The sequence below is a fragment of the Ruditapes philippinarum genome, unplaced genomic scaffold (genome assembly GCF_026571515.1).
Source record: "Ruditapes philippinarum isolate M1 unplaced genomic scaffold, ASM2657151v2 ctg67_1_1_1_1, whole genome shotgun sequence".
Taxonomy (NCBI): Eukaryota; Metazoa; Mollusca; class Bivalvia; order Venerida; family Veneridae; genus Ruditapes; species Ruditapes philippinarum.
Genome location: NW_026859561.1, coordinates 101,954 through 174,042, shown reverse-complemented (window position 1 = coordinate 174,042; position 72,089 = coordinate 101,954). Strand labels below are relative to the sequence as shown.

At 30.3% G+C, this 72,089-nt stretch overlaps 1 protein-coding gene across 1 annotated transcript; it reads right to left on the bottom strand.

Annotated features, from left to right (window-relative positions):
- Positions 1 to 24,928: 24,928 nt before the first annotated feature.
- On the bottom strand, positions 24,929 to 47,067 carry LOC132756970 (uncharacterized). The gene is made up of 2 exons (XM_060748113.1): positions 46,739 to 47,067; positions 24,929 to 26,779 (listed from the first exon to the last, which is right to left on the bottom strand). Exons 1-2 carry the CDS (start codon positions 46,800 to 46,802, stop codon positions 25,731 to 25,733), a joined length of 1,113 nt encoding a protein of 370 aa, XP_060604096.1. The 5' UTR covers positions 46,803 to 47,067; the 3' UTR covers positions 24,929 to 25,730.
- Positions 47,068 to 72,089: the final 25,022 nt, after the last annotated feature.

Here is a 72,089-nt window from a genome sequence, read left to right as displayed (position 1 = left end):
TCTTCTTGTGATATTCGGCTCCTTTTTATAATTTTATAGAATTAAATTGGCGACGGTTAATGAAAAACATATAGTTAAAACAAATACAATTTAAATTAAAGAAACGGCCTTTTTTCATTTCACAAGTACTTTAATACTGTTTAAATGTTTTCACAATGTGTGAACAAGCAACCCCTATTTCATTATTTTAAAGTTTATTATCCCCAAACTCTATTTTCACACATTGTAAATATCTAGTATATCATCTATTGACTTAAATATGTACAAACATATCTGTATCACAGAGCCAACGTCATTCACGTTATCGCCCAAAAGAAATATTGTTCCATTATCTGCTGAGAGGATGACGTAACAGTTGCTGTTGAACATTGTTCAGTTACGGTTGTCATCCATATAGTATTACGTGTTTTGAGCTCCGCCTAGATATTCTCTGTATGGCGACGATGATAATCAGTGCAGGATATGATTGTCATATTTTAGTGGCATAGTAATATTTTACATGTGTAAATTATAGTTTCGGTTGGTAAAATATACATGCATAAACGGCGGAAAAGTTAAAAAAGAAATGTTTTTACAACTGTTGCGTTTGTAATGCTTTATATTCAGTGTAGAATTTGATAATGATATACATTATATTTGAAAACTAAAGATTGACCCCATTAACAAATGAGTAAATGTTGTCACTTAGTACCATCAAATAATAAATATTCTATGGTAAGTACTCGATCAAATGTTCATAGAAATTCTCAGTATATTTGCCGATGTAATACCAACATCAAAACAGTTATTTATGGTTCCCCTGATCGTATGTTCTCTTTGATATCTCCCATATTAGGTTGCTCATATTGTTTTCTGCCAACTTTGATATAATTGTCACTATACATTATCTTGATATGAAAGCTAGTAATGTCTAAGGTATTGGTAACTCATCTTGAAAGGACTTTTCTATATCATACAAGAACAAACAAAAGGTCGAGTAAAGTTTTTAGAGCACATCAAATATCAGAACATAGTTGAAAGTATGATAAGTAATGACTTAAAACTTTCATGTTAAATCCTTCCATAAGAGAAGATTAACTGAAAGAGTGTCATTTTAAATATTGTAAAAGTTAAATCTTTAGATATATCTGTAACAAATAATATGATCTGTAACAAATAATATGAAAAAGAATCCATGAAATATTTACAAATAGTTGATTTAACAGAACAAGTTAAAAATGGCCTTTTATTTATTTTCGAAAAGAACATTCTGAAAGTATTTTTACATGAAATATAATATGTTACAGGCAGGTGAAGCTTTGCACGCTGATATTTTCAAAGATTCATAGAGCATTATCAGCAGCAAAGACCACGATAACAGCAACGAATGTTTCATAAATAAGACTTGCAATTAATTCAATAGGAAATAATATGTAAACATACTAATTGTTAAATAGATTTTACATTTATATAATGATTGGTACTGATACAAACTTTGATTAATTAGTTACAATAATGGAACTGTAATTTCGTTTCATGTAGGAATTATCTAACATTAATATTCATATTGCATTAATTTAATATAACCGTATGTTTATAAATATCAGCACTTTCTATAGGACATGAAGGAAGGCTACACTTTTGAAGAATTTCAGTTGGTTTACCAAGCTAATAAAATTATATTTAAAGTCAATTTTCTAGCTTCCAATCTTACCAGATAACGGATTAAGAATTTAATTATCAAATACAGAATAGTTGAGATATATAACATCAAATCGATTTGTCATCTTTCGATAGACGTTGAAAACGCTCTTCCTTGATCTTATGAAATGTTCGTATAAAAATTTTAAACCGTAAATTATATATTTTTCCCTAAATAGTGTCGATTCTTGAAAGAGTTGTAAAACAAAATATTTCCTTCATTTAACCCACATGAATATTGTACGAAAACAAAAAAAAACAATAATCTATATTTAAACATTATGCTGCTATTTAATTGCTGGATTAACTGTTTACCAAATGATTTCGTACATGCGTCCTTTGCTTTTTAGGAAATATACTTTCTAAAATATTCATACAGGCATTTTTGCTTATTTCGGTAACAATGTCATCGCATTCACCCGACAGAGGTCGGTGTTAAGCTGAAAACCAACTTGTTTGTCACATTAATAAATGAAATATTAAATATTAAATTTTGACAAATTGCTCGAGAATGGTGAAATAGATTATTTAAGATTATTTGAAATTTCAACGTTCAGAATAAACATATATACAGAACATATATACATTGTATAACATTAATTTAATATAACCGTATGGTAATAAATGTCAGCACTTTAAATAGGAAGGCTACAATTTTGAAGAATTTCAGTTGGTTTACTAAGCTAATTAAATTCAATTTAAAGTCAATTTTCTAGCTTCCAATCTTACCAGATAACGAATTAAGAATTTAATTATCAAATACAAATGAGATATATAACATCAAATCGATTTCTCAACTTTCGATAGACGCTGCAAACGCTTTTCCTTGAATAGTTATCTAATGAAATGTTTGTTTCAAAAATTCTGACCGTAAGTTATATTTTTCCCTAATTATTGTCGATTCTTGAAGGAGTTGTATAATAAAATATTTTTGTCATTTAAACCACATGAATATCATACGAAAACACAACAAAAAAAAATCAGAAATGATATATTATGCTGTTGTTTTAATTAGTAGTTAAACCGTTTAGCAAACTATTTCGTACATGCATCATTGCGTTTTAGGAAATGTATTTTCTTATCTTATTTATACCGGCATTATAGAAATTCTTTAAAAAAAATCAAGCAATAACATTTTCAGCAAATATATAGCTTTATACACTTTTAAGTCGAGAACTATTGTCTTTATTTCGATTTCGAAAATGTGGTAAATGTATGTGACATTCGCCTACAGCTTATTTCAGTATTTTCAAGTCATCGCATTCATGCGGCAGAGGTCGGTGTTAACATGAAAATCATCTAGATTCTCATGTTAATAAATGAAGTATTAAATATCAAATTTTGACAAATTGCTCGTGAATGGTGAAAGAGATTATTAAGATTATTTGCAATTTCAACGTTCAGAATAAAGAAAAATATTAATTAATTGTCTAAGGTAACTTTCTGTTCCAACATTAGGCAAACACAGCGCGCAATGCTCCCTTGTACCAAGTCTCAACAAAAGTATGTTACTGTTTCCTAGAAACAAAACATAAAGCTAATTTCGTTAACGTTTGCTTAAGTATACGATGACAGAAGAAGTTAACGTGAACTTAGGAGCACTGCTGTTCAATTACTTTTTTTAAATATTTCAATGTAATTTAGGGTTGTCTGTTAAATTATTGGAAAATAGCTTTCTAACTGAGCCAACTTTTATCAATAGAGTTCTCAAGTCAGATCTGAAACGCCTAGTTATCCTTAGCCATGGCAAAAACTGCTATTGATTTTTTTAAATGTAAATGAAAAATTCTATTACTAGTATGTCATTGTAGTTTCTATTTTGGTAGTAAGAGCATGTCTCCATTGTTACACCTTGAATGTGTTAGTTGAGACATGACATCTGTTCTGTCGTATTGATTAAAGTATTCGACCAAAAATAAACACGCAAAGGTTGCGAAAATCACACTTTTCAGTTTGTCCTTCAAATTTGTATGTTGTGTGTTAATGTCATTAAAAGCGTACTTGAAGAATAAGACTGTTTCATGATAGATACAGAACTAAGTGTTTATTAAGTTAACCTCTGCTACAAATGTATGTTTAAGAATCTAATTTCGACTGAGCAACACTCTTATTTCATTACCTTTTCAATTTTTCAATAGAGTAATTGTTGTCTTCTTACTATATAAAGTAATGTCTATTAACATTTGAGGTAAAACAAACATTTAACTTCACTTATAAGAGTATGTTCTGAAATCCAAAACGTCAATATCAATCTCAAACTGCTGCTGTAATTGACTGTGCAATTATGAATTATAATAATACTTATATTACATATACCGCCTCCGGGGTCGAGGGGTTAGAGTCGATGACTTCTAATCCTGTTACCTCTCTGGCGTGAGTTCGATCCCCGCGAGATGCTTTGGTAGTTACGCACGGAAGAAGGAAGTCTAGTACTGGTGTAACTCTCCAGGAACGATGGTTAGAAAACTACCAGCCTATATGACTGAAATACTGTTGGGAAAAAGGCGAAAAATGAAACAAACAAACAAACAAACCTACGAGGACTGTTCAATAAATACGCGGAAAAGTGCTGCCATATTTTTAATATTCATGGGAAATTGACGTTCTCTTTTCATTTTGTTAATAACTCTATAATAAACATGTACACAAAGTATTTCTAAGGTAATCGCAGTGAAACCGGCCCAACGTCGTTACGACGTCACGCTCAACGCATGTATGAGAGTCACCCAAAACATGCACCTAGTCCTTCTCGAAAAACTCTCCGTGAAAGGAAACACACTTTTTACAACGGTTGATCCATGACATAAAACTATTAAAGTAGGAGCCATTATTTATCTCTGAAATTGCACCTTGCACCGCGTAGGACAACTCGTCCACATCATCAAAGTGTTTTCCCCGCATGACGTTCTTCAGTGTCGGGAACAGAAAGAAATCGCATGGTGCGAGGTCAAGGCTGTAGGCTGGGTGCTCGAGGACTTCGAAGTTGAGTTTCCTGATTGTGTACTGTGTTTCGGCCGCACGATGAGACGGTGCGTTGTCGTGATGAAATATCGTGTCGGCGATTTTCGTGGCCCGCTTCTTTCTCATCGCCCTCATAAAATCGCGTCTCAGACTCTGAAAGCATAAAGATATACAATCAAAAGTAAATTGTCGTTTTAATTTTATTTTTATAATTACGTACACAAATATAAATAATTATTAGGTAATGTATTGAAATAATAATGAATATCTTATTATAGATTAAATAAATTTATTCACCTTAGAATAATACTTCGCCGTCACAGTCTGACCCAGGGGTACTGCGTGGCTCAGTATCACACCGACGACGTCAAAGAAGACGATGAACATCTGTTTCCTTGCAGATGGGCCGACTTTAAACTTCTTAGGTGAAGGCGATCCTGGAGTTTTCCACATAGAAGACTGTGATTTCGTTTCAGGTTCGTATAGGCTGGTCCATGTCTCATCAACAGTCACAATCCGTCGCAAGAAACGTTCACCTTTCCTATGAAAGCGTCTGAGAAATTGATTGCAACAGCTCACCCTTTCCACTTTTTGTTCGTCCGTCAACATTTTAGGAATCCACCTGGCACACAGGCGTCTCATATTAAGTTCATCGTGAATAATGCGATGCACTGTGCCAATGCTACAATCCGATCTTTCGTGTTTTTCGCAAATTATTATCCGACGTTCATTGTCAAGCAGCTCCTTTATCACAGCGACGTGATTTGACGTAACGTTGGGATGTCCACTGCGTTTGTCGTCATGTATGGTGTGTTGGCCGCCTAGAAATCGGGCATACCACTTGTACATTGCTGTTTTCTTCATCGCCTGATCACCATATGCTTTTTGTAATCTTAACATTGTTTCTTTCTTTGAAAATCTGTTCAAAACACAAAATTTTATTGAAGATTGTTGTTCCAATGCCATTTTAACGCATACGCACTAAACAATATGGCCGCATGTGCGTAACGCCCACATATTGCGCGTAAATTATGCAAAGTTTGGTGAAAATCGCACAGTAAATAGAGGATATTGAATGAGTGTAAGTTCAATACTGAATTTATTGCACGAGTTGAATTAAATTATATTATGCGAGCCTCTGGCGAGCATAATATTATTTTTATTCAACTTGTGCAATAAATTCAGCATTGGACTTACACGAATTTAATATTCTATTTATCACATACCAAAAATAAAGACCGTTTATAGTGAAATAAGAGTCATTTTTTTATTGACGCTCCTATAGTATAACGCGTACATTTAGCGCGTCTTTACACTATGTTTGTATAACGCTAATGACGTCACGTCAAAATATATGCACGGCCGTGCAATACCATTTCTACGGAGTCGCAAAATCGGCACGGGTGTGTGATAAACGTTAAAATGCGACGTCATTATTAAACAGTGACTATTTGTAAAAATGAACAAAAGTGGGCCGGTAATCGCTATATGTGGTTACCATCACGACCGTTTGTTAACATATGATTCATGCCAGAACGGCAATATTTGCTGTATATTTTCAAAATATGTTTGTCTCTATTACTGTATAAGTTTCATTCAGCTAATTTGGAAAATAAGGAAATAGCGACACTTTTCCGCGTATTTATTGAACAGCCCTCGTATATTACATGAATTTATTATAACTGTGAGCTTACTAATATCAGCAACTATTGTAGAAATGTATAGTTTTGAATTAATTCTGTTTTTAGCAAGTAAATCAAATTCAATTTCAAGTCAATTTTCTAGCTTCCTATTTTAACAGTAAAACAAATTTTACAATTTAAAATTCCAATAAAGTATAGTTTAGATATACGTATATCCGCAAATTGATTTTGTAAAGTACTTGAACTTTAGGGTAAACGTAGTAAAACACTTTAAATCGAAAACTTATGTTTTAATTTGTATTTGCAAGAGTTTTGAGATATCTGCTAGACGTAGATGATATTCTCCTATAGCTTATTTCGCTATGTTTGGCGCATAAACACACCCACTCCATTTTTCCGGCACAATTAATGTAGGCTGATAAACGGACACGTCATACAACAACTATTATATTGAAACAAAACCTAGTAGTTAACAAAACTCTCGCGATTAGTTAAATAGATAAAGATTAATTACAATTATAACGATCAGAATGTAAAAGAATAATGATAAATTGTCTTAGATAGCTTACCGTTCAAACCGCAGAAAACAGCTAGAAATGTTGACATCTATCATGTTTCAAAACAAATGTATTATTGTGTCCATAAACATAACCAAATCAACATTTGCTGTAATTTATACAATGGCAGAAAGAAATTGAACCTAAGTATACTGCTCTTATTTTTTTTTAATTTTTCAATGATGTCTTTACAGTTATTGAAGAAATGATTTCTTACATAACCACCAAATTCTTTGTGTGTGTTAGTTAAAGCTTCTTTCAAATTGGTAAAATAATCAACCTTGCAAACGTTTACATAAGACTTGCACGAGGAAAAACCTATCACACATAAGAAGATCCATTTTGCACATCCGAGCCTCGCTGTGATATGTTCTTGTATAATCATCCTCTGCTTATATCAATAGAATTCAAATGTTGGATGAACAGGTTTACAGTCTATTGAAATAATTCTTGCTGAAAAATTGCTAAATATATGAATATATATAAAATGTTAAATATTCATCATTAACGTCGGCACAATCGAATAAAAAAACCATCGATTGAGGCAGTACATATAGATATTTGACTTAAGAAATATTCTTAGTATTTAGTAATTGTTCGTTTGTAGCTAAATAAATATTAGCATGCTCTAAACTTTGTCATAACACATGAATATCAGGAATGACGCAATGCGATAAGATATAAAAACTAAGATAAAAATAGAAGGGACACCTACAATGTACATTTCCTGTAACAATAAAACTCGTATGGTTTTGTTGAGGTATTCACGATGTAATTGCTACCGACATTCAGTAGTACTTGTATATTGTCAATTGTTTAAAGTCATCAATTGAAACCCCTTAAAGTAATAAAATTCTTTTTTCTGCAGATGTTAGACGTCTTTGCAATTAATCATTGTGGCTAGCAGATGTAAAGAATTTCGCTCCATGTTTGGATGTAACAATGTGATACAAGTTGTATTGAGGTTAAAACATGTTAACATTTGATAATCTTTAAGATTAAAAGGTACTGAAATTTGATGTTAAATGGATTTAGGATATACAGTCAATTCAAGTTGGTTGCGAACATGACCAATTTATGAGATCTATAAACACTTATTGATATTTTTTCAAACGAGGACCTTCCTTATGCAAACGTTGAATTTAATACTACTTACAAATTTAAGCTTTCCCATAGCTATTACAAATTGTATCAACATGATAATAAATATACTTGCTTTAAGTTTCAGCGCATATAAAGCAATGATATATTAAGCTAAAATAGGATTTTGCTGAAACGCTTTTGTGCCAATTTATACTGTTTTTTTAAATATAAAACTCCCCCGTAAATGATATAGGGCTTATTATGAGTTAATATCTCCTACGAAGGGAAACCAAGCTTTAATATTTATTCTTCATTTTAGTCTTAAATTAAAATAAAAGCAATAAGAAAAACATTAGTATATAAAAACCTCTTGTAAAAATGTAATATCATCTTACAGATGAATCCGGTGTCAGTTTATTGCATCAATAAAGAAATACATAATTATGGTAATTTCTCGTTCAGTATGCAAAAAAAAACCTGACTGATTGTTTTTGTTTTGTTATGCCAATACAAACATCATTATATTATTTCTGGTCCTAGCATTTATAGTCCTTGTAAATATATATTTTTTATACGCCAAACCTTTAAGTGCTTACGGTATAAGTTTCAAAACAGTATTTTGATATGATTATAATTCGTTCTTGATTCCATGAAAACTCGTTTAGATAAATATTTTTAACTGATGTTTATTGTGCATTTTAATTTCAGATCAAAATGGGAATTGACAAAATTGTTTTTGTCAAAAATGTTGGGAATATGCTACGGAAGCGTCCTGTTGCCAAATCAAAATGCTCTGTAGAAGCTTAATTGTGACTATGTTAATCCTTTTTAGGAGATATAAAGCATAATAAGGAGTTTAAAGTTTCTATGTAGGACTTAATAACTCCTAATTAGAACTCTATAATTCATACGTAGGACACAAATTGCCTATGTAGGACTCTGTAATTCCTACGTAGTAGAAAGGAACGCCCAAGTTTGGAGTTCACAACTTCTATGTAGGACTTAATTAAGAGTTAAAAACTCCTACCTTGGGGTAAAAATGTCTTATTAGGAGTTTATAACATTTAAAATATGAAGATTATTTAAACGTTTTTGGGCGCCTACAGCATAAGTAGTCGCAATATATTATTCCGATATAAATAAAATAATTTGATATATTTTCCATGAAAACTCATGTAGATTAGTCTTGTCTGTGTACTGCAAAACCAAATGATCAATCAAGAAAACAATATATTATTTATGCAATTTTGCTGGAATAATTTTAAGGGTTGTTCAAATCTTCACCCCGTCCAGTCACTTGATATACATGGTGTGTTAAATAATATGATAAGTCGTTTTTAAATTGATCATTGTCATCATATGGAAACAAAAAAGCCTTGCTCTGATACCTAGAATAAAGAAAACGAAAGAGAAATACTGTATAGAAAATATAAATTACTATAAATTACAAATATATTTCCCAGGCCTGCAATTTTCTTCATAAGAATGAAAAAAATGATTAAAGAAAGAAGAGTAATTAAATACATAATCAAACCAGAGTTTATTTTCTCCAGTATAAGCTATTTTATGCTATTATATTAAAAGCTGATGAAATATAGTGTATAACATAAACGTATACATAAATTATCATATTTATTGCTCTAACCATCCTATATATGAACAATCAAGCATGACAATTTAATTTTTATAAGACATATGCGTTACTTTTGATTAAACCTCCCGGTTACATCAATAGGTAGAGCGTTGAATTTTGAATCGGGCGACTCGGGTTCGATTACCGGACGATGCAAGTCACTTTTCTTGTGATTGATCATGAAATCCTTTCTACGGTCTTTCGCACTGTACCTCTGGTAAGTGGCATATACAAAAAGTAAAGGCAACCTTTTCTGGTAAACTGCTTGACAACCTGCCCGGAAGGAACTGTGCTCTAGTAAAGTCAATAGTAAATTAAATGTGGAAATTAATACTGCTGTGTTTTTTATTATTATTTTGATTTGCCTATTTTATAACTGTATTCAATTTACATGTAGAATGAAACTGAAAACCATATTTACGTTTAGATGTATATTAATAATGAAAACATTTTATTGAGCAAAGTAAATTTTTCTAGATGACTGTTACAAGTTTTACATAACATCACATGCTATAATTTTCCAAAGCAAATCGTTTTTCTATCATAAAGGACGCTGTTTAATCGTTTCTATTTGTATAGTGATAATAGAATTTAACAGTCCTGTTAATTGTTTTAGAAATGTGATCTTAAATTTATTATAAGTACACCATGCAAATAAGTCTAGCTATGGTAATTAGCATATTTTCACAGTGTCTAATATCGATTGAAAGAAGACTACCGACTAAACAATAAATATATCAATTTGTGATCCGGTTAAACTTATTTTTTTCTCCATTATTATACGTGAACTATGTATCAATTTTATTTGCTTAGGTTTTCAATAACATTTACTATTTACACTGAATAATATTTTGAGTAATTACAATTGTACCCGAGTGATATTTGGAATAATTAGAATTGTATCTGGATATCGCTACTATTGGCACTGAAACAATCTTTCTCTTTATGATTCATATCTGTTTTTTATATTGTTTTTATGTAACATTGAATTTGAAAGCGAAAAAAGGAGGGGCAAAACATTGCTAGAAGACCACATTACTAAATAAAAATTTGACATTGTAACGGGGATATTATTTCTCTTTGATATTTAGTGTATGTTCAAATGGCCTATCCTTTTTTATAAGTTGTTCCTATTAAAGTGACATTATGCCCATACAAGGGTATATAGTGAGTAAACAGGTAAAAGTAAGAACAAGTTTACATTTTGTCAGAATTCCTTTCAATTTTATAATTTACTTCGCATGAACGATAAATTATACAGTCACGTGGTCCCCAAAAATTATCTAAATATCTATCATAATTAACCCGAAACGGTCTATTTATAACACTGGGGCAGTCTTTTTAAAATTTAAGGCAGGATATATATTCTATTTAAAAGTTTTCCAATATCAACTGTTGGTTAATCACCATTATAACAGTCAATATTTCGAAATATGTTGTCAATTAAGATCAACTTGACTATGAAAATATGAGCATAATGTCACTTTAAGCAGACACTTTATCAAATTTACTGACAGGATTCATTTGTAACAGCACATCAACATACTGAATTTTTTATATTTACAATAGTAATTAGGAATACGGATGACAGAAAATATTTTACTTACACATTACCTAACAAAAGGTCCATAATTTTGAAGTAAGGTTGAATTTATTTGAAGTATTATATTACCACATCCTTCCAAAGAATCACATAATAACTTATAGAATATTTAAATAATATGTAAACGCATTTTTTAAAAATGTTATATAGTACGACATTATTATTATATTGGTTAATAAGTTAAATGGCTATCAAATTCAGGAGTTCTGCATCAGAATTACAGCCACCGTTTAACTTTGCGTGATCGTAAGAGAATACAAATGGGTTTGGAATTCTGGAGTCCATGCATCTCTAAGCTCCAGCTGGTGAGGTGGTTTCGACCCTTGGTGTTGCTTTAAGTTTGCAACACCCGAAGTAAGTTAAAATCATCGTTCTTGTCAAGATGTCATAACACATTAACATTAAACCAAACAAAAACTGAAATACCTCATCTTTTTTTGTAATATCTGATCTTGGCTTCACGAAAATAAATTCTTACTTACACAATGACTCCGATCTGTATTCAATATTTCAGCCACCCACACATGGCATTTTGTTATAATTATTTGATTATTTTTGCACTGATATAACCGTAAAATGTTCAAAACAGCAACGTGACCTTCGTGATGCTGCTCATAAATTTAATAACCGGTAACAAATTTGTAAATATTTCGAGAAATATTCATTTTTCGAAAAATGACTTTCAACAGTTATGGTAGATAGAATAAACATCCTTCAACCTATAAACAGAAACTTTCCTTCAAAAGGGTAGAACAATACTCGTAACGAATGTTTTAGTTCTTGGGGTTATCTCTTGCAATCATTAAAGGACCAGCTTGTACTTAAGCGTGTCATAGCACGTGCATATCAACATTAAAATGTAAGCAATTATAACAGATACATGATCTGGTTGCAATATATAATTTGGCTGAAGAACTTTTGTAGTAATTGCTTCGATATTACGAGTAGTATATTACCGAGTCGTGTTAATTGTTTAAGTCATCAGCTTATTTAGAATCTGAAGCACCTTAACATAAATAGATTGATTTCTTGCAGCTTCAAGACGTTCTTGTAATGTATCTTTTAACATGGTTAAATTATTGCAAACCGGGCGGAATACGTCTGTCTATATTACCAATAATGGTAAAAGAACACAGGTTTAAATGCTGATTTATAACAAGAGGAGATATTCTATGAAGATGCTATAAGTGTCATTAATGATTTACAATTAAGTTGAAATTTTATGACTAATTTTATGAAAAAAAATCGTTTCATTTCTTCATCTATTTATTTTTGTGCTGTGTTGCAAAAATTTTCAGACAAGTATATTGTTGGTTGCAGGCAATTATTTGTCGACAGCACTTTTGTTCTATTTTGAGTTATTTAGTTTTATATTTCAAATTGTGTTTACAGTACTCAATGAACCTATAATGGTGACCTTTTGCCACGCAAAGTTGCATCTCTTTTAATTCGCGATAATTCCTTACCTGTGACGCTTGCACGGCGTAAAAGTAAAAGGTGCCCGGGTACCATGGTTTGTTTGTTTCATTTTACGCCTTTTCCCAACAGTATTTCAGTCATATATGCGGGTAGTTTCCTAACCATCGGTCCTGAGGAGTTACTAAAGTACTAGACTACCTTCCCCCGCGCTAAACTACCAAAGCATCTCCCGGGGATCGAACCAACGTCAGAGAGGTAACTGGATTAGAAGTCATCGACTCTAACCCCTCGACCACGGAGGCGGTTGAATGCTACGCTACGAGGGAGAAATCTTCCAGTGACATTCGATTCTTTTTTATAATTTCATAGAATCAAATTGTCAACGGTTGACGAAAAACATATACATGTAGTTAAAACAAATACAATTTAAATTTAAAAGAGGCCTTATTTCATTATACAAGTACTTTAATACTGCTTAAATGATATTACAATGTGTGAACAAACAAAACCCTATTTCATTATTTTAAAGTTTATTATCCAAAAACTCTATTTTAACACATTGTATATATCTCGTATATCATCTATTGACTTAAATATGTAACGCATATCTACGTCATTCGCGATTTCGTCGTAATGAAATATTGTTATATTATTTGCTGAGAGGATGGCATAACTGTTGAACATTGTTGAGTGACGGTTGTCATCCATATAGTATTACGTGTTTTGAGCTCTGCCTAGATATTTTCTGTTGCTGACAAGTATGGCGACGATGATGGGCAGTGCAGGATGTGATTTTCATATTTTAGTGGCATAGTTATATTTAACATTTATAAATTATAGGTTCGGTTGATGAAATGTACATATATGAATGGCGAAAAGTTATAAAAGACCGTTGCATTTTGAGAAGAAGGTGTAATAGTATGTATTCAGTGTAAACTTTGATATTTATGTACATTATATTTGAAAACTAAAGAACGACCTCATCAACAGATGTATATGCTGTCATGTAGTACCATCAAACAATAAGTATTCTATGGTAAGTACTCGATCAAATGTTCATAGAAATTCTCAGTATATTTGCATTTTTTACGATGTCAATACCAACATAAAACAGTTATTTATGGTTCCCCTGATCGCATGTTCTCTTTGATATATCCCATATTAGGTTGTTCAAATTGTTTCCGGTCAACTTTGAAATAATTGTCACTATACATTATCTTGATATGAAAGCTAGTAATGTCTAAGGTATTGGTAACGCATCTTGAAAGAACTATTTCATACTATAGAAGAGCAAACAAAAGGTCAAGTAAAGTATTCAGAGCAGATAAAATATCAGAACATAGTTGCAAGTAGATAATAAGTGATTTAAAACTTTCATGTTAAATAAGAGAAGACAAACTGAAAGAATGGTAATATAAATATGGGAAAGGAATAATCTTAAGATATATTTATTACAAACGATAAGAAAAAGAGTCAATGAAAAATTTACAAATGGTTGATTTAACAGAACAGGTAAAATATGGCCATTTATTTATTTTAGAAAAGAACATTTGGAAAGTATTTAAACATGATATATAAGGTGAAGCTGTGCACGGTGATATTTTCTCAGATTCATAGAGCATTATCACCAGCAAAGACTGCGACCACGACAACACAAACGACTGCGATGACGACAACACAAACGACTGCGACCACGACAACACAAACGACTTCGACCACGACAACACAAACGACTGCGACCACGACAACACAAACGACTGCGACCACGGCAACAACAACTGCGACCACGAAATCGGTAACAGTATAAATTACTATTATTGCACATAAAAACACGCAAGAAATTCTATATCTTCATAATTTATTCAACAACATAGTAACCAACAAAATAACAACACAAAACATTTAATATGCTTTTAATTCATTTTATTAAGATTGATGATCACTGTACAAATTTTTTAAGTATTCTTTCCTTCTTGAAAAAGAATATTCTGATATTTATTTCTTTTGTTTTAGAGATATTTTGCATAACAGTAGATCTTACACATGTCTTAACATTTTTATCATTGACGCGCATATAGTATAACGATGACATTAGATCTTACACATGCCTAATTTTTTATCTTAGACGCGCATGCAGTATAACGATAATATTATATCTAACACATGTCTTAACATTTTTATCATTGACGCGAATATAATATAACGATGACATTTGATCTTACACATGTCTAAACATTTTTATCTTTGACGCGCATACAGTATAACGATGGCATTAGATCTAACATATGTCTTAACCTTTTTGTATCATTGACGTGCATATAGTATAACACTCCATCGCCGTGATTTATGTAGTTATCTCATATATGTCATAGGTAAAATTTAGTATTTTAGTATTTGCATACATATGAAAATATATTTACAAGATTATACAAAAATAATGCGGTATCAAATTATTAAATTATTCTTACTTCTTTTAATTCGTTTACTCCAAAGTAAAGAACATCATTTTAAAATTAAAAATTAAAAAATATAATAAATGAATGTATCTTTGGTCACCAACAATTTGTATTCCAAAATAATGGCGTCAAGAGGTTGTTCTTTTTTAAATTGCCTGTGAGATTGTTTTTTCTCTTTTTCGCCCGACAGTTTATTTTATTTCTTATTTGCAATTGTAGTTATAAAGTATATTGGTGTATAATAACAACATATCCCGAACGAATTATATATGGATGTTGTTGGTATGCTTGGGACAGATGGTCAGATATTGCATTCAACAGATAATAAAATGCTCCAGAACAAAACGTTATTGTTTATCATAAAAATGTTCATTCTACATCTAGAATATTACAGTAAGTGTTATTGATTAATTTCATAAATAAATAGAAATATTTTTACGTAATATATCGTGTTTTGCTTTTATAATAAAGACCATAAAATAAGTCACCTCTTGAAATTTATGCAATGAATTTGTGCTGCTATAACTTATAACTTGTTATATAATTGCCATGATTACTTCGGATGAATAAAAAGAAACATGTGAAACATAATGACTACATGATAATTTTAGAAAATCTAAATAACTGCAATATAAATGGACTAGTATAAAAATGTAATTCAAACTACTTTATGATAAGTGCCCCGTGAAAAGAATAAAAATGATAGTCATAATTTAAATGTTGATGTCAAGAACAAGCGCTACCAAACCAAATCTGCAACTGAATTTCAGTTTTGTCATTTCGGGCGTTCTTTATGGTTTCTGTTTTTCACTATTTGTTAAAAGACTATAGCGTTACTTTTACGTTGTACACACCATTTGTTTTAAAAGCTGTAATAATGTGCAATTATATGCTCATATAGTTGTTGAATACGTATATTGATACTATAAAATTACATAACATTATTGCTTATTTTGGTATATTTAGATCATTGACAGTAGTGTTATATGTGGAATATTTAGTTAACTGACATTTTGTAGGAGTGTATAATTACACACGTGTGGTAAATAATTGAATACTAGCCTATTACGTTATATTAGTTTCGTCCGTAAACGATATAGTAATGACATAATTAAAACTTGTAGAGGACAGCTTTCGTCTTTTATGGTTCACAAATACTTTCGATCCCCAATCCACAATATGTTTATGTTTATCACATAGTCACAAAATATCTGCAGTTAGAGTTGCCTACATGTACATAGGAAGTGTGAAATTTAATAAGGCATTGTTTATAAAAGATTTAGTTTGAAAAATCTCATTGGGCAATATTGCTTATATCAAACATAATTTATTTTCTTTCGTTATAAAGCATTACGTATGTTGCTAATTTGTAGACTGTTTCATAGATAGTGTTTATTGTGTCGACTTCAAGAAGAGTAATGCACTTTATATAATCAACCTTTGAAATGGAACTACGTAGAAGAATTTTATAATTGTGTATTATTTTAGTACAAGTAACTTTGTTTAACATTTGCAATGTTTAACTTTACTGTAAGCATATTGAATATAGCAAATGTCATAATGTTGTACAATTTATATACGCTGATGTAAAAACAATTAAAATTAGTCTATTCTATTATGGCTCATAATAATCATCATAATTCATGTAAGTTTTGAAGTCTTGCCTTTAAGTAAGCGTTATAAATCTCTTAAATTTCGTGCAAGGATATACAAGTCATAATGACGTACCAATCCATATACATGTATTAGAGTAATCACCGCTATAATATAAACAAAGTCGTATTTTGGCTGTCATAAAGATTCTACGCTTATCTTTAACAAACACTTTTATTCCAGAAAAATATTTAAATGTAGGAATTTCTTACTGATTATGCCTAAATTGTCATTATGTACCTGTAGTGATTAGAATTTAAATACGTAACATATCTTCTTTGTGTGTACTCAAAACATGTTTATTTTACTTTAAGGTAGACCATGGGTAATGCATTACCTCCACTTTGAAGAGTATTCAAATAGGCTAGAATCACATGTCAACTACATTGAAATTGAGGGGCGTCGGTTCGAACACCAGAAGGGGAATTTTTTCTTTTTAACATTATTAATGTATCTCTCTGATCCCTTATGGAAGAAAAGAAAAAAGTGTTTGGTTTAAATAATATAATTACTGTAAGTATTTATTTGCTACATAATGCCAAAATTTATAGCAAATATGATACCAGATATTTTCAAAGTTCAATAAAAAAAAACAAAAAACGGTAAAAGTATTTTATATTTTGTATGATCAACCAATATACGTTTAAGAAAATTTAGGAAAACTTTGAAAACAGCCTTTCATTGTGCTAAATTTTAGGGATATTTTGAATAAGGCTTTTATAAAGGGAAATGGTCAAATTAGTGTTTAAAGTGGGTGGGGTAGGGTAACATTTTTATACATATTAAGAACATTTTGTTTAGAAACAAACATTTTGCTTGTGTAATTTGTTACCTGAATGTTATTATTTGTTTCTTAACAATGAACAATAGGAAAACATTTTTCATAATGATGATATTATAGATTATTTAGAGTTTCCTCATTTCTGAAAATAAGCCCTTCTAATGGCAAAGTCTTAGTTCAGAAATATATGCATAACTCATAAACCACACGGTAAATTTTATTTAAATTTTGCATACAGGTGACCTTAAAGACATATAACTGTCCTATGTTGTCAATTTTAAAGTTCCTTATAGTGCCTATTACCCATGGTCTACCTTAAAAAAACTACAGCAATTACGCAAAAGACGTCACGTCAAATATATTCACGGTCACGCAATACCTTTTAAAGCGGTACTGGTATATGATTAGAAAGAAAGGCAGCAACTACTGTAACAAATACTCTTTCAATGAATTATTTAATGAGGAGCCAGCTAAATATATTTTTAAAGAGTTTCAGATTATTAAAACTGAATGAAAATTGACTTTGTATCTCCCACATTAGTTCATATTTGATTGTGAAATTAAATAGAATGTTAAGGACTTTTGTAAAACCTCAGATCCTATTTATATTCTCTTATGTATAATTAAATAATCGAAAAAGCGACCGTCTATTCTAATTGAGATGTATTGTTTGCATCTCAGTATGCCATTATTATTTGCTTTCTTATGATTAAGACTTTTGTAATGTAACTTTAATTCCATATAAGAAATAAAAGAGTGTTTCGCCAATTTTGTCTCGCGTTGTTTTAAAAATATTTCAGTTTACGCGCTATAGCTCATACTTTGTTCCAATTTTTATGAAAATGAGTAAATTTATTTTCACCTTAGTTAAAAATCTTTGGACAAATGCTTTGGCATTTTAAACAAAACGAGTCAAAAATGGCGTCATGAGCGAAAAGAATAACCCTCTCAAAAATGATTTCTGATTCCTGATTTTTCTGGTCTTCCCACACAGGATAATCCTTAAAATGGTTTGGAATGCTGTTTAAAGCGTTCTTTGAAAAGTATAAGGCTAAAAAGTAAATAAAATAAAAAAGGAAATTCAACGGAATCATCAATAAGTAAAACAAAATAACCCATGAATAACTATATTATTAAAAAGATTTCAAAATGTTGTACACTTTGATTTAATAAATAGACACACCTTTGATTTAATAAATAGACACACCTTATTCAAGCATGCTTCATTGAACGCCGCCTTTCCTTGTTGATCTTGTTTATCATATTTTTTGGTATATAGAGAAACAGAATTGTTTTATAAATAAGCACTGTGGTAAAGTTAGCAACAAATGTTTCAGTCACAAATTATACTATTGTTGTTTTTTTTCGTTGCTTTTTTAAAGAGGGAAAACTAATTTACATTGTCGATCTACAATCGAATTACTTTCTTTATCTGAACTTTTGTAATGTAGTTTCAATCATTTATCTGAATTCATCTAAGGTATAATATGTTACAGTCTGAAGTCTGAGGGTTAACATTTGATGTGATCAATGATTAATTTATCAGAATGTACTACAGTAGTATCCTAGTATCATTTGGTTCTGTATTTAAAGCTTTGTACTTAATGTCTACATGACATGACTGTTCATAAAATGCATTTTGCTTACTAAAAATCAATAAAACAAATAATACTAAAGAAAGTTCAATTCCAGATGGTAATGATAAAAACCTGATTTACTGTCAAACAGAAAAAATAAGAATCCTTAAAATAAATCTAAAACAGTAACAATGAAAATGTTGCAGGCTCGGTTTGATTAATGGATAGTATTGTTAAATGCAAACAACTGTCCACGCCCCATAACACCGGCTGAAGAAGAATTTATCACTTTAACATGAAAATAATGAAATTTCGAATTTAGAAACACCAGCAGATCTAGGTATTCATACGGCGGTTATCGTGGATCCTTCAATGTGACACTTCCGTGCCATTCCATGAAAAGCAGCGTATGGTTCTCGACTAATAGGAAGCGTGTGCCCTAAACGAGAAAACAATGGGCGGAACTAAACAAAATAGAATTTTGAAAGTGGATCATATGTTATGAAGATAAAGACTGGCATTACAGATTAGTGAATTTAAACAAAGAGATAAAATATTCTTAAAAGTTTCGGATATTTAACTATTACCTTGGAAAGACAGGTAATAATTTTCCAGCAGATTTCACCGCCATTCCTATCATGGCCACAGGATGAAAGTCAGTATTATAAAAAATGGCTGGAATCTTACAGTTTTACGACTTATCAAATGTAAAATCTTGATCAAAAAATTAACTCTTCTAATAAGTCATCTGTTTCAATTCGTTTGGTATATATTTTGCTAAAATTAAAAGGATATAAAGTACACATTTTTACGTGCAATCACATCCACAGAACACTGGATTTTTATTAGAGACAGTGCCCTACTGGCTCGGCCTAAAATTTTGTGTTTGTGCTTCTGCAAATGTGAATACAAGCAAAAAGGTGCTTATATCGTAACGTGACATGATGCACATCCAAGAACAAAAGGCAGGTATAACGGTCAAATTTAAGAAAAAGATTTTGCCATAAGTTTATTCAATTTTATAGTCTAGTTCATGTTCATAAATTAATAAAATAGAGTATGAAATATGATAAACAAGATCAACAAGGAAAGACAAAATCCCTAAAGAAAGCCCAACACGGCAAAATTGTAAATGTTGCAGGCTCGGTTTGATTGAGCTTGTTCATGGACGGTACTGGAAAGTGCAAGTTTACCGTCCACGCCCCCTAGTACCGGCTTAAGCAGAATTCAACATTTAAACACGAAAATGGTGAAATTTTGAATTTAGTAACATCCGCAGATAATCCGCAATAACCCACATGACTCACAGTTTCAGAATGTTTTTTAAAAATATTCTACGAAATGTAACTTAAACGTTCAGTTGATAAAAAGGGTGGTGCAGACTTTTTATAGTTAAGGTCGTTGTTATACTTTTTCCTAAACATTTTTTACAATCAATTATCGGTCAAAAACCATTATAGTAGTTAATCTTTATAAATACTATATATATATAACCAAGTCAGCTCAGCTCGTCAACGAAAAAAAATCACTTTATTTTTTGTAAATCTTATAATTAATGTACTGGTACACAGGTGTCTGTCTGCATTATTGAAACATACTGTTAAAGAACAAGCAAGAGGAAAACATAAAAAAGCACCCCCGCCCCCCCCCCCCCCAAAAAAAAACACACACACAAAAAACAACAACAACAACAACAGAAAAGCATTTACAGATATTACAACTATTCAACTATACATAAACAAGGTCTATTAATTGTACTCATTATTGGCTGCTTTTATATATATATATAAACTGTTATATTTGATTGATGTGTAAGGACTAGTAAGGCCTATTGTGTGACATGTATCTTTTACCAAAATGACATAAGCAATTATTGGTTTACAGAGGTCAGCTTGGGGTGGTTTCATAACACTTGGAGATGTATAGTAATGGCCAGATTTGCTTTTATTAATGGCAAAATATTACTGATAAACCTAATTATGCAATATTTATCAATTTCGGTTGTGGAATTATTCATAAGGATTACATTTTTCTGCATTTATTGTCTGACAAATTCCTATTGTTTTTCTTATAGCAGTGGAATGTTTGCTGGTTTTTGTACTTGCTGGACTTTACTATCAAACAATCTAATATAGGAACTACATATGTTTACTCCAAAGCTTTTAGAATAATGTTATTATCAGTAAAAACTTACATAACTTAGGTCAGGTTAGTTCATCGATAATCTGCTTGAGAAAATATTTTCCTCTACAGAGACAATTACATTTGTCATACAGACTGAGATGGTTTTTGCAAAACTTCACAATGATACCCATTAATGAACGTTTAGCATTAATATTGTGATTGGCTAAACAAAGATGTAGTGATGGACTGTCAGGTCTGTGTTGTTTAGATATACTGCTCAAAGTTAAATGTCTCTGTTCCTCAAAACATTGGCTTAGCCATGGTCAAATAATTGTTAAAAAAGCTTTTCGATAGTGTTCAAAAAAAAAACATGCGCTATCTTACGGTCGCTATCTTAAGTCGTTTGGTCTCGCAGGCAAAAAAAAGAAAAGAAAAAAAGCCATAGCTAGATTTTCAACTTGTCCCAAAACCTTAGATAGATCTGATCTGAGGAAATATAACATAATCTTGTGTGCAGGCACGTTTTCCGTGCGTCATCCTAAATATGGCACTGTGTTGACAGACGTTTTTGCCGTGAATCTATGTATGACATGCCGTCCTGTGAGAAAGAACGTTGTCTTATGTATATAGTCCTGTTGACGTGCCCCTGTTTTGAATACTACTGCGTAAACGTGCATTCATTGAGATAGGTCTGCCATGATTTATACTTAACCTTTTGATGTTTAAAACATGTACATATAGATTCAAACCTGTGTTAATAAAGTAAGCCCTACAAATAAAGGTCACGTTTTGATAACTTTTCAAAACAAATGAGGTAATGTTACCTACAAAAAAAAGACAACTTGTTTTTTAGACCATTAATTGTCTCTCCCTTGGGAAGCATTTAATCACAGGTTTGCCTGTATATGAAACGCACTTTGTCTATAGTATACTTTCAATCAATTAAAAAATGCCAACACAATACTTTAGAGTAAAAAGGGAGGCAACATCCTTAAACACTACAAAAACAGCACTACTTCGATGTAGGAGCTCGCAACATGATTTCTCTAATATGAAGGGTGTTCGTGTGTCGTCGTTAAATGCGTCCCGCGTAAGACAGACGTACATGTACGTAAACATTTCCAAGAAATAATTCAATACATTTGTTAAAGACTACCATTTTTTGATCAGTCGTACCATTTAAAAAATCTCTCGGTTCGATATTACAAAGTACTTATCAGATGCAACATTTTCAGAGTTTTGACCCAATGTAATTGATATTGTTTTAAAACAATCATCACTGATACAAAATTCGGACGATTTTTCAACAATATGACGTTACGATATGATGCCGTCATGAAGGAAAGGACATGTCGTTACGCAAATAATTTTAAAACGGTACCCCTGAAAAACATGAAATTAATAGAAAATTTGTTTCTTTTGTAAGTAAGAACAAATTATATTTAAGTCGTGAACACTAGCTGTTATATTTTCAAGAGGGGGTATTTCCACGCTTCTCGTTAAAATATTAGATCTGTTATTGACTCTATGAAATATATTCGATCTTACATGCAGAACAATCAGATTCCCTCTATATAACTGCATAATACGGAATGATATCAAAATGATCAAAAAGAAATCTAATTATTTCTCAATAAATGAGTGTCTGATACTTATATGATTGAGTTAAGAATATATCTAAGCATTAGTAAATTTTTGAAGAAAAAATTATATAAATTAAGAAAAAAAATAATAAAAACAACAACAAAAAAAACCGGAAATGTCGTATGCCAACAAATATTTTTTCCAAAAAAATGAAGTTGCGTTTTTTGAATTCATTAAAAAGAATGGAATAATAGTAAAAAAAGTCAATAAGTCCGCAAGTTACTTTGTGAAAGAGGGAAAACGGAAGGAAAAAACGAAACAAAGGATAATTGGCAAATGCCCATTAAATTTGTATGCAAAAGATTATATTTCACATTCTCATTCACCTATGTAGCTACTTTAGCCGGTGCTAAGGTGCGTGGACGATAGGTTGCTCTTTTCAGAACCGTCTATGAACGGGCTCAATCAAAGCGAGCCTGTTTATCTTTAGCTTTGCCGTTTTGGATCTTTAGGGATTCGGCATTTCTCTATTTGTTGATATTTTGCTTATCAATAATAGGGCGCCCTGTAAAAATGACTCCGTCAAAATGGCTAACTGCAGCATGACCTCATGATGTTCCAGGTATTTTCATAACCAAATCGAAACTGTCAAATGACGCCACAATCGTGCGTTAAAAGCACAACACAAGCGATCTCCTTAAATGAAATATCGAACGAAGTATCGCTGACTTGGGGTTAAAATGTATGCAGATATTAATGCGCTTTAAAAGACGCATTAAACTTACTTTTCTGTTGTATAACTTGCTTTTCCTAAGTTGTTTTTAAGTATTAGATCTAGTTTTTTAAAGTTTTTTTTTTCATTTGCTCTCAGCGATGCTGCACGCGATGATTTTTTTTAAATCAAATTATACCCTCCAGTTAACTGATCAGCATTTAAATATATGTCTCAAAATAATCTCAAATTCTTATGCATGACATTCTCCATTCTTATGAATAACACTTTCAATCAAAAGAAGCATAGTCAAGCATCAAGGATAGATCTAACACTATTTGATTCTTGTTTATCAATTGATTTGTTGTAATCATAGATAGGAAATGTGCTTCTAAAATACATCCTTGATAGAAAAGTCATTTATTTTCTTAGCACTTGAAGCGTGTATAATCTCCGTAGGAAAAAGTCAAGCCCTTTAAATTCTCTTTTCGTTTTTGAATATCGTGTGGATTCAGTAATAGAAAAAGCATCGCAAAAAAAGTATTTGAAATGTTCGAGGGAGTTGTATTAAATTAGAAGTCAGATAACCGATTGCCGGTTTTATATCATATCCAAAATAGAAACTTTCTCTCTGCCGCCCGGAAAATATATAGCCAATCTTTGAGCATGAAATCATTGATACTAGACAAACTTGGCAATCTGTATGTTCGCCATTTTATGTCTCGGGCCACTTGTTCGGTTCAGTAAGTGCATATAATTACGAATAATAAATGACGTATTAACTTTACAGTTGTATAATTGTTTTTGAATTTAATTCTTCTCAAAATCCCTCTTCATTTGGCAGATGTTATTGGTATTGTGTGTAAGAATTTAAATTAATGTAATATCTGCAAATGAATGAAATGATCTTTATTCTCAAATTCATTTTTCTGTTAACAACAAGAACCGTCAAGCAATGCAGTTGCCACAACAATGCATATAACAAATACCAGCACTCCATTTAACGCACTGTGCTGCATTGGTGTACGATCTCTTTGTAAACACAATTTCAAGGGAAAATATCTCATCTGTGATGCATTTGTGTATTTAACTGACGGATTATACTTGTTATACTCAGTTGTTTAGAATAACGCCAACCTTTGTCGATATTTATGAAAGAAAACTAATTTCTTCCGCCTGATCTTTATTTAATTTTCAACACTTTAGCTTCTCATTTTAAACTCTTTTGAATTATATTTAGCAACAAACTGTTTTCTTAGCCTACAATAGGAAATAAACACTAAGTTTTATATATACTTACATGTATATTAAATAGATACTTTGTATTTATTATTTTTATAAAGGAATGTCAAAACTAAAGAGAGAGCAGGATTTACGAAATAGTTTATTAACAAAACTATTTATTTTTCTTTACAATATTGCAAATATTGATAGGGATTTAAGTAAAACCATGTAATAGGAACACCGTCTGTTGTTACTTTATTGAAATATAAATATTGGAATGTATAATTTCTGCGCAGCTAATATACAAAGCTTTCTAAAATAACAACAAAAATAAAAATATGATAGTAAATAATGTTTATATTTTGTTTGGAAACAGGGCATAAAAAGAAGTTATATATTTGCTCCCTTCTTACACTGAAAACAATGCTAGTATCAATATTAATTATATGAAACTAAAGTAAAATGCCTAATTGCGAGAATAATAAATCTTTTATTATAGTGTAAACAGCTCTTTATATGCTTCGAAAATTATGATAGTGCGAACGGCGCATACACATAAACATTGCTATACATTCAAACCCTTTAAAATAGCAACCGGCACAATTTATTCTGTTTTAACAATATTAATACCCTTTAACAGTCTACAAATTGGATGTTGTCATCAGAATATTTCATGCAATATAACACTGGAAAAATGAAAACATTCAACTGCGCACAAAACTTATAACTTTTAAACATAACTAAAACTATTATTTATATTTCATTTCTTGCATTAAAATCTTTCATACATTGCAAAAAAGAGGATTAAATGCTAACTAGCAGAAGCATCTAATGTACTGAATACGTAAGCAATTTTTGCCAAATTGTTTTGTTAAAATAAAACATTCTTTAAGACTTTTAGAGAAGTTATTAATATATTTACCCATGAATCAATTTATGAATGAATAGAAGACTTTCAGACATATATAACCAAGTTCTGGATCACTGGACCTTTCCTAGCCGTACATTACGGCATTTCAAACATTACGTTTTCAAATTTATTATCTCCCGTAAAAGGCTGACCAGGCTTGTGAACCTCGTTTCTCTGCAGAATTTGTAGTTTCTTCAGTATCATCCATAATGTCGGAGACAGTATTGTCAACAGTCGCGTCATCAGAACTGCGTTTACCATAAACAGCTTGCCACATTGGTGCTCTTTTTCCGTAGAAAGCGTTCCAGCCCTGTGATCTTTTACCATAGGTTGCAGCCCAAGGTGCCCTTTTCCCGTATGTCACTGACCATGGGGCTCGTTTGCCGTACGTTACTGACCAGGGAGCACGTTTTCCATAAGTGACACCCCACGGAGATCGCTTTCCATAAGTGACACCCCACGGACCTCGCTTTCCATAAGTGACACCCCAAGGAGCTCGCTTTCCATAAGTAACACCCCATGGAGCTCGCTTTCCATAAGTGACACCCCAGGGAGCTCGCTTTCCATATGTAACACCCCAAGGAGCTCGCTTTCCATAACTAGCTGACCATCCTGGATAACGTTTCGAATATAACATATTGTCAGATTGAAGGTCTTCGGTGTCAAAATCTGTATTACCATCAAATATATCTTCAGACAAATGATTGAATCTTTTCTGATTGCTGTGTCCAGTTTCAGAACTTGACTCGATCCTATCGATATCGAATCCTGTGCCAGAATTTAAAACCTCGCTGCTTCTTTTACCATATGTAGACATCCATGGTTGCAGGCGTTTGAGATTCGCTCGTTTCACAGCATCTATGGTATCTATTTCATTATTTTGTGCTTTATTTTCAAGATAATCTATCATCCATTGTTTTGAAATTCCTTCTTCCTCTGATTCTGAATCATTTACCATATCATTTGCTATGCTGTCAAAACTATCCCTAACATCGTTGTCAAATTGGTCAGTTTTATGAATATCATAGTTTTGTTCCCCTGATCGTTTGCCGTAATACACTGACCAAGCTGGTAGTCTTTTAAAGGCAGTGTTCCTCTTTACTATTGATGTATGATGTCCTAGAGACCTTTCTGATAGTTCATCACTATTTGCATCCATCGGCGATATATTTGCTTCTTCTGAAAAGATTTGAATAATAATTTGATAAGTAAAAGCTGTTACGCAATATAGACAGTTTGATGTTACTTAAAGAGAATAAAGCTATTTTTATGAAATATTATTGTAAACATTATCAACAATAAAATATATATTGGTTCCATAACCTTATTATAGACAGATCTGTAACATAAAATGTCTTAGTTATTTAACACAAATGGATATTGTACGTAAACAGAATAAAATGTTCTGGAACAAAATATTATTCTGCTATTCAAGAGGATTTTATCCGTTTAGCAACGATATCGTGTATGCGCCATTCGCTTTTAAGGCACTTTATGACATATTTATTTAATTTTTGGAAGTATCAGTTTTGTAGCAGATATATAGCTTCATAATTATGCTTTTTATGTTTTTTATATACGTTCATATTAATTTTTTTATCCGTATAGATGCCTATTTTGTTTTCTTTTCCAATGCAAAAAAGGAAGAAAAAATATTTAGATAATAATTTACATGCAACATATTTCTACTGTAGTAAAGGGTATTTTTGCAAAATTGACTTAAATGTTTGGTAATATAAGTGAATTGCAAGCGCCTTTTGCAATAGATAAATATTAAGTTTCTTTGTTCACTTCACAATGGTTTTACTTTATTAACATTTTTACAAAATTTTCATGAAAATTAACATGAATCTGGGGGCATGCCGCTTTTTTTTCTTTTTTACTGGTCATTGTTTTGATATTTTTATTCGCGGTAAGTGTAAATTGTGTAATATTTATACAGACATTTTGATGAAAAAATTTCTACATTTTCAATAAGAGTTCAAGGTATTCTTATTTTATTTTTTAGAACGCGCTTGCTTCATTTTTATACATCTATCTGTTTTTGTCCCTTTTAAAAACTGTTCGTTCTTGTCAATTAATTATTAAACGGTACGTGTGTGAGAACATCGGCTGAACTATTTTTTCCCTATAAAAAGTATAACTGCCATCTGATCAGTAAAACATCCAACGTTCCTAATTAGGCCTTATTCAAAATATTTAATCATTGTGCATCAGGCCACGTCATGTCAATTCTACCTGTCAATAAAACTCTAGGCTAATCATTTAAAAGTTGTCTCCAATTAGTCCTATTTTCTGACAAGTTTCCGTTGCTCTGACGGTCGACGTCTAATTACAAGACTATAAGTGAATACTAAATTTGTCATGACATACGCTGACTTTTGCTACTACAGTAATTCATTCTTATTAACTTGTCGAGATAGAGTAATAATCCATAAATCCCCCTTTTTGTCCTTTTGTACATGCCATTACATTACATCTAAAAAAAGACAAGTATGAATATTTTTTAAGTTTTGGTTTATAAATTGAAGTTGTTTATGGAATGGATGGTGACTACAATGGGCATGATCTTAATCAATCAAACTATGATAATGTACAGATTCGCTGCAGATAATTGTTTCTGAAACAAATTACATATGCGAAAAACATCCATTCTGTAACGACAATATAGCAAGCAAATGTTAATAGGCAAGATTTATATGCTCATGTAATTGTATTGAATTAATCTACACTACTGGGATTTAAATTAAAAGAAAATATCCGGACTAGACTAAGCCATGTCCGCTTATTAATTGAAAGCATATACATGTAGTTAGTTAGATTATAATAACACGACCAATCTTCACATTGACATGCGTGATTTCAGAAAATTAGTATAACCTTTCAATGTACATGCATGCTTAATCATTTAGTTTTAATGTATTAATTCAGAACAGTCTCATATATCATATCGAGTCTTCAACGTGTTCAATTCTTCAATTCTGTCCTGCTTTTTTTTGCATAATAACGGTATTTTTTGGTTTTAGTTTTTTTTTGTTTGTTTGTTTTTTTGCATAATAGCGTTAAGGTGAGACTATGCCCATCAAAGTGAAAGTCAAAATAACTTTCCATTTTTCCATAATCGTTTTATGTTTTTCTTTTTATATTCAAAAATAATAAATAAACCACATAACTCAATGACATTCCTTTCAATAGCCTTCATAATTTATCGGTATCGTCCATTTTGGTAAAAAGAGTTGGGAAATCATTTTTCATACGTGTATTTAAGATAGCTTATTTTTTTCCTGAACACTTGTAATAATATCAATCATGATCATTGTTGAATTACTATTATAAAGGTCAAGCTTTTGATTTTAAAGCTGATTCAGCTCAATTGAAAAGTGAAATAATGAGCATAATGCCACTTTAAAAGTATAACTGTACATTATAATGGTTAAAAGAAAATGACAAACATTAAGTTGATCTCTTACGCATCATAAACATCCTGAAAAGGCCTTCAAGTTGTAAATTTTTTTTTTGCAACCCTTAGCCGATGTGATTTTAAGTTTGATTTTGAAAGTCTAAATTAACTTTTCTACTAGCGTTACCAAGTTATGAAATAAATTGCATAATATTTGAAAATTGTTTTTATTTTTTTTCCGGAAAGGTCTATCGGAAGGATTTTTTTATTTATTGTAATTTTATATAACAACCATTTTTACTTGTTTTAACTTCTTTTCTGGAATACCATACGTTGAATTCCTCTTAAAGTTTAATCATCATGTGTAATTTTTGTAACCAAAAAAAAAAAAAAATCCGCAATAAAACACATGTGTTTTTTGTCATAAACGTTCGTGTTTATATTCTTTTCAGTACCATCTACGTCATCTTACAAGAAATAAATCTATACCTTAATCTATTTAAAAACTAATCTAAACAAACTCTGCTGGGTTCGTACGATATAGTTTCTGTAGATGTAATTACATGTTGAGCTTTATATAAATGACGTTGAGAAATGTATTGGAGTGGTCAGCACGCGATCGTAAGGTTGATTACACGACTGGTCTTTCAAGCACCGCCAATGCCTTTTGTTACAATTCAAGAACATCAAGAAAAGCCCTCTTGTTAAGAGACTAATGTTAAAGCATTGCTTTCTCATTCATATATTCACCAACCATCTCATTTTATGATATTATATGCTTGATTATACTCCCCAAACCCATATTTAGCTTTAAGAAATGAAATGTATTTTATGTTATGGCAATCTGTATTCTTCTCCAAAAATAAGGGTTATTTTATTGTGAGAACTTTCTAGTAAATACATAGTAGTTACAGTAAGACTTCTGAATAATAACTAGTTATGCATAAGCAACGCATGAACAGAAAATCGTCGTTTGTTCATAGTTATAAGCTATACATATTTTAATTTACTAACACCACTTGATTAAAAATAACTTTCTTAATTTCATATTTGTTGTATACAAATAATTTTGTCATTATTAATACAAAACACCTGCTTGATTTAGACATGAATCAACGGGAACACACAATACCTTTTCAGTATGTAGTTGTTAGATGAAAAGTGAGCATGTGCACACAGATAGTTTCCAAAAAATGAAGGGTAGTTAACTAGCCTTTGCAATATAGCTAAATGATATATTTATAGAAAAACAGAGACAAATGCATTTTATATAAATTTTAGTTTGGTCTAAAACAATGTTTAAAACAGAGAAGTGATGAACACCTATTTTTACGACGTTTGTTTATTGGCTTATTAAAGTTTTAATATTGCAGTGGTAAGTATAAAATATATTAGTTATTATTTCAACTGTAGTTGACATAACAGTGAACTACATGTAAATTTACTATTCTTTTAATACGTAATATAAAAAGATGCAGCATTTATAAAATATTTACTGATATTCACTGTTACATCATATAAATGCAGTGACTTTCTAACTTGACCTCGACCCCCTTTTAATGGATGTAATAAATAATGAGTATTTATAAGAAGTAACCGGAATGGCGTCATTTTCAAACACGCCACAATAAACGCGCGCGTTTACCAAGCACCGGTGGTGTTGACAAATACTGTATGTTAAACATATTTATTTATTTTTTGTTTGAAATTGGTAAAACAAAACCGGAAGAAATGCTTTTACTTGAAATAAAACCGATATTGTCTTAATGTTTCTTCCATGTTTTACATCTTTGAAAAAAGGGTGCTAAATGTTGCAGACGGCAAATTAGGCAATCTCCACTGGAAAGGTAGCATTAGCTTTCTCCCTTACAGTCTTTTAGCGGTCATTGTGGAATTGCAAAAGAATTGTGTTAATTTCTTAGTTAACACCTCTTTGTTTTTTCTACGCAACGGTTTTCATGATATATGTTTGGAACAAATTAACACTTTAAACCAGTATAAATTAGCCACAAAACTCGACTCAGACCGATGTTATTTCTTAAATGAAACACTGAGAGATGGATGTCGACTTAAACTACTAGGATAGTAAGCTAATAAGCCTTTAATAACGTTGTCAATAGATTTGTCAAACCGACAATTATTACACATATTATTGACAGCTGTACTTTACATTGTCTAACAATGAACTCAAATAACTCATAGTCAGTGGGTTTTTTATTAAGTAAAGATATTCTGATATTTTTAAAATTTGCAACAATCTTGTCTAGTTTTATTGACATTCGTGATGAAACCATCCTAATGAAATACTTGTACCCTCACATATCAAGATTGTTTGCAACGATATGTCTTTTAGCAGGCAAATGCTTTGATTTACGACTCTATTAATTGAACATTCAACAAAATTATCAATACACAAATGTCATATCTGTTTCCTATTTGACAATTTTATTGAGGAGGTGAGATGATCTATTGAGTGTGATATAGTACAGCGGAAAAAGGTCTTAAAGATGTACATCATAGTCAATAACGTAATATGTTTAGATAAAAAAATGTTTCTTACGTTGATATTAATATATTCAAAAATAGCTCAACTTGATACAAACTTGGTCACACAACACGGATTTAAAGCTCAATTAATCATTATTCCCTACTCTGATGGCGTCAACAGATTATACTAATGCGACTTGTGCAGACCAAAATCTGCCCGCATTTCCACGATTCGCGTTTTCTTATCATGGTCTATACTGTCGGCTATTCAATCAGTATTTAGTTTGAAGTTTGACCAAAAAATGTTGTTAAGTTTTATACAGAAGTTAACATGTTTGTTGTGATAAGGATGAAATACGATTACGGAGCAATTAAGAACAAAGTAACATCCTCAAATATGTTTTCTTAAGCGGTGCCACTAAAACTTCAATGCGTCTCTCCAAATGTTTACAGAACTATTGAATGAAAATAAAAATAGAAATAACAAATAAAAAACCCCGCGGGGTTCTGCAATATAACTTGATTGATTTATTTATCTTAAACTAATTAGACCGCTGGTCGTCACTTTTACCTATATTTCTCAACAATGCCCACCTCGATGGCTACTGCCTGTCTAATTGTAGATTTTTATCATCTGGATATATGTATTTTACACATTTTCCCGATGTTTATTGAAATCTAATGGAACAAAAACTGACAAGCCAAAGTGATATTGGATTAAAGTAAAACATTAATATACTAATAGCATGTATATCTAAGAAAACATATTAGCATAATTATATATTAAGCTGCTTCATGTAAGTTTCTCGAACATCGCGCTTTAACTTAAAATTATTTTGAAGTTAAAAGTTTTCTTTCATTTGTACTGTTATATTGATATGTAGATATATGTGTTAATAGACACGCCTACCAGATTAAAGGAAAATACAGTGACTTATCATTTGTCTTGTTTAAACTTTTATGTGAATAATGCTTCTTGGTTTAAAGTACTGCAATACTATGACTTAATTTGTACATAAATAGCTTCAAGACAAGTGCGCACATTGCACTTTTCTCGTATCTCCTCTCTTCTTATTACAGAAATTTACATTAAATTACAAAAGTATTTTTATGCACGTTCAATTTGACCAAATTTTCAAACATGATCTTTGACATTTTTGTCAAGAAATATTTTCTATTCGTTATCATTATTAGGTATTCAATTTGGCATTGATAAAGTGATATAACTGCGCTTTTCAATGTAACTCGTTTTGTAAACTAATAATTAGAGAGCCGAAATCTGGTAACATTTAATTCAAAAGAGGGAATTCCTAGCGAGCTTCAATTTATCAGTTTTATTTCCATTTGTATCATCAATTGCATTTCATTAGAATGGGATGATTATAATCGAACGTTCTATTCCAGAGATTTATAAAAATGTATTTCATCTAGCCCAATAAATAGAAGCTAATAATCTTCATATTTATTTGTATCAAAGTAAATGGCCTCATGGGATTATTACCAATTTTGTTAGAACTTTGTATGAAATATTCCAATCTGAAATAATTGGTAGTTTTATGAATTCCCGATTATTTAATACCTTTTATGTACTAATATTTCTTAAGATAAACAGAATATCAAATCGTAAATGTCAGAAAAATGTTCATTGTAGAAAACGTTTGGATTAGATTAATGACATTAGAGGAAGTCGTAAATGTAATCTATATTAGTATTGCACGCGACCCCAGGATCGATTTAGTTATGTTTTCTTATAATTGCTAGTTCTGATTTGCTAGCCTTTTACAATATAGAAAATGTCATCTGCGTCAGTGTAAATGTAAAAAGATTTTATTTAATATGTTTAATTTAGTAGCTGTTTAACTATGCCTTATAATTCATCAGGCTTTCATTAAGCTTATAATTCTTAAAATTAAAACACTTTTACAACCTATAGACATAACAATGTTAATGAATTTTAAGTTTAATTCCATGTGTTGTGTACACATGTGAGTCTGCTTAAACTCAAAAGTCGTCACAAGGAAGCATGGACGGTGACGGTAACAAATGCCGCTCACAAACAGACTAAATCAAACAAGCTTTTTCTTTCAATTTCGCCTTCTAGATATACCTTGACTTTGTAACCTCGCATGATTTAAAATATCAATAATACCTCTTTTTCTTAAATAAAAGGCTAAAAAAGTTCAATATTAACATATGGTATCATAAACATCAGTAGTATGACACATCCGTTTCAAGAAAAAAACTTTGATTTTTTTTCACCTGTATACTTTTTAAACCGCTTTACTATATTTGTATATAGTGGCTTTATTCTTATTCTTATTTATTTTTTTAATAAAAGATAACCTTGTTTGAACATCCTAACTAGATGAAATAATATTTAGATAGGCATTATGTGAAAGGTAAGAAGATCTAGATATCTATGTAATTTGTCAGTGGTCATCATAGTGACGTAAATCATTATTATATGTTATATTTCCATCGATCCAAATTTTTAAACACAATTTACACATTTAAATCTTGTGGAATCAAAAACCTTTCCCAACAAAAACTTCGATGCGACAATAAAGCAATTACATATCTATTCAACTCAACAGTTTTTTTAATAAATATAAAGTACAAGACAAGAACCTCAGAGTTTAAGGAGCTCTGTTACAGTCAATATGTGCAAATTATTAATTGTTTCCATTTGAATTCATTAGTAGAAAACCTTCCATCAAAATACACAGAGTGCACTAAACAGAATACTAGATATTGTTGTTACTCATACAATGAAACAAGCTTCTGTTTTAAGTTTCAAACAATAGCTGATGGATCGACTCTACCGCTGCATAGTACCCCAGGGTATATCGATACAACATTGTTTTGTTCTGTGTACAAACGATACCATAGACGAATGATCTTATTAACCCGAGTAGATACTATCTTAATACGTGTGTCATAAAACAGAATTGTTGTCATAAACTTTATACTGTTAGACTGAATCACAAAAATAAAGTCTTTTGCAATCTATAATCGGCCTTGTAATGTATATATTTCTATAAAGTTTAATAAAGAAAGAATGGACAATATTAAATTGTGTAGTAGAATTTCATTTCCGATTACTTTATAATTATACTTTAAAAGCAATCTTTCTTAAAACCACATAAATGTAAAAGAAATGTAAGAAGATTTGTTTTTGTTTCCTACTTATAATTATGTGAATTATGAACTAATCGTAAACTTCTTATATATTAGTTAGTTTGCTTGCGTGGCCATAAGCATATTGCATTGTATTCTATATTGAACTGTACAGCAGGGATATATATTTGAAAGATAATACAGCTCGAAAATTATATTGTTCCAACGAGTCCTAAATGTTTCCATTGGTAATGTACTTCTCCAAATATGTCACATTTTAAAACGAGTTATATTATTAGTGATAAAGATGTTTGACTGGTTGTAGGGTCCTATATAAAAATTTGCTTGTATATATTTCAAATAACTGTTAATTTACGGCCAAATATCCAGCCACAAATCTTTATTACTAATTTATAATAATACCAACTTCTTTTTTTAGCGAAAACAACAGCAGCAACAAAACAACAACTTTGAAATTAATTCATAATTCGACTGCAGCCGTACGTATAGATTATATACACATCACGATTAGCCAATGTAAAGCATGCAGTATCTTTTTTTTTATTTTCAGTAGCTACAGTATATTTAAAAAATAAGAAATATAACTAAAAAATTTGAAATAAAAACAGACACACCTCCCCACAGATATCAATGAGATAGTTATATGGTCAACGGCTTTTGTCGTTGACTGTACATTCAAATTGACATATCTCGAATAATCGTTCTGTAATGTCCAATTTATAAATATATCTGACGATCACGTGCTGAAACTTAGTCATGTATAGCATAATAAATGCATATTTATTTTTGTGAGTAAACCTATCCAAATGTATGCAATGTAAAATGAATGTAAAAATGTCAAATAGTCAAATTATTATATTTTTTGTTTTGCATTTTGCTATCTAGAACAGCTATGTTTACTGTATTTTGTTATGAAAAAACGTACTATCTTGTAAAAAGTATTTTTAATTGAAAGTACACTTCACCTATTCTGGTTTCATTAATGTGTTACATTGATTTATAACACTCCCTATCAGTCTTTTGTATATGAAATATTAATTATTAATGTGTTTCTTATCAATTCTTATCAATTAATCAATGTCTTTATCTTTTTTGTTTTACAATCATCAGCGTGCAAAATAATCTTAACACAACGTGGCGCCTTAACACTAATTAACTAATTGTTAAACAAATATGTACATAAATAGCGTCCACTGTTATTTTTACACTAATACATTTGGACATTTGAATGTAAATGCGAAGTGTTGCAAGTCTTGTCCTGAAAAGAAATTAAGACAAACTAAGCTTTCCGAAATTTCGACAACTGACCTCTACTAATGTAGGATTTAGCACAACAGCTTTGTTGTACTTAATTACAAGTATCTTTAACAAGAAGAAACACGAAACTTGATTGTATTTCCCGCCAAAAGCTAAACAAACAACTTAAACCCCTACGTAATCCTATTATTCCGCATTACAAGAACAATCTTAAGACAAATATGTTTGAAAAAACTAGCGCTCATGATCTAAACTTTAAGCTTATTCTCTCATCCGGTTCTGAGAGGATGTTGAATTAAAGCAGATTTAATCCGAATGAATTACATGCAAAACATCTGATGTACAGTTATTTATATTGAACAAATTGTACATAGGGTGTTGTCATGTTAATCATATCCTATTAAAACGGATCATGCACTCAAAAGTGGTCTGTATATCTTCTCACATATTGATGAAAGTAATAGACAAAATTATCACTAAGTTAAAAAAAACTTAATTTATATGAAATGTTATATCATAGACTTTTAAGAAATGTCATGGACATGTATGCCGGTAAAGTGTTTTCACTCATTAATAAACATAAAATAATTTACACCGCCTGTCGTATATTAGCAGTCAAACGGAAGTTCATTACAACCCAAATACATTGATATGTAATTATCAAAATGATTGAAGCTGAAATAATTGGAAAAGAAATGAGGTAAATGCTTGGCAAATGCGATTTTCAGCATGAAATATTAATTTGCAAATTTTATTCAAATAAATACAAAAGAGTAGATGATTCTGTTTTAAAAGAAAAAAATCTGTCAAAATGTCAAAAGTTAAAACAAATTATCAACCGTTTGGTCATTTAACATTTTCAATAAGAAGGATATATTAAGTAAAATGTGAATGTATAAATTCGTCGTTTGATAGAGAAACGTTCAGATAAAGTAATGCAACTTGCTAATATGAATGCATTTGGCTAGATTTAAGTTATTAAAAGAAATTTTGCTATCCTTTTATAACAATGATAATAAGCTGACAATAATCAGCTAAAAGACTTAAAGAAAAAACGTTTTCGTGAATGACATACTTTGATTTTGCAATACTTATAACATGACAAGTACATTGACCATTATTTACAAATAATATTGCTTGTTATTGATGTCACCTGCTAAAGTTTTATTATTTTATTGATATGTGCATAATCATAAAACCTGAATAAATGTTAAGATCACGAAATTCATTGAAACCAATGGATGTTTTTCTTTATCCGAGTACATTTGTTTTGTTTTCCGATGATCTCGTATATAAGATGTCAAATGAAATGTCATAGATTCCAGTAGATTTAACTCACCGAATAAATAAATGGGACAATGACATTTTGGTTTTGACGTGAATGGTTTTGTATTTAAGTCATACACGTATTTCCTGATGATGTCATATGAACAGAAGTCAAACTTTTGTTTTCCTTAAAATGGCTGAAAAGACACGCAACATGCGTACAGTCTCATCTTGTTTATATTATATATAATTTTGGTCCATGTGTTGTGAAGGGTAAGAAGATTTATGTAATGACTTTTAAATAAAATTTATAAATAGTTAAATAGGGTATTTCTGAAATGATCGAGTCATAAAGCAGTTGTAACATAGACTGCCAATGTCATTTAGCATACGTAGAGAGAACAAAAGTATCCGGGAGAAAATATAAAACTGCTATGTATCAAAGTGTTACAACATTTTCCAACTAATTTTGTGTATACGCTTTTTGCTCTTGTACAAACGTATTTCTATCAAACAGATATATTGGAAGGAAATATGCATTTTCTTTCAAAATAAAAAAACTCATTTGTAACAAAGAAGATATATAACTTTACACATTTTAAGCCTGATTATATACAAATGCATTAGGAACTTTATCATATTGAATTAGCGTGTAGTGAAGTGTTAAATCAAAATCCTTAGAATAGAAAAATTAACAACAACACTTTGTTTTAATAAAATCCTTACAAATATCGGTTACGTCATCAACCAGCACAATCTTTTCTTTTCCAAAATTTAAAAAAAAAATAATAGAAAAGGCAAAGGAATCATATATATAATTATTGAATTTTGAGTCTTTATGTTCTAAATGAGTGCGATCGATTGTTTTCCCTATCATTATTCCAAATAATTAGTGCTCTTGTTCAGCTCTATTTTCGTTAGATACATACGATACTTGTTCCCAAGATGTATACTAACCATTAAGATTATGTTCGTTCATATTTCATTTGAACAGTAGCGGGGTTATATCCGTTTTTGCCGGACTAATATCTAAATCAAGGACACTGTTTCTTATCCCGAGGTAGCAATATATGTATTGTAGGTGGTAGCAATATATGTATTGTATGTGTCGGATAACGTATAAACCGTCTAACTAACTCGTATCCAACTATTTTGAGCTTTGAGTAGGCACTTGACACCAAAAGGTCATTCCAGAGTTATAGACTTGTTTTCATGTTTATCATTTCTATCAAATACTTAATAAAATAACTGATACAAAAAGAAATACTGAATAAGATTATTTTAACATTAATTTGGCGTGTGACAAGTGTTTGCTTCCAGTAAAATATCTTAGGCTATTTCCATGTTGTATCAGTTATGTAAAGCTTATTCGATAAATGTTTTAGCAAAATCATAGCATTTTAAGATATTAGATTTACTATGCATGCATTTTGCACGAAGCATTAGTTTTAAGTCAGGGAAATGCTTCGTAATAATAAAACATGCACTTTGATGTTTGTAACATCAAGTGTTTTTGTCCTATGATAAAAACAATACACACTGACAGGAAACAGTTCTGTCCTGTATGACAAAAACAAGCAATGTAAGTCACCTTAAACAAACTGTTAAAATAAAACTGAAAATACAAACACGAATTTTGATAATTTATTTAAGAGATATGTAGGCAATGAAACTTTTCCAAGAAACATAACTCAAAAAATGGGAACTTGAAATCATATAAATAAACAAGAAGTAGAATTTCACTTAAATAATATTCCAGCGAAGAACATTTTTAGATAAAATATCAGCTACAGTGTCGATTGAAAGAACAATTTTAATCACAACTTGACCATCAATTTAAAAATAAATAATATTTTCTCGAATTTGGAAAACATAGTTAGCTTTGCTGACGTTTGGATTTTCTGTTTCATATAATATTTCACAAAAATTGATAATATTTTCAACCTGACAAGTTACAATGTTAAGCTATTGACAACAAGCATGTTCGTATATAAAAACTAATCAATGCAGAAGATTTCTTATTAATTTGAGGTTATTAACAGTTTCTCCGTAAAATGGAAAAGAAACTATCACAAGAATCTTTTTGTTTACAAACAATAAACCGTCCACACACAATATCATTCTTCATATAAAGACCATAAAAAAGACCTATTATAGTATGAAGCCGTCATAAACATTACAAAAGAAGATATATGGCACACTGGAAGTAATATTTTTGTCGTTAATCGAAATCAATATATATCGTATAAGCCCAATAACCAGTCAACCGATATCACAAACCATAAACCTATGATTACTTTTGCACGATATATCCGGTTTCAGACCGTACAAGGGTATAAAGATAGCCATTAAACAAATTTATTTAATTTACTATCAGATGAATTGAATAAGACATATCATATATGTTTAGAATTCATGTAAGAATTGATGTAGACCTCGATGTCTTTACGAGTCGTATAAACTCTGAAGTTAATGTGCATAGGAATATAAAAAGGTGTCGCAGATATGTGTACATTTTTAAACAAAAGAAAATCACGAACCTGGGACATGATATATTTGTTATATTATAGAATAATATGAACACAAGCATTTTTACACACAAGCAGCCTGGTCTTATATCATATTTTAAAAGTAATTATTTTTACATTTTCAAAATACATATTAATTAGGAAAAAAAAACCCAAAATATATCTTTATATGTTAAAAGCGAAAATCAAAGGCATTTAAAACAGCCCGTTTATTCTATTATCATATTCTACTATGAAATTATATTCATATTCACATGAAAATATGTGCTAAGACTTATAATTTGCTGCAAATCTACAATGTATAATACTATTTATCACGAGTGTTCTGTTTCACATCTTAATACACATGATTTTACATTATTGAAGATGATTATGAACAAAAGAGACTAACAAGGCATTGTTACATTTGTGCCGATTTTTTTTTATATTTCGCTTGTTATTAACTGATTGCATTGGGTTGGCAGCTGCTGAATAATGATATAGTACAGAGAATTTGCCTTAAGTTACATTAGATTTGTAATCAATGACCGTTTATCTTTTTTACTTGACATGTTATTTCAACATTAATTTTGGAAGCTAATTTTGTTAATTTGCACATTATATGTGCATTTTACTCGTAAATGAAAACTGACTGACGGCTGAAAACTGTTGTTGTAGAGAAAAGTGTCAAGCCCTTATGGAATGTTGAGAGAGAAAAAAAACCTTGGAGTAGCACCTTGTTATTGTGATCAGTATTTGATTCAAATGATTCCCATTTAAATGCCAAAATTATAGTGATCAAAGTATTCGTTACACTAAATCAGCTTATAAGATATTTCAATTATAACGTAAAAGAAAAAAACTAATTCAAATCTTAAAAGTGTGTCATATGCAAATTCCATATAAGATTTGAAATCGTAAGTAATGGAAAACTTTTAAAGAAAAGCAGTGTTTGATGAGAAGTAGTTTACTGTGTCTAGTATACATTTCTTCATATTACCTTCAAATGAAATATATACAGGTATTTTATTTCCGACTGTAGTGTTGAATTTTGAAAGACTATGATCATAATTTCATTAAGACACACACGCAAAAAATTACAGGAAAGCGCTTCATATGTTCTTTTTATGCGTTCCAAAACTGCATAAAATGCAGTCGTACATGTAGGAAAACAACAATAAACTAAAATAACTGACTGTGTGATACCGTAATACTTATAGATATAAATACATTTATATGAAATTATATATACTTTCTTTTTATCTATGCATGAAAAGCTAGTATCGATATTCATCATATATATATTATTTTCGCAAATTTATTTCATTTAAATTAAAAAGGTGTTGTAAACAGGAAAGGTTTTGACTCAACACTTGTTTTGTTGGATAGATAATAAAGGCAGATTGTGTGCTTTATACATCGTGCTAAAGTGATGTTTTTTTCTCTCAAAACTTTAAACCTTAATATTCTGCAATTTCGACAAAACAATTCAGTCACACTTAGTAACAAACGAACATCGCCAACTATGATTTTGGTCTGCCATGGTCAGATTATTAAATGCAGTTGCCGCAAACAGGAAAATGGTTAATATGGTTTCCTTTAACTTTTACAACTAATTGAAGTGCTTAAAATACCGGGGATATTAAGAAAAAAAATCATTAAAAAATGCCGATATTGGTCGAAAAAAAAGAAGAATCCAAATAATGTCACTAATTCTACTTTTTAACTGTTTTTCCATGTAAACATGTTAAATTACTCATTTTCTTACTCTTAAATCCAATTATATCTTTGTATCAAAACTGAAAACTGTGTTTAAACTTTTATTTAAGTACTATTTCAATCACATTATCTTAGGGAAATAACAATACATGCTGTCGTTATATGACTGTCATTAAACATTATCAAAATTGGGTACAAAATTTAGTAACATATATAAGGAAATGTCAAACAATATCAGTGAAGCTGTTTTGCGCTGTATATATGATTACAAAATCAGCCTCTATCTACACGAATAACTTTTTATTTATTATTTTATCATCATACAAAAACTGTATGAATGCAGAGACATTTACTACAATATAAATGAAATATAACGCTCCATGATTAATGGAAACAAAAACAAAAACTTTTGCAACAAATTCATTTCTATGAAAGAAAACAAATGCATTCTGGGAATTAATTAACTGGACAAAACAAATTGGGCAACACGGAATCAAAACCATAAATTTAGGACGAGAGTAAACAAATTATGCAGACGCCTGAAACCTTTGCTACCACACATCAAACAGATCTTCTGCACGACCGTAAATTCTAGGGATTGTGCAATAGTTAGTTTGTTATATTTAAAGTGTACCCTAGCATAATGAAACGAACATTTTAATGAGGAATGCATGCTAATTGTTCAATTAACAATCAGTTTTAAATCATATAAAGCAGTCATCTTTATTTAAAGTGTCAATAGTGAAAAAATACTGATCTAAAATAAAATTTCCAGTATAGTAAATGCTATATAACGTAGTTGTTAAAATGTTCGTATATTGAACCGTTTCCAAGAATCAAATATAATGATGCAGACTTTTAGCACTTCAACTTTATGCCAAATAAATATCACACAAATTATATAGAGTTATGAGGACCATTTGTAATATTTTTAATAAATTTAAAGACAGTTTCGTTTTTATAAAATAAATAACTTATTTGTGCTCAAAAGAGATATGTTAGAAATACGAGAATACGATGTTATTATTATGTCAAACTGTCTAATATAAAGTTACAGTGATTTATTTATTATTTCAGAATAAAATACATTTTGTCAAAATTTGCTATTTTATCACTTCTATCACGAAAACTCTTGTCTTAACAGAGGGGTAATATGTCGCAGTGTGAAAAAAGCATGTGACCATGATAATACATTCTGTATTTACGGTAAAAAAGAGCAAATTTTAATGAAGTCGAAATAATAGCGCTACATCTGAATAAATTATTTCTTGCATGATTAGATTAAGAAATTGTCTCTATTTTTACTTTAGAGGCGGTCACGTGTAAAACTGATCATTTCTTAATTTTGAAAAATGTTCAGATGACACTATAACCTCCATAGTATTGATTATTTTTGTTTTATGTGTTTTTGTTTCCTATATTGTCAAATATGTGACGTAAAATTATATTCCAAAATGCAAAAAACACCATCACACAAACAAAATCAAACTGCCTATAGAATATCATAATATTTTTGATGTATTATCTTCACATAAACTTAGAATATTTTTTACTGAAACTAAAAAATCTATATATTTATGTCTTGTTAAAACTGCTTACATTTTCTTGTTCATGGAAGCAACTTGAACTGGCCACATCTGCGTAAAGAGCAATAATGTTTTGAAATGTCATCCGGAGCAATAAAGACATCGTAGGTTTTGTTACATTAATATCATTATCTTCTTTGTTAGTGTTCTACTTATAATGATCAACAGGTGTCTAATGAGTATTAAGTCGAAAATTTAAGAAGACTGTTTGTGATATATCATTATTTCCAACTGTTAGAATTACAAATAAAAAACAAAAACAAAGTAAAACCGGAAAAAAGCATAGAAAATTATACTAAAAAAGGTAACATATAATGAAATTATATCTTACTATTTTAAAGTATTTTAGATAGTCCAATTGCTTTGACGGTTTAGATAAAATTAGGCTTTTTTCACGTAAATGTTTTCTAAACGTAGAAATACAGAATTACTGTAACCATATAGGCAAACAGACACACTAATCTATGAAAATACATTATATAATATAATATGTTATATATTATATATATATATATATATATATATATATATATATATATATATATATATATATATATATATATATATATATATATATATATATATATATATAATATATATAATATATATATATAATTGGTAAAAGATATTTTTATTCGTGTAAATGAAACACATAATTATGTAAACGTTATTTCAAATCTTACTTCAGTTTTCCTAAAAAAGGAAAACTTGTTAATATTATAACGTTTATAGCGAATTTAGTTCGCTATAAAATTATTATAAATTATCATTTGAAATTGTAAGTTACACAATAATTTAATATCAGATATATGAATAATATCGAATTGAAGTTTTTTTTAGGTTTCTTTATAACTTTTTTATTTTTTTCATTGGGAAAATATTGTGCGCAAAATAATTATGTTTGTTTGGAGAATGAAAGACACGATGTAATTCAAACAGCATTGACGTTTTAGAAAATAAGAAAAAAAGTTGGTAATCATGACCAATGTAGAACATCGTGTTCATTAAAATTATCAAACGTGTCAAATTATAAATGTAAAATTCGTACATTGAATGTATCACGACAATAGAAACTTTCTTAAACATGAAGTAATCCCACTTTTGTTTGAAAAAGATAATAAACAGGACATAACAAAGAATAATTCTATTTGCATTTATGCTGGTCATGACAATGAGTGGGCAAGGTGTCTATTAGTTATCGGCATTTTGTCAATGCAAAAAATGACAATATAATTTTATTGGCATTAGCACGTATTGTTCGTGTTACTATAATAACTGCACGGGCACAATAAAATCAAGCTTTTTCTATATTTCATATATGGTGTATCAGTAAACGATACCAGAGCTAATGCATATTGCCAATTAACACGGCATTACAACAACTGGATGTAGCGAGCCGATTTGCTATATTTCATCAACTAGTATACATAACAAACTGCTAGGGAAGCATCAATATCATATTGCCCTTGTCTTGTCAGAGCTCATATTTCTTTCAAGTATAGAAAACATAGTAAAACCAATGTCCTGGGACACTGCGTTGTGATTTAATTGTCTAGAATAACATACAGCCATGATTTGACACGTGTAATTTTTTCTGACATTGATTAATTTGGACTGTCTCTACCACGCTCTGTATTATATTTGGGTAAAAGATAAAGCAATATCGATAAAGAGAAAAGAAACGACGATAGAACATGTTTTATAATTATCTAATTTCATATAAAATGGCTATGATCAATCTAGGGTATGCTCGATAAAGCGTTCATATTTACATATTTAATCATGCAAATGATGAGTATAATTTGTTTTTTTTTCAAGATCATATCAAATAAAAATATCAGAGGCTTCTTTAATAAAAAGTTGAACAAACTTATTCCTTACAGATATTCATGAATTGCATTTTTAAGCAATGAAGTATAACAGACTTTCGTATACATTTTATATTAAGCATATTAAGCTGGAATATTGTTTGAATTTAGTTTTAAATAGATGCAATGTACAGAAAAGTATTATACATTATAAATAAATATGTTTTAGTGTACAAAAAATTAAAACAAATGTAGTAAGGAGATTCAATTCTTAGTTGAATTGCTGGATATACAAATGTTGCTAAGTTAATTATTACAATGTATTTATATTTCATTATTTACATGAATTAATTAAATTAGGCCAAACTATATTAGATACAAAATAAATATATATGTAGGAAGCTTCAGGGTAAATGTTAAATTATATAACGGCTAATGAACCTTTGATATGTTAAATGTTGTCAAGTGCATAAATCTGGTAATTTAAACGTACTAAGGTGCGTTCTATACCTATACTTTAACACAAACTCATGCATTATATTTTGCATAACCCATTTAAAAGTTTTATCTGGCTTTTGCTAATTTAAATATAACTTAAAATATAAATGTTCTTGAGATAAATGTCTGATCAGTAGTTGACTCTTATGGAGGCATGTTTAAAACCTTATTTATTTCTAAGAATATGTCCATAAACCTTGTACAAAAGCGATGAATAGTATTAGCATTATATAGATAATAATACGAATGTAAGATATATGTTGATTTGATACTTTAAAACAGGACCGATATTAAGAATCATATAAAATAATAAGATACTTATAAATTGAAGAAGAAAACGGTATAATTTTTTAATCTTGTTACTACTTTTAAATGTTTGTGTTTAGTGTCGTTGTTTCTTCCCTTCTAAATACCAAAAAGTAAATTGAAATTGCAATTGTTATTTCCTAGATTTTTACGATTTTTCTGTACTTTACATATTGTTTCTTCTAGTCAATTTTATTTATTTTAAGAAAATATATTTCTGAATAATCTAAATACAGTGTACATACGATTTCTTTCTTTAGTATTTTTGAAAACTATCAAAGGCTTTTGTTTCGGCCTGTATTCATCGTCTTTTCCTTTTAATTAAAAGTTATTATTAGTAAAGTAAGGATCACAGTATTTTAACCACACATGTTATCAAAAGAATATAATGTGTAATTGAAGATTTGTTACAGTCGTTTTGCCTTGCATGTATATTTTGTATAAAATATCAAACATTCTGCCGATGGGTGAAAAGTTGTTTTTTCTTTCACGTAAAGATCGTCAGAATTACATGCTATTTGATATATGTGTTAATACAAAAAAAATAGATAAAAAAATATATGTGTATACGTATCAGAAGCAAATCTTTTAATTTTTCCTCTAACACCAAATAACTTATGCTTCAAAATCAGAATCAGAATCAACTTTCGATGTGCACTTTATGACTAGACCGGTCTGCTACATGACTATGTAAGCATATTTTGTATTAATGGATTTAGACACTCGCTGTGACAGGGTTACCAACGGCATAATTACGACAAGATGGGATTTTCAGACTTTCAATGGATGCGATGCTTCCTTTGTCAAGTCGAAAACTATTTTGATACATTGTGTATGGCATCAGCTAAAATGCAGCAACAATTTTTTGATGAATATAAAATTGATTTCTTCCGCAATATTTTGAATAAGAACTTAAATAAAACTCACATTTTTCATAATATTACAAGAATGCCTCTTAATTTTCCCATTATTTCTATCTACAATTATATTATATTTTGGTTTTAGAAACAAATTTCTTAATTCTAAATATTATATCCTATTTCTAGAGTTTTTTGTTTTTTTTTGTAATTCTAACGAATTTGAATATAAAGAAACACATAATTACCATGTTAATAAATGAATATCTAGTCTTCCATTAATATGTTTTAAATTAAGATTTGACTTACCAATTATACAAAGTCCTGTTTCCAAATAAATGTAAAGTACGGATAATAAAACTAAACGTTTCATATTGAATGAATATATTTAATAAGAATCCGAGATATATATGCGTGTGCTCGTCTGTATCGTCTGAAATTAATGTAGAATGAGAACTAAAATTCAGCCGGAACAAGAAAATACCAAACGTGTTCCTAACAAACTTCTGTTAATTCTATTATTGCTTAACCGATAACTGCTATTTTATAAACCTCTGGCAATAAAAATTATAAAGCGCGCAAAATTAGCAGACGATACGCTGCGTCACAAGTCCAGCGCGCGCAATGACGTTATTGGTACTTCTCTCTAGTATGTCTTTGGCGCTATTAACACTGAATTAGATTGATTGGAAATTGCCATGTAGGTAACAAAGGCCCGAGCAAATGTCTTGTGTTTAGTATTTATGGTTTAATTGCTGTAGGAAAATATTGCCATGAAAATAAGTTAATGAGTTTATCGTAGGTCGTAGGCGAAAGTATAGTGATTTCAAATAGTTCTTATGAAATATTCAGAAAGTAATGTCACGTTGAGCATAAAAGAAGTAGATAATCTAACTCCTTAACGGCTTGTATTAGTCGATATCAATGTAACGAGCATTGCTTGGTTATAATATGATACACCATTTTGAAAATATATGAACTGCATCACTTTAAATATATAGATCTATATACACAAATGTATTATATTAATGTTTTATATACATTAAATGCATATGAATGATATTGCTTACCTTTGTTACAAATATGCAATTGTTCTATGTAAGCATGTCAAGAATTTCGCCCTAAACTAATTAGAGATGAGTATACTCTATAACATGGTAAAAGGATGTTACATGAGTGTCTTTTCAAATTGAATTTATTAAACGAGACGACAAAATGAATATATTGAGAGACTTTGTCGAGTCTTCTATCTTTCTTCCTCAGCGGGATTAATAAATTCAATTTGGAATGACTGGAATGATTTTATATGCTATTTATAGCATGTAAATCCTTTATTCTTACAACAACGTCAGTGTTTAACTGAAAGACATACAAAAAAATAGCTCCGTTTAAAGCAGAACGATCAGAAAAATCTATAAATTTTGATGTTCTACTTTTTGATAAGCTTAGTACAAAAGATTGCAAGTTTAGTACATTTTTTATCAATTGCAAATTATATGATCTTAACTATAGACGTTTATCTGTTGATCTAGTTGTCGTTAGCTTATATTATTGGGAGATAATAAAGATAGGATTGCTGATCAATTAAACTTTAAAATAATTATATATAAATATGATCAAGTTTTACATGCAATATTATAGAGAAGTCTTTCCTGAAATGATTTTTATAGTTTACGAGCATTCTAAATTTGAAGTAAGTCAATCAATTCATGTTTGAATTGATGCTTGAACTATCCTTAAAAATAAAGATAAAATCTAGTAAATCAACGCCTGGTTGATGCTGTTTACAGTTTTCATGCTAAACTTTTAACAAAACATGAAACTTACCGACAACATTTATTACAATTGTTAAATGTAATAAACAACACAAACAAACAACAACAAAACACAAAAGAAACCAACACAAAACAGGTCGCCACGTTACCAACTGCCCCAATATCTATTGAAACAGCAACTGGCTTTTAGACAATAACCGATTACAAAATTCTTTAAATTAGATATTTAACGAAGGTGCAGCTACTCATTGTTAATCTAGACATCTAGACATTTCAATAATTTATACAAATTTTGAAATGACAGTTTAAAAAAAAACATTTTTAGTGAGTTAGGTACGGAGCTTTGATCGAAAAGATATGCAGTTTATCGGGGGTTTGAAAATCCAAAACTCGCGGTTTTAATCAATCAAATTTCTCTATCAAACCGAGCCTGCAACATTTTCAGTTTTGCCGTTTTTGGCTTTCTTAAGGGATTCAATTTTTCTTTATTTGAAGGGTTTTGGGCGTAGTTGCACAGGGGATTACTACTTGACATAACGAAATGATGTCACTTAGAGTTTTCCTCAAATAATAACTGTTACATCGTTATAATTGTACATTGATTAATTATTATACAATATTTTCACAGATTCACGGAATAATTTGATTCAAGTTTGATTTGAAACAATTACTGTTTTCATGCTAAAACGTTCTGACGTACGTTGAAACAATGTTTAATTTTCTAGGTGTAACACGATGAATTTCAAATTGATTGCAATGTTTAGAATTTAACGTCATGTGAACAAAAATCTATATTTGCTACATTTAATCAACAAGCTGTGTAAATATAAATGTGATCAAAATTCAATATCGGCATCTCAATGATTTGTCTTGGTATTGATCATTATATTTTTGATACAATGTTGTTAAAAAAATCCTACACCACACAAGTTGTATATCAAAAGCACCAGAGTTTAGAGAAATGGGTCTATTTTCATGATATAAGGTAAACCGACAAAATGAGAGAGTTATCTCTCTTTTCACAATAATGTATATAAAAAGGTAATTGTTATCTATATAGTAAGAATAATTTACCAGTTTCATGTTACATGCATTTGAATTAAAAAACAATTTTCTAACAGTCCTACTGTAAACCAGTTGTTGATTAAAACAACTTTTCTATAACACATAATGTAATAAGTATCCGCCGATTCTCTTGGGGGCGGGGGCTCCGTTTGGATGAGGAAAACAAATAAAGGTACACTATATTTAGATGAACCGTGAAAAAAAATATAGAACAGTATGGAATTGGGGTCGATAGTGAAAGGGAGTGGTGGACAACTATAATATTAGTCTCGATCGACAACCTTTTAAATTTACCATAGCATTATGAATTAAAAATTAACAAACGATTATGGTTACATGACACGGTAAAATTTAAAGTTCATTCTTTAATGTACAATAGGTCGCATGACAATAAACAAATCACATCATTATTACCATACCTCACTTCTTTAAGTTTCCATCCCATTGAAATGACACATTGTATGAAGTGACACACGACTGTCTCGAAGTGTATTTCGAAGAATTTTAAATAATATTGACACCATAACAATAAATGTATTGAAACAGCATTCTTATAACTGATAACTAACGTTTTGATTATTGAGGATTGTGTTTTTACAGTTACAATTGAAATCACCGACGTTGATTTTCTCATTACGCGTGAAAGGCTGAATACATGGCCAAAGATTGACCTGTGTCATTTTCTCACATTTGTTTCACAGACACTTGGGTTGTGGAGCTTAAAACGCCTTTAAAATCCAAATAAAATGTAGATTTGTAAATCCCAACGCATGTTCTGATCATATATAAAAAAAAACAGCAAGATAAATTCAAACGTGGCTCCCAAGCTTTGCCGTGTGCAAAATGCGCTCCGCTTTGAAGATGGGAACCGGTCGGCTATGGACGGAGCAATTCGGTAATATGTTGGTTCCCATAATTCAAAGCGGGGCGTATTTGTACACGACAAAGCTGGGGCGACGTTTGACATTATCGAAAGATTTTGTAAATGGAGTAAAATTGATAAAATCTTGATAATTATTTCGGCTGTTGCGTTGTTTATAATACCGTTGAAGTTTAAAATTGACCATCATCGTGAAGAAATGTATCTTCTGTGTCGATGGACCAAAGGATTATGTAAAAAATATTGGAAATGGAATAAAATACATGGTGATGTTGACGGTAGGTGTGCGGATTTTTTCCGGCGAACATTTTTATCTTGTGTATTATTATAGACGTTGAAATATGAATTTTTTTTCAAAACGGCTTATGTTAAGATTTTCTGATATATATGATCTGTACATGTGCTGGGATTGACAAATGTACATTTTATTTGGATTTTAAAGGCGTTTTAAGCTCCACACATCAAGTGTCTTTGATTTGTTTCTGATTTACACTTAACATACAAAGTATATCTTAATTCATATGGCGTTTTTCTATCCAGTGTTCAATTGTCATTTTGCTTTCTTATAACTTACAGGTTATTATGTCGTTTTTGACAAGAAAACACAGGATGTACCCATCTATTAATGTATGTTCAATAATTCGTGTTTCCTCAAATGGATAGATAACCGTTGATTTTAACTGAATGCTAAAAATAACAGAAGACATTTTCTTCTGCAACAAATGGACCCGATATGTGGTGTCTGAATCACGAATCTTGTCATATAGTATTTCTATTAAATCAAATATATTGTAAAAGGTATTTAGATTGAATCAATATCGATTTGGATATGAATGTATCAAAGGACACTTCTGCTATCGTTTATATTTTTTAGAGATCTGTTAAACTCCTGGAGTACAATTGAAGCTTATTACTGAAAAATGTAATTGTTTCAGACTTGTTTCAATTATGTTAATGACAGCACGGCTTCCGTCCATACCTCTAACACTCGATCCAAATATAAAGGGGGGGGGGGCTTAATACGGAAAAAAGAAATATGATGCAGACCCGGTTTGACAGAGTTTTTTTCTGAAACGGCACTGGTATGTGTAAGTAACTTTTTAAAAGAATGATGTTATTAGAAAATTAAAAACCACGATGAGATAAAAATCATTGAAGACCTGTACGTATTGGATAATAAAATATTTTATATACATTATATTCCATTTGTTTAGCTTTTTTTACACTAAATACCTGTGATAACAATACTTGTACAAAATAGTAAAAATTTGTGAATCAGATATATTGATACATGATTTTACATGCATTTTTATGTCTATGAAACAATTGAAATCAAGTGACAACGATAAAATATAACAATGTCCAAAAATTGATTTGAGAAATTTTCAAACCGAATACATACAGTTTCCTTACACTGCCATTTAATCTATACATTGGATGGATGAAAAGAGTGTATGTACCATTATTCAGTTAGTGACAAATTCCAACAGATTCCGATGATGTGTATACATAACCTTAAACAGATTCAAAATCACAATCCGTTGTTTCCAATAACTCGAAACACAATGTACCCTTTTTACCTCTAGTAAATTCAAATGACATTTTTACATATATCAAACCAATCGACATTGTGGAGAAGTCACTAGTGAATAATAATGACATATTCTAGAACAGTCTAAAATTCTTGTTTTAGAAATGATACAGATGTACGGAAACACAATTAGTACATGCTTTACGATAGCTTCAAGCTTCAAGTTATCCATTTATCATTACTGAGATTTATTGTTTTGAAACGGCTATGCTATATAAAAGAGAAAAGATCAAAGAAGCTATATAGGTTACATAAATCATATTTGCGCCGCGTCATGACAAAACCAACATAATGGGTTTGCGACCAGCATGGATCCAGACCAGTCTGCGCGTCCGCGCAGTCTGATCAGGATCCATGCTGTTCGCTATCAGTTTCTCTACTTGTAATAGGGTTTGTAAGCGAACAGCATGGATCCTGATCAGACTGCGCGGATGCGCAGGCTGGTCTGGATTCATGCTGGTCGCAAACGAACTATGTTGGTTTTGTCTTGACACGGCTCATTTGATTCATTGTTGATGACACTACTAAGATATTTTTTTCTTTGAAATATACAAATATATGCAAATATTCCTCAGACAGAACTAAATATAAAAAATAGAACAGTGACATAAATACAGTAACAAAAAGAAAATGTAACTAGATGTAACCATTGTATGTATTATAAGTTGACAGGTGTTTTTAGGATAATGTAAAGCATTTACAGCAATAACCAAACCTATTTTAAAATCTTTGTTATAACTTTAACTATGCTTGTTTATGCTGTTTAAAATACATACTTTATGGACTAACTTGATTGATGACATTCAACATCGTAGCTGGAGGACAACAATCAACAAGAGAAGTGGTTTGATATAACAGTTAAATTAAAATTGCAAACGTACAATAAACAAGTAAATCTTACCGCCTGCCGAGCAACTGCTTAAAGGAAGTACTATTTTAAGTGACAATTATTCTCTCTTTTTTTCACTGTCAAATAGAATGTTTTACAAAAGATTTACTATTTTGATAGCAATTAAACAATAATTAATAATAACGAATGTTTCGGATAAAATATATTAACTAATAATATTGTTTGTTTGTTTCTTTTACGCCTTTTCCCAACAGTATTTCAGTCATACAGGCGGGTAGTTTCCTAACCATCGTTCCTGGAGAGTTACACCAGTACTTGACTACCTTCCTCCGCGCTAAACTACCAAAGCATCTCCCGCGGATCCAACCCACGCCAGAGAGGTAACTGGATTAGAAGTCATCGACTCTAACCCCTCGACCAGGGAGGACATAACGGATAATTAACAAGGGTTATTGATTTCTCAATTGACGTTTATTTTAAAATTTTAAAATTGAAAATAAATTTGCCAAAAAGTATTTTTTATCATCTGAGCAATCACCATAAACAGACATAATGCCACTTTAATACAAATCTATGCTTGACATAGTTGTGTAATTCCATTTGATTTAAACGAAATATATATGTGCTATATCTACATATCTAGCTACACTATCTTGCTTTCAATATTTTGAAGAATATAAAATACATTTTAGTTCTATATAACCATTGTTTGCACCACATGCCGCGTCTGATTTGAAGCATGTGACTGTAATATATATTAATATTAATTTATTCTCTGTACTAGCCACTGCAGAATAATATATTATCTTGGCTGTTACACAAATTTATATGACGTCCACTCTGTTCAAGAAGTAGAGTATATAAGGACTTCTATTTTTGCTACTTTATGCTGCTGATCTGGGCTTCGTTTTCTAATGTACTTTTTTAAGAGCATTTCAAACATATTATTGGTCTTAACAAATACATATACCCATGATTGAATTAATAAATAAATAGTTAATGACAAAAACATTGTAAATATTTTTTCTTTTTTTCTTGTGAATATACATTTTATTAGCCAACAAAATGATAGCTACAAAAATAGTTCAATCTATTCTCAGTAGTTATGTTGATGAAATTCATGTGTTTTCTTTTTGACAGATCGTTTTAAAAATTGTTTGAACCACAAGACCATGTATTCAGTTTCTGTTATAGTTATGATACGTTAATTATTACTTAACCTTAAACGCCATCTACAAATCAGCATAGTGCATCTATTTATATGTTTTTTCTAGATTAAAAATAAATCTATTTTGCTAATATATTTAATACTCAGACGACAATTATATTGGCCCTTTTATCATATACAAGATAAGTTACCACTCAACCAAAACTTTTAGATAATATGGCATAATAACTATTTAGATAATAAGACATTTTAGCCTTTTAGATAATATGACATTTTATTATCTAATGCCTTCTATAAATACTAATTCAATATTTACAACTGTTTAATTGAACCGCTGAAATACTGTGCATGCGCTATGATGATACGAACTGTTGACCGGTCAACATTTTTAACTGTTACACCCTTGTCGACGTCATCGGGTTTTTTGTTAACTTCCGATATAGCAATGGTTAGAATTAAACGGCCTGGTACCCAAAATCTATATTTGCTACATTTAATCAACAAGCTGTTTAAATATAAATGTGATCAAAATTCAATAACTGCATCTTAATGTCTTGGTATTGATCATTATCGTTTTTAATAAATTGATACTTAAAATTCCTCCACCACATAAGTTGCATATCAAAAGCACCAGAGTTTAGAGAAATGGGTCTATGGTAAACCGACAAAATGAGAGAGTTATCTCTCTTTTAACAATAATGTGTATTAAAAGGCAATTGTTATCTATATAGTAAAAATAATTTACCAGTTTCCTGTTATATGCATTTTAATTTCAATTTTTTTTTTCAATCAGTCCTACTGTAAAACAGTTGTTGATTAATACAACACTTGTATAACACATAATGTAATAAGTATCTGCCGAGTCTCTTGGGGGGGGGGGGGGGCTCCTTTTGGATGAGGAAAATAAATAAAGGGACGCTTTATTTAGGTGAACCGTGAAAAAGTTATAGAACAGTATGGAATAGGGGTCGGTAGTGAAAGGGAGTGGCGGACAACTATATTAGTCTCGGCAACCTTTTAAATTTACCATAGCATTATGAATAAAAAATCAACAAACGATTATGGTAACATGACCCGGTAAAATTTAAATTTCATGCGTAATGTACAATAGGTCGCATGACAATAAACCCGCTGTTACACAAATTTATATGACTCTGTTCATGAAGTAGGGTATATAAGAACCTTTTTGCTACTTTATGCTGCTGATCTCGGCGTTCGTTTTCTACTGTCATTTTGTAAGCATTTGAAACATATTATTGGTCTTAACAAATACATATACCCATGATTTAATTAATTTTATTCAAACGATTGTATCACTAATACATTTAAAAAATGAAAGCTAAAATACTTTTAATTCATGTTTTTCGTTTTGAAATAATAAAAACATTTTATTGTTTTATTGCATTCTAAAATCAACCCTTTACATGCATTGTAATAAATGATCCATGAATAATAAATATACCAGGTATTGAAATGTCTTCTTAGTTTTGGTTTCATATCTTTTTCCTCCTACAGACTTTCAATTCGTTATAGCGGCATCTTCATTTTACCTTGGAGTATAAAAAGCCCAGTAAGGTGCAGTTTTCATATAATCAAACGGCGATAAAAATAGTTGTTATTGACATATAAGCAATATTCTAATGTAAACCAGTATCTTTAACTGCAATGAAATCCGGCTATCACATTTATATGATGCGTTATTGGGGTTTGTATAAATAGTTAATGACCAAATTTTCTCGACAATAAAACATTGTAAATCATTTTTGTTGTTGTAAATATACATTTTATTACTACAAAAATAGTTTACTGTATTGTAAGTAATTATGTCGGTATGATTCATGAGTTTTCATTTTTTACAGATCATTTTCAAAAGTATTTGAATCACAAGACCACGTACATGGTTTTATTCAATTTCATTTGTACTCATGATAAATACATTAATTATAACGTAAACTTAAACGTCATCTACATAGCAGCATAGTGCATCCATTTATATTTTTGTTAAATTAAAATAAATCTATCTTGCAAATACTTTAATACTCAGACGACAATTATATTGGCCCTTTTATCATATACAAGAAAAGTAACCACTCAACCAAAGCTTTTAGATAATATGACATGATAGCTATTTAGATAATTTTATTACCTAATGCCTTCTATAAATACTATATCCTTTTTTACAAATGTTTAATTGAACCGCTGAAATCCTTGGCATGCGCAATGATGATATGAACTGTTGACCGGTCAACATTTTTAACTGTTACACCCTTGTCGACTTCATCGGGTTTTCCGCAACTATTCGGTTATCTAACGTCGCTCAGCTCAATGTACGGTAGTGGTTCAGTAGGATTGAGTTGTATGTAATTAAACAGTTGTATAATGTTATTTGTATGTTGTTGCATTATATATTGTAGTTTGATTGCAAAGTAAACCAGTAAAACTTTATGGGCGTTTGTGGAACAGTAAACTGTTGTCCCTCGGCATCAAGCATGACATTAGGAACTGTTGCCCTTGGCCTTCGGTCTCTGGCAACAATTCAAAATGTCACCCCTGTTACCTCGAGCTCGGGACAACAGTTTTGACTGTTTCGCAAACACCTATGAAATAAATTGTATGATATTTTAAATTGATATTGTTTCTAGTCATATGACCAGTACTAATACTTGCTAATAAACAAATTAACGATCAAACAACTTTTTAAATAAAATAGTTAACATTCCCCCTCCTTGTAGGATATTATAATGAACAACTGAATAAAATCATTATGGAAAGTGATCTTTACAAAATGAGTGTAATATTTAAATTAGAACTGACACAATGTGAATAAAGGTAAACAGTTTTTTCTGTCGTTTGACATTTTTTACAAATTGATATTTAAACATGGTAATCCACGCAAGCTGACTTAAATAATTTATGGCCAGTTTTGAGTGTTTGTCGACATACTGACCTCTCCCGCTGTTGTGTCTCTCTTTTTACTAAAACTGCAAATACCGGAGCAAAAATGCCACAGCATGCTGCTTTGTGAGCGCGATAATCATAACATTTCATTTGGTTTTACCATTTTGACATCAAGTTATACATAGGACGAAAAATTATGAAAGGCAATAACTGATAAAAATACGCGAAAGAAAATATTTATATCAAAAACATTATATTTATCTGTATTTGATCTCTAATTCGTTGAGGATTTAAGTTAATTCCTTCAATAATTTTGAGTTATGTTTCGGACAATAAGGAAGGTTATATAAAGGATAATAATTTCAGAGTCATGCGAAAACGGGTTATGCTTATTGTTCTTAGTCACTGCAATTCACCGAAATAAGATTTTCCTATCCGAGAGGTTTCATATGAATAACTTTAATAGTTTTAAGTTATGCTCCCCCTGACAAAAATAAGTTGAAATAACAAAATGCCATAACTGAGTTTTATGCAAAAAAGCATAATTGTTTGTGACACACTTTCAAAAATTTGATCAATCTTTCTATAAAATTTCAAATTGATACCTCACACACCTTTTAAGTTAAACTTATCGTTTAGGCACTGTCCTTTTAACAATAAGATCTAACAATGCCTTTAAAGTTGACATTACTATTAGAGTTATTGTCGTAGAAAAAGTAAGGACGAAGAGTATAAGAGTGAAAACGTCTTAAATGATACAAATATGTTACGAGTGTACAAGAAGTATCAATCTAGTATGAAGGTTCAAAATGATATTTAATTTAGCTTTTTCCAGATATACCCTAAAAATATAAATATGGTAATAACTCCAATATTAATCACAATTGTTTTCTTAAGTAGACAAAGAAATGTGTTTGCAAAAGATCAAACTTTGAAATCTAAATACCGCGTAGACACACATGTTTTATCAATATTCATACTTTACTATAAGTACTAAAATGTTTTTATAACCAAAGTTCATAAGGTATAACCGTTTGATTTTTTTGCCACAACAATATAAGGAAATAAAAAAAAATTGCTTTTAGAAAAGATCAAACAGATATTTTATAATACGTGTTCTGTCTGTCATAATGAATTGCCAACATGAATTGATATCATTAGTGGTCTTAAGATAAAAATCAATATGACTTCCAGCACCACTTATTTTTCTTCAAATGCTACATAGGTTTTCATATTTTTCAATTCTATTTTACTTTTACGAATCTATCAAACAGTGTGTTATGACTTGAATAAATGGACAATTTTCAAGTTAATCCACGTAATAATGTTAATAATCCAAATACAAAATAATTTTCATAAAAATGTGCAAGAGAACCTCAAACTTAAACATCAAAGAAATAAGTATTAAACCATTGCTAATGAAAAATCAAAGCACAGAAGGCGCTGAATTTGTTTGGGTCTCAGATTGTCAGAAAGGTGAACGTTGTGAGATTATAAACCAATTTGTTTTTGTAAGAGCCAGCAAGGCTGTTTCCAGTGTTATAACTGTATTAAATTGGCTATAAGGCTAATTGCAACACTGATTTTCAATTCAATGTTAATTTGGCTTAAACAACTTTAAAATTAAAAAAAAACCGTTGTACATGCATGTTATCTATGAATTGATTATTGTTACTTTCCAAAAAAGATTATTTTATATGATCTGCACTTTATAATCGATGTTCCTGCTGATGTATTTTTGTATCATTTTGTATCAACTAAAAGTTTAAAAGGGAGAAATATGTGTATGCTTTATTTAATATTTCATGGATATTTAAAATTAGAGGAAGAAAACAGTGTTTCATTTTAATCATATAATTATTGTAGGTATTTATTTACTAAATAATGCCAAATTTAATAGGAAACATGATACCAGATAGTTTCAAAGTTTAATAAAATAAAAGCTACACGGTAAAAGTATTTCATATTTTGCAAGACCAACCAATATACATTTAAGAAAAATTAGACAAACTTTGAAAACAGCCCCTCATTGTGGAAAATTTTAGGGATATTTTAAATAAGGCTTTTTAAATAGGGAAATGGTCAAATAAGTGTTAATGGTGGGTGGGGAAGGGTTACATTTTTATACATATTAAACACATTTCGTTTAAAGACTATCATTTTGCTTGTTTAATTTGTTACCTAAATGTCATTATTTGTTTATCAATGAGCAACAGGAAAACATTTTTCATAATGATGATATTATAGATTATTTAGAGTTTCCTCATTTCTGAAAAAAAGCCCTTCTAATGGCAAAGTTTTAGTTCAGAAAAATGTCTATAACTCATAAACCACACGGTAAATTTTGTTTAAATTTTGCATACAGGTGACATTTAAGGCATATAACTGTCCTATGTTGTCAATTGTACAGTTCTTTATAGTGCCCATTAGGGGTGTTCTACCTTAACAACAACAAGGTTAGCTTTTAAAAAAGCTAGTAGCGACTCGCTTCGTAATTTTTCCCAGGGGTGTGTTTAAATGTAAAAATGAAAGTTCTGTTAGCTGAAGAGACTTCAGCGAACATCAAAATAAAAGTGACATATAAAGTTATGGAAGCCAGTTCTCTCCATAGGTAATCGGCGCGTTGATTGGTCACTACCCCCGCACCCCCCCCGTCACCCACACACCCACTCTACAGCCCTCCTACCTCTCAAAACCATGTAAAATACAGTATTTTTCATTTGAAACATGTTTTAATATTTGGTTTATGCTTTTAATTCAATAACCTTCATTTCCTACAAAAAATAAAAAATTGATACATATATATGCGGGGGTAGTGACCAATCAACGCGCCGAACACCTATGGTTCTCTCAGTTTAACAAAGAGGAATATGAGTATATATGAAGATGCATGTAAACAGATAGAATAAAGTTCCTATGTCATAAATTTACTATATGGCCTGTTGACCTTGACCAAAAAAATGTTAGATAGATAGAATTCATAAAGATGTGACGTGTCTCTTTATACGAAGTAAAGTTGTAATATGTTATTTAGTATTGGAACGAGTGACCGACACAAGTCCTATACAGGAATATATTACTGAAGAACTCTCTTGGGTGTGAGCGAATTAAATTCATGGGGCATGATTAACATTTGATTTGTACAAGTTCTCAAGTCTCGTAAATCCCGGTCAAAATAGACCGGGAGAGACCGGAAGCGACCGGACCGGAGAATAGTATATCCCAGTAAATACATACACTAAATACCGGAAATGATAAAATGACCGGAAAAAAAGAAAAAGAAAAAAATGCACAGAACCAGATGTACACTTATGTTAATTAACCAACAGAGAAAACAGGTGAAATCGCTAAATCAAAAGTCAGTGTAAATATGATTTATTGAAAAGAATTCATGAAAACAAACATTTTAATCATCATTATATCTTTGCGTTCAAAGCAATACTTGCTGCTTTTTAAAAATGGCGTGAAAATTGAAGGTTTTTTGACGCTTTGTAAGATTAAATTTGATTGGCTAAATAATTTTGGATTCCAGCCCTGACAGATAGATTTTGTAGAAAGCTGGAAGCCAAGCTTCGATTAAATTTTTGGATGGATTCGGAGTTTTAGGTTGTTTCTAAGTAAAATCCTAACGTAATACCGGCTCGCCGTGGCGAGCCGGCAATATACTGATTTTGTCGTAGAACACATTTTGCTGTATAGGGTACGGGGACGACACCTTTTACTCATAGTAATTAACGAAGTATTCAAAAGGTACGCAAGAAAGTAATATCTAGACTAGTCTTTTGTTTTGGTTTTCAGCATAGGTTCTGATACAATTTCTACAAAAGGCATATGTATGCTGAAATGTAAAAAACGTTGCTTTTTACATTGACCTCAAAGTTTCCACATTTCACTATTAAAAGCCATTTCTTGACCTGATCCTGCTTTCTGATAGGACTAAAAAATGGAAAGAAAAATATATAATGTCTTAAAGAACGACCAAAAGATGACAAATTTGACAATGTTGTAGACACGGTTAGATGAGTCTGATCATGGAAAGTATTTGAAAGTGCATGCTACCGTCAATGCACTCTAGCACCGGCTTAAGCCGAATGACCCATTTAACATGAATTATTATATATAAACACATGGTCATTGATTTATCTGTCTATCTAAATCAAAAGACAGATAACTTTTCTAACTAAGATATTTGTCTTTGTACAATGATGATTTAAATCTAAATGTTCATCAGAGACAACGACCAGATAACTAAGTAAATTCTAGAAAGTAACATTTAAAGGATAAAAATGCAATAATCATAAATAAATGTGCCTAGATCAATTGCATGAGCTTCACATTAATAAACCGTTCCCAACATGCATTATAAATTGACCGGCTTAAGCCGAATGCACCATTTAACATGAATTATTATATATAAACACATGGTCATTGTTGTATTGTGACGATCTGTGTCCTTGATTTCTAAGTCAAAAGACAGATAACTTTTCTAACTAAGATATTTGCCTTTGTACAATGATGATTTAAATCTAAATGTTCATCAGAGACAACGACCAAGTAACCTTTAAAGGATACAAATGCAATAATCATGAATAAATGTGCCTAGATCAATTACATGAGCTTCACATTTAATTTAATAGAAATTTCCCAACATGCATTATAAATTGACAGTTGTATTGAAAATGCAACCTTTACTTGATTTGGACCTAGTAATAACACAATCTATTTCAAAGTATTTTTATACCTTAAACACGATTTCCGTAAGCCGTTGGAAACACGTGTGTTAAGTTCATTGCTTATAGAATAAGTACAAAGCTATTTTTCAAATTCAGGTTGATGGAGGATACATTATAACAATAAACAAGTGAAGCATAATTATTAGTTTCAAAGATTTTTAACAAGATATATGGCTCAATATAAACGGAACTCGGTTTTCATATAGCAAGACGAAGTTAATATGGCAAACAACCATTTATACACGACCATATAACATGTCAGATATAATTACAACGATTTTGTAATATCGAAGAACTATTTTATGTGTTGCATTTTTTCAATCTGATGTAAGATAGAATAATAATACAAAGTATGGTAACATTTCAATGAAAATAATGTTTTCTTATGGTATATCTAAATTTCTATCCGTACTGCCTCTTCCGAAACAATTGATGCCAAAATATAGACACAATTATTTATTATGTAAATATTTTTACAAAAAACAACAACATATGATTGGTGATATGGTGCCGTTTACGATACTTTATGTATTGGACGTTGTAAAGAAATCTGGAAAATGAGTGATCTCTCGGAAGCAGCGAAACAGCAATATTATATGGAAATTGTAGATACTGTTTGATTGTGTATAATGTAAAAGTGCAACATTTCTCACGTCCTGAGTACTTAATATCAAATATATGATGCATCAGAAGGTTCAAAAGCGTGAAATATCTTCCATATACTTGTCAGCACATTATTGCCATCCTCTACAGTCGAAATGATTTAATGGGGGTTATATGGTATAAAAATCCTTATTTGCCGATTTTTTGATGATTTACGCATATAAGAATTACTGATAAATATTCTGATATTATAACAAATGACATTTTTGCATGAGAAGACAAAACATAGTTTCTAAAAATAGTCATTTGTAGATGAAAAATAATTTTAATACTGTGAGTATTTAATCAATAATTACACGTAGAGAGAAAGGTTCATATTTTCTGTCATTACTGTTTATTCTTATCTGTTTATATTTTTACATTACTTATAAATACATATACGGTTGACGATGAATATGAATCACTCAATGAAAGAAATGCAAAGTAAAGAAATACTGTATTATTTATGGAAATCCACCGACGGAGGTACAAAAGACTAAAAATATTATATTTTAATTTCTAACATAGACCAACTGGAGCAAATTAAAACGGTCAGAAATTCAAGCGATAATTGAGAAAGATACTCAGTTTATTGCAAATCCTATTTCTGTACTATTCTTAAGTCTGATTTGTGCGCCAACGTGAAAGCAATTCAAGTTTGGGTCATTTTCATAATTAAATAACTATTCTGGAAAAACAGATTGGACGAATGATCTGAAATTTTGCACAAAAATTATTTGTTAAATCTATTTGACATTAATCTAAACACAAAAACAAAAAAACAACAATCCAGTCCTGTCTTGTCAAAAGACCTCAAAATGCCTCTTTTACATCAACAGCAAAACATATCCTTTAGAGTAACACAATCGTTGATTTACCCGCAAAAAGTTGATACTTTGCAAAATAGGAATTGTATCAAGTATTGTAACTTCTTGTTTCTTTTGTTCATATCTATTTCTTCCTTCAAGGCGTAAAGTTGTAATCATGACTGGACATAAATATCTTCACTTAACCTCGATTTGTAAAAAGCCCTGTAAGATGCAGTTTGCATATTTCTGTAACGGCCATAAAATTGTTTTACTGACGTGTCAGCAACAATAATTGTTGTGATAAGTTATTTGCTACATGACATGTATATTATTAATAAATGTTTGATAAGCTAGTGTTCACGACAAAAAGTATTTTAAATCATTTATTTAAATGTATAGGTTTATATTTGAAATAACATAATATATGATGAAATTATTTAAACATAATTGTTTTATTTTAAATAATCAAATCGTCTTTTTTTGCATTCGTAAAACATTTCAATATTGATGTTTATGATGTTTGAAATTAAAAGATATACTATGCTCATCTTTAGGTAAATACTTTCATTGCAGGAATCTTTTGTAATCTAGCAAATTCTTACTATGTCTAATAAGAAACAACACGAACTTTGCTTTGAAAGCTGATTACCCTTTCATTTGTCACGTTGATAACCTCCTTTCTTTAAACACTGCCACACAATTTATCACACTGTATATACATGTATGGTTTAACTAAGGTATCTTTTCAGTGTGTTCTCAAAAGATGTTTATTTCACATTTGAAAAGAGATTGTGAGCAAGTGTAATGTTTTTCAAATATTTAGAGCGAAAAATATCTTTAAAGAAATAAAATGCCACTTTTCTTTATGTCCTTCATTTGAATAACAGATAATTTCACATTTTTTTAAAATCATCTACTTCAAGTGAGGTTATGCTTATGTTTATTGACCAATGATTGAATATTATTGACACGTTTTAACATATAAAATACACATTATATACATGTATTAAAAGACTGTCCCATTCATATTCTATTTTTTTCCAAGCGAATGTTACCGCTAAGTTACAAAAATCCGTTGGTCTCATAAGTAATTGATTTTTATTTTGAATAAGATATAAAGCATTGAAAATAAATTTCGAAGAATGTAAAATCTGAATACTCATCATTTACACGTGGGCGGGCATAATATCATTTTTGATAGCAAATTCGATCCGTATATATCTTTTAGAATGTAAAGTAACATTTGTCTTGAAAATATTCAATATCAAAAGCATTAACTACGTCTGAAAGTTTTACAAACAAAATATCGTATACGTCAAATTCTTTTTAAGTCTCAAATCCATCGAAACATATCTTATTGTATAACCTATGGATTATCTGCTATATTTCTAAAAACAAAGTAAAAAAGACAACGTTCGCTTTACTTTGAAAACTGAATACCGGCTAGACACATTTATTTTTGTCAATGTAAAAAGAAACAGATTGACTTTAACAAATGGTCATACAGTTTTAACAATGATGTTTCGCTACATTTATAAAAAAAGGAATACAATCAAGTCTTGATTTTTCAAAAGACTTTACGGAGATGTTTTACTTAATCTGTCTGTCTCCTTTGCCATATCATATTTCTACGATTGAAATGATATAATGTGTGGGCTAAAAATAAAGTAACTCTCAATACCAAGGACATAAAGGTTGCCAGGTATATTTAATTTTTACATTTATCACACACCCGCTTTTGCGACTCCGTAAAATGGTATTTCACGGCCGTGCATATACGACTCGTAATTTGACGTGACGTCAATTGCGTTACACAAATGTAGAGTTATACTACTATAGGCGCGTCAATAAAAATTGGTTCCTTTTCACTTCAAACGGTCTTTATTTTTGTATGTAATAATAGAAAGAATATTAAATTTGTGTAAATTCATTGAACTCGTTGAAAAATAATATCATGTTCGCCGTAAGATCGCATAATATAACTACATGTAGTTCAAAATTCAGTATTTAACATATACACATTCAATATCCTCTATGTATAGGTTAAAGTTTATAAGTACGTATTTATAAAAATAAATTGGTCGCCGCGCGACCAATTTATTTTTGTAAATGCGTACTAATAAATTTTAACCGGCTTAGTGTTTTAAATTATTTTTCATGTCTCCGCCCACTTTCGTCACGCGATGACGATTGACAACCCGAAACACAAAAACCCTGCCTGTCAATATCGGCGACGTCTGATCTTTTACTGCCTTATGCAAAGATGAATCTCTCTTAGCTGGCACTTAATTCGTCAAGGTCAAGGATTATGTTTAATGTGTATAGTTATGATGTTCATAAGGACATTGAAATTCGCATTCATGAGGAAGGATTGCGTTTACTGCTTTAACAGTTAAAATCTACGGACGAGTAATTTGTTAGAACAAAGATAGGTTACTGGCCAGCATTACCTTTTTTTCAATGTTGCTCTTTTAATTTAATTACTGATTGGAAAATAAGCCTGGATGTAACACCTTTTCTGATTTTTATTCAAATATCATAGCAGTTTTTAGGCCCTTTTTATTGTAAATATAATTCGGTACCAGTAAGTAATGTTAATTTTATAAACAAAGTTGAACTACCCAACCTTTTCCATGTCGTCTGAAAATATATTGTTTAAAGTATTGATGTACTTGAAATGGGGTTTTAGTTATTGCACATTCAAGCTAGAATTCCCCAATTTGGTTTATTTCTAAATGTCACAAGTTCTCCAAGGAAACTTTAAAGTGACATTATGCTCATATTTTCATAGTCAAGTTGAGCTGAATTGACTTTGTATTTCAAAAGTTTGACTGTCAAACATTAAATGGTGTTTGACCAACTGTTGATATGGGAAAATGTTAAGGATTTCTTTTCAGAAATTTCATTAAGATCTGTGTTTTATTCATTGTTTATGCGAACTATATTATCAAATTGAAAGGAATTATGGCAAAATGAAGAATCATTTTGATCATTACCCGTTCATTTACTGTATACCCTTGGATGGGCATAATATCACTTTAAACAACATGCAAAACTTAAAAACATATAAATCGCTGTACTATATTAAAACCAGTAATGTTTTCAGTTAAAACGTTCAGATTGAAAACTCGGATTAAAAAAAAAACCTGTTCACCATCTATTACATACATGTATAATTTTTGTTTCTGGAGAGAAAAGGTAATTTAATAAATATGTTCGTTTTCACGGCTACTTTCTCTTTAATCCTATGTATTTATATGAAAAAATGCCCACGATATCATAAGACGTGCTTCTAAACTAACAGGTGTTCTCTTGTGCATCGCACGAATGTAAACAAAAAACCAATATCCCTATAGCTCCGCCTCCAAGGCACACATGGGGAATAGCGTCGGTTAATAAGTTCATTCGATTTACCTTGTTAGTAGTACTGGTTGTTTAAAGCTCATTTACTAATGTAAATTTTTTCAAAATTTGAAAAATACTGCCATCTCATTGGACAAATAATAATTTCAAACACTAAATATTGTATAAATTCATCAGTGTATTTCATTTTATTAAATTTGAAAATGACTGATAATAAAATATGCTGTCAAAGCGTTAAAATAATCAAGATCTGCCCCAAGGCCATGAAGGGCAAGACAGGGGTTAAAAAGCCATCACTATGAATACAAAAGGTCAATGCTTCACTATGAAATGCTTGAAATTAACCGGGTTTACTTGCCATTTTGCCGATATAAAAGCTTTACATAATAAGAAATACTATAATACTATTGACACATGCATTTCGTCGACAAGTTAAGATCGTCGTAACATAAGCAAATTATGCAAATTATGTCCATGATTATTTTTATTTGTATAGACCTAATCTGATACAATTGTAAAATTTAAAATTGTAGTTCATATTATGGGAATGCGATAACACTTTACTTTTGGTATTCCTTAATGAGGAAAAACATAACAGCGGTACTCCATGTGCGATTGCTGTAGTATACATACCTGATAGGATGAAATATTTTTAGGACTAACTTAGGATAATTACTGTGTTTAAATCATTTAAAAGAAAATTTATGATGTTAAAATATTTTGTGCAATGGATATGTATTATATAATAATGACAATAATAGAGATTTGCGGAAGAATATCTAATTATGAAACCCATCTGCTCATTTTCTCTTTGACTTGATACCTTAAATTTAATGATGTCATCGCCCATTTAGATTAACGCTTAACTGGTGATATAAATCGTATGTTCCATTATTCCGAGAGAAACATCTACGAGTATATCAGTATGTGTCAATAACTATTCCGTAAGACTATCAGGTGTTGTGTAAAATAACCTTAAACGTTATTTGTACAAAATCATTACCCGGCCTTTTAAATCATTTAGGATTAAAAAAATCAGCCATTACACTAATGAGTATACATTTAAGAACTTTAGTATTAGTTTTCATTTCAGCTTAATAAAAAAAGCAAAATTCTTATTGTCTGTAAAGAAACTTAAGCCATGCATGTATAACATTACCTTAAGTCTTAAAACTTTAATTTATCGAGCTTTCAACCAAATGTCTTTCTTAATGGTAATATTATTACATATTTACATATTATTTTAAGGTATATTACGAGGGTCAATGTGTGATGCAATATGAAGTATCTTTTTCTAATTTAGCTCGTGATTCTTGTGCTGTGCTTCAATACATCTGCTTTCAAATGATACCGAAAACGTTTATTTAGTCAATCGATTAAGATTCTTATTTAAAAATTATTTACACAAGTACATGTAACTTAAAGTAAAATATGACTGGTAAACGCTCAGGTATCAGTGTTGAAATACGGACATGCATAACGCAAGAGCAAAACTAAGAAATCTTCTATAAAAGTTTATCTTGATATGTCTAATATTTATGGAAACTATAGCATTATCTTTTGCAACTGTTTTGAGGTGGATGCAAAAATTAAAAAAATGGACACAAGTCAATTAAAGATGTCTGTAAGTTTGGTAGAAAACGCTTCATATTTACTGACAAAACATTTATAATGTCAAACATATCTTTGACAAGGATGCCAGACTTTTACTTACCGAGATGACCCATATCGCAGGGATATCAAACGGGTAAACTCACTTTAATCACTTGAAAGTTGCCAACATCTAGCCAGTTAAATGCTTTCGAAAATTAATCATAATGTACTAAATATGATTGTCGCCGGTTTTCTAATATTGTGACTGGTGATCAAAGCTGGTTTCACCATTTTACGGCAAATTCCTGGTTTCTACAGTCCATGTTGTCTCCATGTGTTATAGAGATGTCGTGTTAAGAAAATAAAGAAAACACTTCTGAATCAATAAAATTCGTCCTTCGACTGGTATGAAAGGCCTGTATTTTCAGTTTCAAAAACTTCTTGCACACAAAGGAGCTTCTTTAATTGATTTTTGATGCGATAAGAACGAGGGATTGTCCTTAAACATTAATCATATTCATCAGAACCGGCACCCTATTACATTTTTCTCTCTTTTCGGCTGAACAGATAAAAAACCTCGCAGATCATCGCTACAAGAGTAGAAATAGACTTGGGTCGGCCATTTTCTGGTATTGATAGGTATACCTAAAATGGGTTATACTGAAGCATTCAAATTTGGATTTGTATTTCTGTATGAGCGGATTAAAATAGAAATATTCATGTTAAATCTTTTGACCATATCGCATTACATATTGAACCATTTTTATATTTTTTTATAATGTGTATTAATTTTAAATATCATAAAGTACAATAGCACTGTCATACAATTAGGCACATTGGGTCTGAACCAAATTAGATAAATGACAAGTATTTAATATTTGATTCTTGTTTTACTTTTTTTACCACAACAAAATTGCATTCTGTAATTCACAAAATGTAACGAAAATTTGTAATCACCTTACAAGATTGTCATTTGTTAAAAGTCTTAAATTAACAAACGCTCAATAACACAATTGCATTTACTAGATACCTAAATAGCGACAAAGAAACAACTCAAGATTACCAACCGATTATCGGTCACTAATTTTATAGAGTCCCAAAACAATTGCAAGCTAAACATGATATCATTATATAATATTGTGTAACATAATGATACATTTATCATCAACAGACAATACAAGAAACTGTAAACCATTGAATATTCTAAAACGGTTATAGTTTAATATAAAAATGGTTATAGTTTAATATAATGAACAATTATGAACATGTATTTAAAGACAGTCTTTGCGTAATTAAGTATTTAAAGTATACAAATTTCAATTATATTTTTTGTATATTTATGTTTATTTTACTACATATATGATTTGCATTACTGTTTATTTGTTATTGCTGTCAGTACTAGGAATATTCAAACATGAATGCATATTAACACATAATTGTATGTAACGATAATTTTAGATGAAAACTACACCCTCAACAAGTATACACAATCATTGCCGTGGCCAGTTGATCTTTATTGTCATTTTCTACTTTAACATGATTATGAAAAATTGTAGACCCGATGTGTTTATGGTGGACAAAGTGTCGACCTAAAAGGCCTTTTTAACTTAAGCTTGATACAAATCAGAGCTTGGTATCCATGATAACCGTCGTGTGAACACATCTGCGGATCTTAATACATAAATGTTCAACATTTTCGTGTTCAAATGTTAAATTCTGCTTGAGGGGGGGGGGGGGGGTGGATGGTAACTTGCAATTCCAGTTCCGTCCATGAAACCGAGCCTGCAACAATTTAAAATTGATCGTGTTGAGTTTTTTTTAAGGATTATCTTTGTCTCTATTTTGAAGTTTATTTGTACGCAAACAGGAACGAAACTGCAGGAGCTAAGTTGTTTGCTTAGTAGAGGTAGAGACGTTTACCTCGAACCGCTCCTTATTTCATATTAATGCCTGAACACGTATGTTTGTTTAATTAAGAATAAAATAACAAATTTGTTATTTTCAGTCATTATATTGTACAACAAGTGTAATTCGAACATTTAAACAATAAAACACCTACTGCATGTCTCATTTTAGTACAGTTCAAATTTTCATGACGACATCCGTTTATCATTGATATGTCATTAAAGACAATTTATATAGATATAAAAATGATGCCGAGAAGTTTCCTTCTTTGTCTTGCTATATTAATATACTGATTAAATAACCGATTTATGGCACGTCGTTAAACGTTTACTATTGTGAAGAGATGGTTAAAGAACCTATTAAAGGAGGGTAAAATGTGATTAACACCGTAAATAAAAACCATATTTACCAATAGCAAAGAAATCAACAACATATATTTTCAAAATACCTTCTGATAAAGTGTTAGTTGTATAATTTACTGATGTGATAAAAGAGGAAATATAGTCGAAATGAGATCAGTATGACCAGAGGTGGATATTCAGTCGAAAACTATTTGATTTTATCATTCTTTTAAATACAAACATTCAGGGAAATATTTACTATAATTATTTTTAAGATTTCCCATATAGTACCTCATAAAAACTACACGCTTTTACGAAATTTGAGTGGTTAATGTATTTTAAGTGAATTAAGTTTTACATATTTTTCTAAGAAATAAATATGCTCGAGTTCCGCAAATGAAGTAAAATTACGTAATCATGTATATCATGACAGGACGCTCAGCTGCTCTATTGCATTTGTTTAGAAAATCAAGTACTAAGCTTGTTTAAGTTAGTTAAGGTTTTGAAGATGAATAACAAAAACCGTATAATTTGAAAATTAAAATTATTCAGATTGTAAGCATTGCAATATTAAAATGCTAAATCAAAAGAAACATGAAGTGACATGAATCTCAATTCTGCTTTTAAACTGCATGATTCTCCAGATGAACCACAATATTTTAAGAAAATCAAATTTAAAAAAAAAACGCACTAAGATTTTCAAGAAAAGTTAAAAAAAAAAATAATCAAAATTTAAATTATTATGTACATGCTATGTGTAATTTATAACTATTTTTCATAATATATCACTATGTCACTGTACTGCGTGACAAACGCAGAATTTGATATTTTCTACCTTTTTTTGGAACTCCTTTTGGTAATTTACGTTGATTTATTGCAACATGTAAATTACTTTCGTTATTCACTTCGCAATATTTTACTTTTAAATACATTTTCAAATATTTCCTAAATATAAGCATGAATCTAGAGGCATACTGCTTAAGGAAGATACATTATCCACAAATTAAATGTATTAACATGAAAAGTAATCAGAGAGAGAGAGAGAGAGAGAGAGAGTCAAAAAATGAAAATTTTAAGGCACAATGTCATTTTTTGATGCATATTATTTTAATTAATGTTTGAACTAATTAATGAAATATTACGCACCGTGATGTGATCAAATTCCATCTGGAACTTATGATTCTTGTATGTTTACCGCCGAAGTATTACTTCAATGGTAAGTTAATAAAGTTCATGAAAAATCACATAATTGAAGTGTTCTTCTTTTTTATCAACTTTGTAAGCAACATAATTTACAACATATCTATTGAACAGATGATGATTAATCTTTGTAAGAAAATCAACAATTTTTTCGAAAATATCGAAGAATATGTAAAATGTGTACTGCGCACATTCAATAAATTATATGCATTCATTTCTTATTGGAAATTTGATTTAGAATTTATAGAAAATAATTTTTTTATTACCTCACTTTATTTACATGAAATGTTAAATTCGGTAATATCGTTACAAATAATACTTATTGGAACTTACAATATTGACAAATCTTAATTTGAGCATCATATTTATGAAATAAAACCATGAAAACAAAGTGTTACAGGATCTTTAAATTTCTTTAGGTGTGCGGAAGACATTCGGATAAACTATGGATTCCTCAGGAAAGTAAATAATCAATATTGATTTTATTTGCATTCTTTTCATTATTTTACATAATAAGGTAATACATATTATTAATTTTACGGACTAAGTAGGAAGCTTAAAAAGGCTTTTCGAAAACTCACCGCAAATTAAAAGTAACCTTTAAACAAAAAGTATGTTCTACGACATCTTGTTGTTAACTTGATCGAGTGGCGCAGAAGCAGGTATATTACTATGTCAGATTAACTTTTATTTGTACAGGATGAGTACCTACTATAGATTGGACGCATTTACAGTACATGTTTACCTGTAACTTTGAAACCTTACAGAGATATAAAGAATTTATTCAAATTTTATTGTCTTATGGTATATTATATTGCACAATTAATGTTGCAAGACATACCATAAA

Bases quoted from the DNA above. Each gene is read 5' to 3' on its own strand.
- LOC132756970 (XM_060748113.1), bottom strand. From the start codon at position 46,802: ATGAAACGTTTAGTTTTATTATCCGTACTTTACATTTATTTGGAAACA. The intron at 26,780-46,738 runs GTAAGTCAAATC...AAATCTTTTCAG, and splicing joins AACAGGACTTTGTATAATTG to AAGAAGCAAATATATCGCCG.